A 72,089-nucleotide genomic window follows, 5' to 3' on the forward strand; every position below is an offset into this window, starting at 1 on the left:
ATAGCACTTTTCGAACTATTTCCAATAGTGGCGGCAGTGCACATGTGGTTGGATCAGGTAAGAAATAAGGTCATACTAAGGTTATAAAATGAAGGGGTTGTACCATTCATAAAAAATGGATCAGCAAACTGCTCAAGGATTTCCTAAACCTGTTGAGGTAGGTAGTGAGGCACCAGCTGCAGGGCATCGTAGATTTGAAGGCAGGGCATGTAGTAGGCAAAGTTTAACTCAGTGGCAGACGTTCTCTCTCACCCTCCCCAGACAGACCCATGTCTCAGCCGTGAACTCCCCAGACGGACCTGCATCACACCGCATCTCAAGAAACTACACTGGCTCCCAATCCAGAAAGGATGCCAGTTCAAGATGTTGACCCACTCATACAAATCCCTGCACAATGAAGGACCAGCATACACCAACAAATGAATTACATTTCACCAACCGACCAGACACCTGCGATTCACCTACCTCTTCCTCACAGACATCCTTCTCTCACCTGGGGGCCAAATCCTGGAGAGACCCTCCCCTGCACCTTCGGACCACCTCATCACACTGATAATTCAGGAAAGGGCTTACAACCTGGGTGTTCTAATGAATGGAACAACACGAAGCAGCTAGCAACTCCAGCACCTTGAGACCGCCACGGGTGATTTGTCGTGGTTTAATAAATCCTGATTAGTTGAAATTCTGGAGCTGGCACCCTATGCAGACGTGGAGATGAGACCCCTTCCCGATGCTTATGGAAACTGGTAGACTGGACCTAAGTGCCCTTGTTGGCAACACACTGGCATCAAAGTTAATGGTCAGATATAGTAACCTCATGGAGAGGTTTCAAGGAATAACCGGGGGTAGGGATCTTGCGGAATGCAGAAAAGATGCAGAGGGGGATGGATCATTCGACAGTGGGAAGAGCAGGACCTGAACCCAAGTGCAAATAGCGGCAGTGGCACATTTCACACGGCTGGTGTGAGTTTACCTTGAGATCAGTGAATCATTTTTTAGAAAGTTGAGTGCCAAGGCTGTTCTCAGGAGACCACTTCAGCCTGCACCAGCTACTGCCCCTGCCAGCACTGCCAATGCCAGTACCAACACAACTACTAACCCTCAAACCCTACACAAGTAGGGCAACTCAGACTAATCTCGACTACCCAAAGATCTAACAAGGGCATGGAGGGCAGGTACCAGTCATTTTTGTTGTATACCGAATTTGAAAAGAACTTTTCTTACACTCAAAGAGACAGCGCCACCAAGTGGTGTAGGTGCCGGTATTGATAATTAAGTGCCGGTGCTGAGCACCGGTCACCACCAGCTCAAATTAAGCACTGCTTGAGATCCGGTCAGGTGGAGAGAGCTCGCTGTTTAAGCACAGCGATGGGGAGTATATAAGAATGTACCAGTTCAGACAAATTATGAAGACGGCCCTTGTAGCAAGAGGCCCACCTGGACCCATCCCCTCCCCGACACAGAGGTAACACACCTCAGGGGTAACAACCTGGTAGCAATGGGCAGATGGAACCTACTGAACCCCTTAACAAGTTATCTCACCATAAGAGCAAAGATGATGGGGAAAGCTACAACAATAAGGTCAGAGGCAGTGTGTTATGTGTTGTTGTTTGAAGTAGACACAAGCGCGCACGCACTCGTGTCGACTTCGAACAACATTCCACGCGGGATGAGTTGGTTGAATGTGGACCACGTGAAATGTGTATGTTTGAATGTGTACCGCGTGCGGTGTGTATGAGGAGTTGGTTAAGTTGGGCTAGCAGCGGTTATGTTCATGCTTATCTTGTACTGGAGTGGCGTTGCATCGCAATAAACTGCTCGTACTGTACCTAGTTCTCCTTCTTATTATTTTCTGGATTTATGGCTGTGTGAACTTCCTTTCAACACTGGCGACGATCGGAAATGTACCCATTGCTCGGAATTATATAATTAATCACGGAGGAAAGAAATTCATTAAAGAAGGATGTTCACTGGCTGTCAGAGATTTCTGTCAACGCTACATGAAATTCCATTGGTTGACCGGACGTGTGTTTTGAAGCTATTACACACCTTCAACAAATTGCTATTGACTGTTACTCTCGCAAAGCTTGGCGCCGGGTTAACTCGTGTTCCTGTCTTATGAACACACGCTGTTGTAAAGCCCGGTTTCCTCAGCACTTTGTAATTGGCTGGGGAATTTAAACGCGATTTGCCAACATTCTCGTGAGTATTTTCATCGCTGCCACATCGATACTATTGTCATTGAGCGCTATGACTGAGGAGTGAATTATGTCTATGAGGGCATTTCTTCTGTGACACGCACACATTACGGGTGTCATGGTAATTACTGTTTAAATACTTCCATATATCTTCTGTGACATGCACACATTATTAACCATACTTGGCATCACTGACTTTCTGGAGTGTAAAGGTATAAGTCATGTCAGGTATTCAAGCTCCTCCATCCTTTCTTAATTTACCAGGTGAACCACAAATTGAATGGGACATATGGGAGGCATTGTTTCTTGTGTATGCTGATGTCTTAGAAGGGGAAGAATGTGAACCGGACAGGAAATTAGCCTTACTCAAACATTGTCTGGGAGGTATTGCTCTTAAAGAATATAAAAATGTACCCCCTTTGACTGATACATCTAATCTGAATGTGTACCAAATTGCTTCCAAACAACTGTCTATTCGTTATGGGAAGAAAATAAACATAGTTATGGAAAGATTCAAATTTTACTCAAGAAAACAAAAACCAGATGAAACTATTGACAATTATGTTTCAGCCTTGAGAGCATTAGCAGTTACATGTGATTTTCAACATATCAACTATGACCAAGTTTTAAGAGATCAAATTCTCATGCGTACCAATAATAAAAAATACAAGAAAGATTGTGGACAACTTCAGATATGTCACTTAATGCAGCTATTGACATAGCAGAATCTATTGAGCATTCAGAGAAAGGTGTTGATGAAATCAGATTGTGCAATAAGTCTGATATACATGTTGTCAACAAGGAAAATGATAAGCAAAAAGAAATTGATAAAAAAAAAATTCTCAACTCAAAGAAGGGAAAACAATCAGAAAACTGAAACTAAGAATAAGTGGCAAAAACCTGACAGCAAGTGGAATAGTGTCTATTGTTTCAGATGTGGTAGTAGTTATCATCTAGGGAATTCTAGGTCATGTCCTGCCTTGGAAAAAGTATGTGCCAGATGTAATAAGAAAGGACATTTTCCTAGAGTTTGTAGGTCAGCTCCAAGAAGAGTTAATGTCATCCAAAGAATACGAAGAATCATCTGATTATGATGTGAATACTATACTTTGTTTAACTAAAGAGTCAAGCACTAAAAAAATGTCCTTCATGTGATGTTATCATTAATAGAATTTCTACAAAAGAATTAGTGGATTCTTGTTCGTGGTATACCATTCTGTCTCATGATCTTGTTTGCTCTAATTGACCTGACGTCAAACTCATACACCCTGATATTTCACCAAGTGGTTATACTGGCCCTAAACTAGAACTTATTGGGTATTTTATTGCTGATTTGAACTTCCATGAACGCAAAACACATGGGAAAATTTATGTTACTAAAGTGTGACAATCACTTTTGGGCTGGCCACATCAAGAGAAACTTGGCATAAAATTAGATCCCAATGCTGATCCTCCGGTATATTCTGTGGATACAAATGTTACTAAGCCAAGTTTGGTCAAGTCTAATGATCTGTGTCTTGTTTCTAGAATTAAAAATGAGTTTCCCACATTATTCAGTGACAAATTAGGTGAGTACAAAGGTGTTAAACATCGCATAAAGGTTCCTGCAAATGCCATACCGGTACATCATAAAGTTAGAAATGATCCTTTGTCTTAGAGAAACAAGTTAAAGGTAAAGCTTGATGATGTGTGTGCTACGAAGATCATTGAGCCAATAGAGTCTTCTCCTTGGGTTTCACCAGTCGTTATTTCCATCAAATCTGGAAGGGACCTTCGTTTATGCATAGACTTGCGCAGTTTGAACAATGCAATTTGTGTGGATTCACATCCACTTCCCAATTTACATGAAATGGTCTCCACATTAGCTGATGCACAAGTATTTTCATGTCTGGGTTTAACTAGTGCATACCACCAAGTTCTACTCCATGAGGAATCAAAAGATTTGACAGCATTCATAACGCCAGAAGGTTTGTATAGATTTTGCAGAATGCCTTTCGGCTTAGCAAGTGCAGCGGCTGTGTTCCAAAGGCTGATGAAAGAAACTCTAGAAGGGCTTACTGGCGCTATAGCATTCCAAGACGATATTCTAGTCTTTGGAAAAAATGATGATGAACATGATCATAACTTAATGAAGGTCCTCAATGCTTTATCAAATAAAGGTCTTACACTTCGCGCACAAAAATGCAAATTCAAAAAACAAGAAGTAGAATATTTGGGACACAGCATCAGTGGAGATGGAATCAAACCCAAAATGTCACATTTGGAGAACATCAGTAAAGCTCCCATTCCTGAGAAGAAAGAACAATTAGTCGCTTTTCTAGGTTTGGTAGAGTTTTATGCCAAGTTCATTCCAAATTATGCAACCATCATTGAACCATTTAGGAATCAACTAAAAAAAAGTGAAATTCATATGGACTGACACTATGACAACAACATTTTCAACTGTTAAGGAGATGATTACCAAAGCTCCTTGTCTTAAACCTTTTGTAATTGGCAAACGTTGTATTGTTATGGTTGATGCGAGCAATTGTGGGTTAGGTGCTGTACTGATTCATGAAGAATGGGGTAAAGAATGGATTGTGGCATACGCCTCAAGGACATTGAGGGAGTCTGAACGTCACTATTCTGTGATTGAAAGAGAGCTATTAGCATGTGTTTGGGGTGATGAGCATTTAAGACCATTTTTATGGGGGACAAAATTTACCATCATGTCTGACCATAAGCCTTTGGTTCACATATTGTCACCTGGTGGCGGGCGCACATTGTCATCTAGACTAGCTAGATTGTCATCAAGATTACAAAATTTCCAGTATTCCTTGGAGTATGTTCCCGGTAAAACTAATGTTCATGCCGACTGTATGTCAAGGTTACCTCTTCCATACAAATAATCAGACAGTGATGATACTGATGAATGTGAAGTGGCTCATGTTGTGCGTGATGTGAATTTGTTGTCCGAGGACAATTCCATTGTTCACGAACATTTATGGAATGAAGAAATAGAAAAGGACCAAGAACTTAAGGAAGTAAAGAAGTTTATATTAAGTGATTGGCCTGAAGAGAAGAAGCTCATAGGGAGCTTAGCTAGTTATTACAAAGTTCGAGATGAATTAGCTATTGAGAATGACATTATTTTAAGGGGGGATAAATTTATTCAACCTTTTGGCCTCAGGAAGATGTTTGTTGATTTTGCTCACGAAGGACATTTCGGCATTTCTATCACCAGGAGACGTTTAAAGGACAATATTTGGTGGCCAGGGATTGATTCATATGTAGAGGTCTTGTAATTTGTGTGCTAATAGTGATAAATCAGCTAAGGCTTGACTACCACTCCTCAACCAGTTGATTTACCTGCTGTACCATGGAGCAAGTTAGGGATAGATATAATAGGTCCTTTCAGTGTTTTGCCGCATCAATATTCATTCGGTATTGTGCTTATACATTATTTTTCTAAATGGCCAGAGATTAAGATGGTTAGAGAAGTCACTTCTGATGCCATCATTCAATTTTTAGATGATGTTTTTTGTAGGGAGGGCATCCCTCAGGAGATTGTCACTAACAATGGTCCACAGTTTATTAGCAAACAAATGGAAGAATATTTAAAGAGGTGTGGTATAATTCACAAAAGGCTTGCAGTTTTTCATCCAGAGGCAAATGGTCAAATTGAGAGGTTTAATAGGGTCGTTAAAGAAGCAATTCAACTGGCTATTAAAGGTGGGTTATGTTGGAACAAAGCGTTGCAGTCCATGTTACTCTCTTATAGGACAACTCCTAATGCTGTCACTTTGTTGACTCCTTTTGAATTATTGAGAGGTCGCAAGCCCAGTACAAAACTAGTTCCATGGTGGCTAAGGAACGAGAATAAGACACAAGCAGAGATTGCTGAGATAGATTTTAAAGAAATTTGTCATAAAGTAGATGCTTATAAAAAGAAAATGAAGGATAATTTAATGGGAAACAAAACTGCAAGGAACACTTTTGTTCAGGTTGGATATCTAGTACGGTTGAAGAAGGGCTGTTCTGTTCGGAAAGGGTTGTCTGTTTGGTCTAATCCCATGGAGGTTGTGGAAGTGTTTAAGAGCGCGGTTCGAGTGGATGATGGGAGTGTTTGGAATTTTAATAGAGTTTCAATCTTTAAGGGTAGGAAGGAACCTTGTAATGAGAATTATTCTTCGAATGTATTTCTGGATGTGAATGGAGACTATGTGAATAATTCAAGTACTGAATCTTCTACTACTGATCAATGTACTTCTGCTTCAGCATGCTCAACTAGAAGTTCAAGAATTCGTAGATTACCTGTTAAGTTCAAAGATGTTGTGCTTTCTTAAATTCTAATTTAAAAAAACAAAAAAAAGTAAAGGAGGGAGGTGTGTTATGTGTTGTTGTTCGAAGTAGACACGAGCGCGCAGGCACTCATGTCGACTTCAAACAACATTCCACGCGGGATGAGTTGGTTGAATGTGAACCACGCGAAATGTGTATGTTTGAATGTGTACCGCATGCGGTGTGTATGAGGAGTTGGTTAAGTTGGGCTAGCAGCGCTTATGTTCATTCTTATCTTGTACTGGAGTGGAGTTGCATCGCAATAAACTGCTCGTAATGTATCTGGTTCTCCTTCTTATTATTTCCTGGATTTATGGCTGTGTGAACTTCCTTTCAACACAGGGCTTTAAGTTGGCTGGGTCCAGCTGGTGCTCAGCCCCGGCAATTCCAAAAAGCAGGCGCTGAGACGGGTCCCAATTGAGCTCTCCAATTTTGCGCTCACCTTCAGGGTGATTTTTTTAAAAACTCTGCAGCAGTCCCACCCTTCCCTGCCTGTGATGTAACTTCAAAGCGACTCGTTATAGTTCTTTCACTGGCCACTGTGTTGAGGCTTGCTCCTTCACTCGATGCAGTCTTCAGACATTCAGTGTTGTGGACCTATCAGGGATAAAGCTGTTCTGTCAACATGTACCAGACGGGGTATATGCTCCATCAGTCGAACCGCTAATACTTTACTCGGGACCTTATAATCTGTTCCTAGCATTGAGAGTGGATGATAAGATGTAAGTTCTAACTGGTCTTTGTCTGGTTTAGCCATTGACACTAACAGGAACTCTTTCATGGACCCCAGGAGGCAACCCTCACCCAGAGCAGCACACCTCTAGCAATTTTTGGGCCCAGCAGCGACTCAAAAGCCTTATAAAACTCAATGGGTAATCCGTCCAAGCCTGGGGTCTTTTGTGTTGCTTTGCCCCTGATGGCACCACGGATCTCCTGTAGCGTGAGAGGGGTGTTTAGTTCCTCCCTTTCCAGGGGATAGATGGTAGGTAGTGTGAGGCATTTCAGGAAATCAGATACATATGTGTGGTCTACCACTGAAGGGGGCTCATTAGTCGCTGGTAATACATTGTGAAGGCTCCATGGATGTCTAATTAGATAATATAAATGCGGGCCAGAGGTTATCTAATTATTGTGATTGCGATCACTGGTGTCGTACTACAGAGGAGCCAGGCCAGCCTGATTTATTGCCGTTGGCATGCAATCGAGCCCGATATAAATAAAAGTTCAGGAAATGGAGGCCCTCTATTAGCCATGCATGGCTTGCCTATGCCTCCTCCAGTGTGGGCTCGTTATGGGTTGTCCCTAGCTGCAGACTACTGGGCACCAAGTGATGACTCAATCTGCATTAGGTCACTATGGAGCTTTGCCCTGGCCCCCCCACCACTGTTCCGGTGCATTGCCCCCTCACCACAACCTTCAGTGCCTCTCACTCAACTAGTCTAGAGGTGGCTGTGTTCCAGTTATCCTCGAAATAGTTGGCAACAGTTTTGTGAGTCTCTTCTATGAAGGCTTAATATTCTAGCGTCACCGGCTGTAAGCTCCACATGACGGCAGTGGGTCGCGGTGCGCCCCATCTAAGATGGATCTGGAATGGGTTATGTTCCGAGAATGTCCTTCCTAGGTACTCAGCATTCAGTACTTGAGCCTGAACTGTGTGATAACAGAAAATATTCCCTGATGCCCTGGTGTAGTCTCCACCAGCTATCATGTAGTGACCATAGGCTAATCCATTGAGTGAGACAGGCTGCTGTTGATATCTCTGGGGAGGCCGCCTATGGTGGTGTGTGGGGATCTAACTGTGGAGAGTGGATGCAATTAAAATCACCTACATTTATGCAAAGAATCTGGGCTTAGCGGGTACGAGCCAGGGAGAGACCTGGCTCAAATGCTGATTGGGCCATGTTTGATGCATAGATGCTTCCTATTAGAACTGGTCTACCATTTAATAAGCCTTCCTCTAGAACATGGCACTCCTCTGTGTCTACCTCCACAGCAATGTACCGAATGGACTCCAAGTCAGGTCCATATAAGCGCCCCTCTTGCAAACCCTGAATAGTTGGTGCTATAGCACTGCCCTCACCAGCACCTATGCAACTGGACCTTCTCTCCCTTTGCTATGTGAGTTTCTTGGAATAGCATAATCTGGGTCTCTCGCCTTCAAACATACTGGTGCACAGCAAGCCTCTTGTGTGTTGTCCCCATCCCTCGAACGTTCCAGGTTAAGACCCCTATGTTATCCATTTTCGATTATGTGTTGTACTATCCGTGGGGTGGAGATGGGGGTGCCAAGCCTTCTTCCGAACATAGTGGGGACAAAGGGGTTCTCTCAACTTGTGTGTGAGCTTGATCCAGGGGGAGCCCTGTCACTTACATCCAGTCTGTCTCTACCTGCATGATCTCTATAACTGACTGATAATAAACCCCATCTAAACTTCCAACCCAGGACAGTCTCAAAAGGGGTGAATGCCCAAACCTGTAACTGAATATCACACGTGTGGGAGTTCAAAGATGTATTTGCAAATGTCTCTATGAGCCTTGTGGAGAGATTTGTGAGGGGGAGTAAGGGAGGCAAAAGGAGGGAGAACAAAGGGAGGCCTATCCAGTGTCTTTTTGATGTCCCTCTCAGCCGTCTAGAGCTGTAAGTACTTAGAAGGGCTAGAGCAGGCCAACTGTTGTACCATGCCATGTTTAAGTCTTCTATTACTTTCTAAAGCGCATTCGGTTTGCCACCATGTTACAGAAGTTTCACTCCTAAGTGCACTGAAACCATGAAATGTCACACATAAGCAATCTGAAATCTTCACAGCTATGCTTCTTAGAGTTTCTTGTTCTAATGGGTGTCATTTATGATTATATATATATATATATAATTTCCCTCATCTTCATTGCTTGATTTTGCTTACAAGAAAGTGTAACTGACAGTCATTGAATGTCACTCACAACTACAAGGAAATTATGAAAATGTCATACTTAAGCAATCTGAAACCTTGGCAGTTGTGCACATAGTTGTAAAGTTTCCCAGGTTCATGCATGATGTGCTACTCCAGTTCAAAATGGAATAAAACCTGGATTGGAGCAGCACATCAAGGCTTGAGCTAGGAAACTTGGCACGGCTGTTAGAAAAGCAAAACTACAGGTCCCCAACCCATGATGGAGAATATTTGGACCTATGTCTATTCAAGTAGAACGTCGTGTTCTCTGTATTTCCCCTTTGAGCCTCACCAGTCCACCGTCCTTGAACTGTTCAATTTCAGTTTTGTTTTCTTGTTGGTAAGTGACACGCTGTCACAGCTGAGTTGGCTGTTGCTGTCCTTTTGTAACAACCACAGACATTTAAAATTGATCTGTCTAGTCCTATTTCTACTGCGATGGACACACCGAGCAGAAACCACCAGCATCAGCCGCGGTGACAGAGCACTCTCACTGTGCCACTTTGCATAGAAAGAGGACTGGATACATTTAATTCCACTGGGTAACGTTGACGCCGTATTGAAAGTCATGTAGTAAGTTAAGAAATTATGCATTGATGATTATTAAAGTAACTTTGACTTTTTTAATTATAAGAATAGTAAGACCGTGAATCTTTTGCATTGTGTAGTAAGAGACGTGGAGATATCTGTTCCTTGTTGCTATATTATAGTTAAGTACACCAATATCTCTTTGCGAACTTGAGAATGTGAATTGGGATATTTTTATTAAGTTAGTGTTTTTTGTGTGATTAATATAGAGGTCTGGGTGCAGGGCGAGGTTTGATTGCAGTGAATCAAGCTGTCGTCCAAGGTGGCTGCCGGAAGAAAGGAAATGGACGCTGCCTGACAGGGCTGGCCTTGCTGGTCCATCTTCTGTTTCCATGGCGCCGGCTCTGACACTCGGCACAGTTTGGTTGTTATTATTATTATCATCACTGCAAAGGGCAGACAGAAGCGTCCTGGGGAAGAGAGAAGACCCTTAGTAGTTCTAGAGCCCCCCTCTCCACCCGGCACCATGGTAAGTCTTTCATGTGGGGAGATTCTGTGCTTCGACCTAACTTAGGGATCTGTGACTTAAACCGGGGGCATCTGATGGCACGTTTGATAATATAGACATGAAATATGGGTCCACAAGGAGGGACCTGTGGAGGGGGCGCTTGAGGGGTGGGACTAGTACAGGGGGCACGCTTTTTGGTATCAAGGGGAAGACGTGAATGGGCCAAATGGAAGACATGGAGAGTTATCCAAGGGGCGCAGTGTGGGAAGGATCACTTGGGGGCCAAATAAGAGAGCAATTAGGCAGAAAAAGTGGGGCGCATGGGATCCGAAGTAGGGATATTTGTGGTCCTGAAATAGAGACATTCGTGGACCCAGACATAGACAAGAGGGCCACATTATATTGCTTTGTAATATGTATATAGCTCCCAGGATGCAACCATTCTAGACAAGAGGGTCACATTATATTGCTTTGTAATATGTATATAGCTCCCAGGATGCAACCATTCTAGACAAGAGGGTCACATTATATTGCTTTGTAATATGTGTATAGCTCCCAGGATGCAACCATTCTGCCCACTTCCAATATGGCAGAACTCCTCTCCGGCCTGTGCAGCTCCTTAGCCAACCCGGAGGCAGGGCTCGAGTCGGGGTACCACGCGGGTGGACGGCGTACCCCCACTTATTTTACTGTGTTTTTCCAGGTGGACGCCGCCCCCCCTGCCCAAAAACTGGACTTGCTCCCAAGTGCTAATGTTACCAGGCGACAGTAACAATTCCAGGGGGGGGGGCGGGCTGGGGCACAGGCAGGAAACTGAAGAGGTGTCATGCACTGCTGTAGACTCGGACACCTTCGCAGGGCGGCCGGCAGAAAAGTAATTAGTCCTGCCAGCTTCCTTTTGTGACGTCACTTCCGGTGACACCACCTAACCTGGAGCGTCCCCCCACTTCTTTTTTAGGACTTGTGCCCTGCCCGGAGGTGTGGCTACCAAGATGGCTACATGCCCCATGAACACCGGTTTGGCAACTGGTTTCTCTCTGCTGTCCCTAGTGCCAGCTTATCTGCCTGAACAGTGGGGCAGCCCCTCTTCCAAGTGTTCCCCATTTGCCCTTCAAATGCAGCTTCTGCCTTGTAGCTCGCCATTTGGTCCAACAGCCTTGTGGCTTCCTGCAGGAGGGATGTGACACCATCCAGAGCAGGCCTCTATTGTATTCTTTCCTGGGAGTCATTAGCAGGTCATCCAAGGAGTGCAGACGACTGTTTGCAGGACAGATTCAGAGTCCAACAGTAAACAGGCACTGGAAACCGTGGGCAACTAAAGTGGCAACTTCTAAAGTTGCATTTTGCCCACCAGTGATATTAAATTAGATGTAACCAATTAAATCAACTTTAATGCACTGATTCTTTTGTTAGCTTACAGTACCAACTTTACTGGTCTCATTCAGAGGTTAGCAGGACTGAGGTGTTAGGCTGTAACTCAGTACTTGCTAATTGTGCTTCTAGCCTTTCCACTAGAAAAACGACAATGCAGGATTGTTACTGCTGGGACAGGTTTAACTTTTTAACATACAGCACCCCTCCTTAGGTCTTCCTTGGGAAAGGGGGGGCTTACTTATATTAAAAAGGGAGGTTTGGGGATTTGCCATTATCTTTAAATGGCAAAGCCAAGTTAGTAGTTCAAAACTGCCCTTCCATTCTGCATGGCAGACTGGGAACTATGTTTTATCTTGTCGTACTTGTGGTGGCAGAACTAGTGCTTCAGTACATGACACAACTCAAACTACAGTCCCTGGGTGCACCTGGTACCATATACTAGAGACTTACGAGTAAGTTGGGCTATTCCAATTGGGGACAAGCCAATTAAATATGCATCTATTTAAGAATCAGAGTGCATGCATGGAGTCCTGTTTAGCAGGACTTGGGGTATTTCAGAGCCATTACTCCAGTATCTAATTGTCAAAATGCGGGAAAAGTGGGGGGTAAACCCACAAAAAGTCTGTTCCCTTACAGTAGGTGATAAGTGATCTGTGCTTTTAGTGTTTGAGATTAGCCTTGCTATAAGTTCAAGACTGCCTTAAAAGGAATTGGACTTTATTTTAGAAAGCACTATGGATTGGACTGTGTATGGAGGGCTTGAGCGAGAGCAGGTTTTTAGGATTACATGTAGTGCGGAGATCGTATTGAGTGTTAGTCTGTCACCCAAACTTCTGATTTCCCTATAGCACAAGACGCTCTCTGAACTCTGGCTCTAAGGGATTGATTATGAATATAGGCTGTATTTATCGCACATGATGGCGATACCATGGAATACGTTATTTATCAAGTGCGATAAATACCATCTATGCAAGTTGTTGAGGAATAACATGACAATTTAGGTATTTGTTTAATGCACCAAACCAGCATAACAGTAAATATAGTATGGTTTTCCAGCATTAAACTTTGGCAGGTTTGACCTGTTGAAATTTAACAAAGTTTGCTTTATATAAACATCTGACAATTATCGGATGCGTTAAATAACAAACAAATCGTAATTCTAACCCAGGCGTAAATAAGGGTTTGCGCATGGCTGGAATTTAACAAGAACACATATTCAGGCCCTGTAAATGGTTGTTCCGTCTCGTTACATCTTTAGCTGACCCTTGTGGTCTGCCAATCTCATCCATTGTCTCATATTTGGCTGCAGGTACCGTGGGTCTTGCACTTGTTGCTTCAAAGTGAGTGTCCATGGCCTGACCTGTCAAGTTGCATATGTCTGACATGATGCATGCCTCATGCCAGCTCTATTTATGTCCTTGTTTGCCGAAACCAGCTGACACCACTCCTCTGGCTATAGCAGCATAAGTGCTGCAATATCCTCGCATGGCCCGGTGCTGAACAGGATGTCTATCAGTCCTTTTCCAGCCCTGTCCAACTTGACTGGGTAGATGTCTGGAGTGGCACAGCCCTTCAACCCTGTGCTGAACCGACTCTCCCAGTCCATCTAATGCTATAGACTGGTATCACTCCAGATCTTGTTCAGCCCAGTGCTGATGAGGTGGCACGGGAAGGCTGGTACTGACAGCTGCTCAGAATTGTCCAAAAAAGGTAGTACACCACCAATCTCACTTGTTGTCTGATTGAGCACCACGAGTTATTGGAGCTTTCCCATAGGGTAAAGAATTGTCTTTTTGGGGAATTTGCTTTCACGCCTACAAGCTATATGCATACGATTGAACCTTATCCAACACTTCACCCAGTCTGATTTTCCTTGTCCTTGTCTCTGTTAGAACAGTTACAAGTGGTGGTATTATTTGGCAGTGATCATCGTGCCAGAGTTGAATACGTTTAGTGATGACTAACTTGTTGTCCCCCTTTTCTTTTCTAGTTTTCCTTCAACATGTTTGACCACCCGATCCCGCGGGTCTTCCAGAACCGCTTCTCGACCACGTACCGCTGCTACTCGGTGTCCATGTTGGCAGGCCCAAATGACCGCTCAGACGTGGAGAAAGGAGGGAAGAGTATGTGCTTCAAGTGTTGTCATTTGTATGCTTCGACTGCTTGCATGAAGACTGCTCAAGATGGGACAATGGTCCTGATTTAGAGTTCAGCAGTAGGGTTACTCCATCGCAAACGTAATGGATATCCATCTGCCATATTACAAGTGCATTAAACAGGGGCTTAGCTTTAGGGGTTTGTTTGGGGTGTTACAACCCCCTAATAAGTTTATTTTCTGATGACTAGTTGGGTACAGGTGCTTATTTGATATTTTTGATATTTATTAAAATTTGTATAGCGCGACTATCGCTCCGGAAGGAGCATCTTGGCGCTGAGCCCACAGAGAACCAGCAATGGAGAACAAGGATCAGATAGCTGCGAGGACCGATGAGTCAGACTGAGAGAAGATCCAGGTCTTCAGGAGTTTCCTAAAAAGGCTTTCTGAGGGGGCATGCCTAAGGTTGGGGGGAGACAATTCCATGCCTTGGCAGCCAAAAAAGCAAAAGTTTTTCCACCTTTAGTTTTTAGTTTAATTCTGGGTACAGTAATTAAATTAGCTCCTGAGGACCTCAGGCAACGAGTTGGAATGTAGCGCAGAAAGCGCTTGGTCAGGTAAGATGGGCCGGTATTCCTGGTAGATTTGAACACCGTGACAAGGAGCTTAAAAAGAATTCTCTTATGGAGGGGCAGCCAATGAAGAGTGTTAAGGGCTGCAGAGGCCGAGGACCTGCGGGGGAGTTTCAGAACAAGCCTGGCCGCTGCGTGTTGAACACTTTGCAATTTCTTAAGGGAAGATTTCTTTATGCCTGCTAGGAGGCCATTACAATAATCCAGCCGGGAGAGAATAAGAGCCACCGCTACTGATTTCCTGGCTGAGATGGGCAGAAAGTCAAAAAATTTCTTTAGCTGCCTGATCAGGCTGAAACAGCGCCCCGCAGTAATGCGCACATGCTCGTCGAAGCTAAGGGACGAGTCAAATTGGACTCCAAGATTGCGGGCTGAGGTGACCGCACTCGGGGGTGCTTCGGAGTTATGAGGCCACCAGTCTTTAGGGGAGAAGAGGATGCCTTTGCCTAGGGGTATTATTTCAGTTTTGGCACTGTTACATTTAAGATGATTCAGGTTAAGCCAGGAAAAAACTTGGGAGAGGCAATTTTGAAATCTAAGGGCAGCGTCAGGGTGTCTTTTGTCAATAGTGACGACAAGCTGAGTGTCGTCAGCGTAAGAAGTCACGAGGATCCCATGGGATTCAATCAACGTAAGAAGGGGAGCCATATATATATTAAAGAAGAGAGGGCTCAGTATTGATCCCTGGGGCACACCTGAGGTGGTGGGTCTTTTGCCAGAAAGAAAGGGGCCTAAGGAGACAGTTTGCGATCGATTGGATAGGAATGAAACTATCCAGGCCAGAGCGGATAGGTATGGTGATGTGCCTGTCGGATTTCCGCTGGGAGTTTTGCATGCACACTGACAAAAACACAAACACACTCTCTCTGATCTGTTTTGAAAGTCCTTAAAATGTTGATTATTTTACAAAATACTGTGTTCCTCTCGCCTAGTACTCCTATCAATTTGCATTCCTCTCCCTTTCCACTGCACCATAATTCACTCTCATGCACCTTGCTTGTTGTATTTTAACAAGAAATGCCAGCCTGATTGTTGCGAAATCTGAAGCTCCCCCCTCCCCAATCTTTCTGACCAAGCTACGCCCCAGGCATTATATACAATGGCAGTTGTAATACAGTTGACAAGATATCCATCACGTGTGGGATGGAGTAACCCATCCGGTGAACTCTAAATCAGGCCCTATGTTTGTTTTACTCCTCGTTTGTTACCTTGCGATAACCGAAGACAGGGAAAGAGTTGGTAAAATATTGAAACCACACAGCTCAAATTTGGGATCTATGCGGTGATAATTGGAGTGCTACAAGCCGAAACACGCTATAGTTACAAACGTACTCATTATCACAAGATACTTAATGTAGAGACTTTTAAAATGTAGGAAGGGGGATCTTCATGCACATTCCAATTTAATGTAGCTGTCTACAAATCAGCAATGAACAATCAACATGCCGATTACATTTAAAATATTTGTAATTTAGTGAGTTGAGCACTAGTTGCAAAGATTTGTGTACACTATGCAGGTTCGATTGCCAGCAGTGTGTATTCAGCCTTTTTAGAGGACATTTATTTGGATTATGAAGGCCTGTTATCTTAGCATCAAAGGACAATTCAGGTCTTGTTGTAGCATGTAAATCATTTCCTTGGGGGGGGGGGGGGGTGTTTATATATGTGTATATATATCTATCTACATATTTGTATATCTATCTATCATATATATATATATCATACACACACATATTGGTGTGTGTGTGTATATATATATGTGTGTATATATAATTTATGCACGATTTTTAACTTCTTTACATATATATGAAATGTTATGCTTAGTGGGACGTTTTCCAATTGAATATAGAAATTATTTCAGGGTTCGGCTCATTTTTCCTGCATTTCTGCTCAGTGTACTGTGTGTTTAGTGAAGGATTCTCTGTTACACAGTGGCAGAGGTAGGGAGAGAGAAAAAAGGGTGGGAAGGGGGATGGCTGACCCTTCTGACTTACTTGTTTATCCCAGTGCACCACTAGTCTCACTACTGGGCTATGAGCAGTACACTGAGATAACTAGTGGTTGTGAAGAGCTTAAATAGATATCAGCAACTATAAGGAATTGCCGTTATAGAAAAATGGATTGTAAAAGTGGTTCAAATAATTCCAGATTCACCCAGAATCAAATAAGTATTGTCTCATCTGTCAACCTTCTTTTACTGAATGAGTCACAGTAGATAAATTAGCTAGCAACAGATTTATTTCTACTAAAGTGTGAAGGATCTTCTATAATGCATCCAGCCTTCTTTAAGAGTGCACAAACATTAGTGCATGTAATGAGCTGCACATGTAATGTGTTTACATGGTAAGCTGGCATCGATATGGTGTAGGAGATTTGATTGCTCCTCCTGCTGGACCCTACGTGGTAACTTTGCCCATACAAAAATCAAACCTGACCAATGAAGGGATGAGTACATTTTTATTGAATGCAGGGGAAACACCTTTTATAGTGGGACACACTTGGGACTGACTGGGCAAAGTGGACATTTTTGTATTGCCTCTGACTCCTGACAGTGAGCAGGTGCTGAGGCTGAGAGATTTGCTTTGGCACAGAGTATCTTGGGGTCCCACAATTATGATGAATATGCATTTATTGATTGATTTTTATTGTCTCTTATTGTATGATCATAAACTAATCTCAAGAGCTTAACTAGCCCATAGTATTGGGAAAGGGTTAGGTTTTGGATGTGGTTGACGTGTGACTGATTGACTTATGCCTAGCCAGAGCCTCAAGTCTGATTGAGATATATTTATATCTCAATCAGTTTTATACATTAGTAGAGAAGATATGTGGGACCAACCCTCCACACTCGTTACCTACTTTCCAAGGAGCCTTTCTACACTCCTGGAACCTTAACCTTAACCTGTCCCTGGCTCAAGGCATCAGGCTGGGCTGGCCTTACCTCTCATGTGCAGTACATGTGTTCCAAGAACCGTAAAAATGGTGGGCACCCAGTTATACCTTACAGTAAGATCAGGTCAGTCGTGCGATAGAACAGTAGGTTAGCACACCTGATACTGAGATCTCTGAGTACCCGAAGCGTCTCAATTTCAAATGTCAGCAGGGTCAATTCAGCATTTCTGCAGGGCTCAACAAAATGTCTGCCAGTAATAGGTATGTTTATGCCATGTAAGATCTGAACCAATGTAAATATGACAGTGATGAGAAAATATGTACAGATCTGCTTTAAAAGGTTAATAAAAACGATTGATTTAAAAAATAAAATACCTGCCAGTGATTTGGCCAATACCATTGTCTCTCCTTTGATCGAATGGCGAAATGTTGATTAGCAGTTTTAATATATTTTTTCTTTACAAACTGCATCCAATGAGGCTCAGGTTCCACTTCAAACAAGAAAAGTTCCATCCCTGTCCAAAGAGTAATTTAGGATGTGAGGGCTTGTGGGCCCTGTTTGTTTTTTTATGTGTTGCTGGATTTGATATTCATCGAATTCTGTGGCATCTACACAAAGTCCTGCACTTGTGTCAGTTTAGCGGGTCGCTTGGTCCGGGAGCAAGGTTATCTGTTCTCCTTGATATGATTTGTTGACATTTGTAATAGTAATGAAGAGCTGGGTTCAGTACTCTCCACAGACCCAGTGCAGGATATAGCGCGTGATGTTTGCTAGTTACTTAATGTTGTCTTTTCTTTTTTTTCTGTAGTAATTATGCCACCGTCCGCCTTGGATCAGCTCAGTAAGTATATGCAACTAAAACCCATTAGAAGTTGAGTTTAAAAGCCTAGTTTTGTGTGAACACTTACTAGCTGGCACCCTAGGAAAAGCTTTTTACTGTTTCTGCTTGCTTTATTTATGGGCTAGATTTGGCTATTCAGTCTCTAGTGGCTGCTGGGAATTTTCTGCCAGTCCTCAGCAGGATATCACCAAGTGGTCAACCGCGTTAGTAGAGTCTGTCTTTACCCATAACCATATATTTGGGGTGTAAACAAAGTTGTATTTTAATTCCATTTCGTGCCTGTTTTATATTTTGCTTGTGTATAGCACTCCTGGGAAAATTGTAGGGTGACTGTGTGGACATGTGTCGTTTGTTGATCAGCCTAAACAGCACCGGTCTTCCTACAGCCTGATTTTCCTTCTTATATAGATATTTCATACCCATGGCAATGATTCTCATTACCCTAAACTAGGGTTCCTGATTGGATTTAGCACTTGCCCTTGAACTCCTCATTACAGAATTTGGTTCCCATTAAATCACTTCCCTTGCACGCTCTGAGATTTTTTTATGGATTGTCAGACGGAACTGGGAGACAGACATTGGCTGTGTTATGAGAGGAGGATGTGCAGTGTGTATAAAGCATGGACAACCAATCACTTAAAAGTGAAGCCAGGTGGCACTACCCTTGCCATCCATCGAACATCCTAGGGTTCTGTTGGCATAATCGCGACATCAAACGGGTGTCCTACATGGGTTCAAGTCTCTTTTTAATGTGAGAAAATCCATCAATAAGTACAGTCTTCAGTGACCCCCAATTAACTACAATTAAAAAAGTAACGTATGACAGAAATATGTATAGTTGATGCATTTGTAGAACTAGCTCCTTTGGCTAGGGTTTTCCCAATCTCTTGAGTCCCATTCCATCCACAAGCATTTCTATACGGCACAACCTACCTCGGGTCCACCCTTCCTTCCTCCAACATAGACCTAGTCTTTTTTCAGCACCACTGCCGCGCAGCTGACCAAGGAAGAATAGACACAAATGGAAAAGGAAAGTGACAAGGACATGGGAAATAGCAAAAGAACAAGCAGAAGATGGTACAATGGTTTGGGGAGGAGGATAGAAATCATAAGTTTGGTGGGAAGGGGAGATTTTGTTCAGGGAGTTCTGTAGCTTGCTGCAGATCAGTGTCACCAGCCCGTATGTACATTTCTCCAGGCCATCTATCAGGAGTCTTTTCTATTTATTGTGCTACCTTCAATGATATCACTGCATTTTGTTCTCCTCCAGGTCGACTTAACATAACCTACCCTATGTTGTTCAAGTTGACCAATAAGAATTCAGACAGAACGACACACTGTGGCGTGCTCGAGTTTGTGGCTGATGAGGGCATCTGTTACCTCCCGCATTGGGTAAGTGCACAACTGGGTGAACAACTTCAGGTATAAAGTAATTTTCCTTTTAGCAAGGAACCCCGAACTAAAACATTTCTTTTAGTGCAGCGCAAGAGCAACATCCAGATGTTCTGTGAAGAAAGGGTAGTTAGTGCATAGAGTTTTGTCCAGAAGGATACTTTGTTTCAAAATAAATTACTATATTCCCCTAAAAATTCTGAGACAGACACATGGCAGGCATGAATGTGCAGAAATTAAGCCAATCCCTGAGAAAGAACCATCCACTGGGATTTGTCTTGCTTTTCTGCCAGTATAATGTGTGTCTGTGTTTCAAAGGAAGGCACTACAATGTCTTCTAAGGACAGGATACTAGAAACCACAGAACCACTGATGTACTAGTTGAAGGTGCACAAGTCCCATCATTTTGAGCACCTGTGCTAGATAAGCATGTGACACCTGTGGCGAATTGTAGCACTTGTTGGTCAGTATAAAAGATTCACAGAGTGAGCCAAGCTTCAATTGGATTCAGTTGGTGTTTCAGGCCAGGTAATGAAGCCAAACATGGGCAATAAATGTCTTCAAGGAAACTAAGTCTTGCCTTGGATACTGAAGGGACAGGTATTCTTTTCAGTAATTGCTTTATGCTTACAGATGCCAATGTCTATCTTTAAATCACACCCTTTGTTTCTTCAGATGATGCAGAACTTACTCTTAGAAGAAGGCGGTTTGGTGCAGGTGGACAGTGTTAATCTTCAAGTGGCCACATACTCAAAATTTCAGCCACAGAGCCCAGATTTCTTGGACATCACTAACCCCAAAGCAGTGTATCCTTTTCGCAATGGTCTGGGACCTCTTTATTTGGAGGGAAGGGGTAGTGTTCACTGTCCACCCATGTTCTGGTCAACGACCGCGGTCGGTGATCATTCCAGCGGGTGCATGTCTTGTTGGATGCAAGTTGTCAAAACCAGAGTGTCTTTCATCTTGACTCTGCCCTAAGATTGGAAAACGCCTTACGGAACTTTGCCTGTCTGACCAAGGGAGATGTGATCGCAATTAACTACAATGAGAAGGTAGGGATGCTGATTCAGTGATTTCAGGGGAGGGGAGGCAGGGACAGCACACTCATGGAATACAGAAATATCAAGCTTTCCTAGGTCAGGTGTGAATAATGCATCCCGTCCTGTTGGTTTCATTCTGCTACTTAAAGACCTGTACTTGTAATGAGAAATCAAAACCACAAGGGAAAAAACAAGCTTTTGCAAAGCCAGTAGGTCTGACATTGTCTGCCAATCATTATAGTAGTTTGTCTGACACCATATGTGGATGTGCTCCAATTAAAAGAGCAGATTGCCAACATTCTCAATGAAGTTAGTTGATAGCTGAAGTGGACCAACCCGCTGCCTCATGCTATATGCTGTAGTGGGTGAAAGACATGTGTGAATGACACTACAACAGACCAATTGATGAAGAGGGCTGGCTGAAAGCCCTCACACATGTATATTATATCGTTTTAGTAAAATCTGTAGGTCTTGCTGAATGCCACGCCTTCAAAGACTACATAAACGCTTTGTGCAAAAGTCAAAGTCAAAAAGTTTATTATGTTTTGGCTCTCAATGAGGGCCACATAAAATTAGACACACCATTAAACAGTGAAAATAATAAAAATAACAACATACAACAAGAAGAAAACACAACAGTTATCAGTAAGAAAAGCAATCATCAACATCACCCTGTCGTCATTAATAAATATTTAAGAACCCTTTAAAAAATTTAAAAATTCTGAAACAGAAAAGTTCATTTGGAGGGCAGTAAAGTGCATGTATGAACAATTTAACATTTACAATTCCCAATTGTAAACAAATAGGTTTTAACCATTTATGGCGCAAAGAGCGTAATACAGGACATATAAACAAGACGTGGTTACGATCTTGTACAGCGTTATTACAAAAATTACATAATGGGGATCCCCCATACCACTTTGCTAGGAGTGAATTAAGAGGGAGCAGATCATGTCGTAAGAGGTACCATAGTCTACGAACTCCATGGGGAATATTCCAGATTAGATATTGTTGGGTCTGCTTGGGGATATATGTTTTTAGAAGGAATTCCCGTTCCTCTAATCTGGGTTGGGCAAGGGTGTCCAACTTATAACATAATTCCCAAGATGCACTTTTTAATTTAGCTTTTAGTTCTAGAGGAGAGAGTAAAAATAAGGAACTCTCATCCAACTCTAACAGGGCTGCTGCTTTCCTAAAGTTTTTTACTAAAGAAGAGAAATCATTAAAATTGCCCAATAGTTCCTTTTTAATGAGTTCTCTTAGGGTACCAGGTTTACCTCTAGCCAGACAGGCTACCCATCTTACAAGTGCGACCAGCCCCTGTGTCCAACAACTTCGAAGTCCGAATTCCAACCTACATGAAGAAGTAGAACATGCATTATTCAAGGATGAAATTTTCCGCAGTACCTTTCCTTCCGTTTTTTGAAGAAATCCCCAATGTTTCAACTCTACTAATTCGATTCCATATAGTAGAGTAGCTGGGACTTTAGCTCTAAAAACCTCCAAAAAGAGTGAGAAATGTCTCTTCCCAGTGGCATTATATAACGAACATAACCCCATACCATGGGCCAACGCTTTACGAGAGTTATGTTCGATGTGGGGCTTCTCACTAAGATTCGCTGATATTATTTTCCCTAAAAGGTATACGTTTTAACCACGTCGAGTTTTTGTCCTCCAATAAACCACTTATAACCTCCTGACCTACATTTTCTCTTACCAAAAATACACATGATTTTACTTTTTGATGTGTTAATTTTCATATGATGTGCTACAGCAAATTGGTTCAGTGCAAGCAGACGATTAGATAAACCCTTCGGGGTCAAATCTAAAACAAGAATATCGTCTGCATACATTAAAATAGATATAGCAGACCCTCCAATTATCGGAGCGAATCCCTCACATGCAGAAATAGAGGATGGTAGGTCGGCCATATATAGAGAAAACAATATGGGCGCCAATATACACCCTTGTTTAAGCCCATTCTGGGAGGGGATGGGAGAGGTAAGACCCCTTTCTCCTCCTTGTAGCACCATACACCATGTGTTCGTATGCAGGGACCTAACCAATTCGAGTAGGTATCCTGGCATCCCCAACGCGGCCAGCTTTCTCCACAGCGTTGGACGGTCCACTTTGTCAAACGCCGTGGAGAAGTCAATAAATGCGGCGTATACGCCACCACCACGGACACATACATATTTGTCAGTAATCACCTGCAATAATGTCAAGTTATCTAACGTTCCATGCTCTTCACGGAAACCTGTTTGTTCCTTTGGTAAAATCATGTTAGTTTCTGCCCATTCCACAATTAACAATAAAAGGCATTTAGCGAAAATTTTCCCTATTGCATCTAATAAAGCTATTAGACGATAGTTAGAAGGCATCACACGATCGCCCTTTTTAAATATCGGAATTAATATACTTCCCCTCCAAGAATCGGGGACAGTTCTTGAAAAAAAGCAAGCCTGAAATAATGGAAGAAGAATCCTACTCCAAGAAGTGATATCCTGCTTAATTATTGACATGGGGAGTTCATCTGGGCCCATAGCTCCGGTAGATCGCATACTCATTATCACGGAGGCTATGGTTTTTTCAGTAGGGAGTATTATTTTTTGTTCACTATTAGGACCAGTATTACATATACCCTCCATAATACCATTCGGAGCATATAATGTAGTCACAAATAGAGTCCAAACGTTTTCAGCAATAGATATTGGACTAGGAGTTACTATGGAACCACAGCCTTTTCTTATTATGGACCAAAATTCTCTAGATTTATTATAGGTTAAAGCCTCTCTTAATCTGATCCAAAGAGAGTCTTCTTTTTCTCTTTTTAACTTAGCTCTCAATCTCACTCTCCTACGTTTTAATAATGCTAACTGGCGCTCATTTTCCGCAGATCTGTTAAGATATTGTTTCCTGATAAAGTCATTTATCTCCCTATTCAATAAGAGTAAAGAACTAGGAGAAAAATGAAATCTTTTGGGATTTCCCTTTTTCTTGGCTAATCCAGTAACTTTTTTAATGAATTTTTCGAGTTGTAAAAATTCAATACCCTCCCACTGATCAAGTTCTAGTAAGGTTTGGGCAAGGAGGTTTTGTACATCCTTCATAGTTGTAGAGCCCCAAAAACATCTACCTGACTTTCGATCAATGGAAAGATCTCTATTCTTTAGGGACCAGGAATTAGCTTCAGAGGGGATTAATGAGATAGTTAGATTAATTAGTTTATGATCGCTCAAAGGAGAGTGAGAGATCACCATATCTTTAATAAAGGAGAACGTATCATAGTCCGTAATGGCGTAGTCCAAAATAGACTCACCCCTGAATGATCCATGGGTATAATTAGCAGGAGTATCTGAGGGCATTCTACCATTAATAATGAGGCCTTCTACAAGGCTAAGTTCCTCCAAGAGGATCTTACCTCTTTTATTAGTTTTTATTCTGGTAGGCCAAAGCACTTGGGGAATATTATATGCTTCTTCCTTAAATTTATTTCTGAACATGTCTAAAGTAAAGTTGGATAGTTTGCTGTTTAAATCACCAACCAACAGTATATAGGGGGGGTGTTCAACCTCCAGTAGATGTTTAACATAGGAGAACATTCGCTTTAGTACTGAATTAAAAATTTCCTCAGGAGGAATGTATACATTTAAAATAACAAATGAGGACCGGGAACCCACTACATCTAGGTTACAAATAGTTATAGAGTGAAAAAGATTGCTAGAGTCTGAGTAATGCGTAAATTGCCATTGTAACGAGGTGGATAAAAGACAAGCAATTCCACCTTTTGCATGGCCTTTTTTAGAAGGTTTTGCAGGAGCCTCCAAGACAAAGTAATCTTTCCCTAGATAGGGGAGATTTATACACCATGTCTCCTGGAGACATATTACATCTGCATTTAAAGAGGATAAAAAGTCAAATTTCTCGGGGCAGTTATACAGACCAGCTACATTCCAAGAGACAATTTTTAAATTATTGTTAAAGATGTTGAAAGAGTCGTGGGTTACTCGCAGTATTGGTAGATAAAACCCCGGGTAACCAATTCCACCTCTGATTGTCTTCTGTTAAAGGAATATCTGTGTTATCAGGTAATGGGAGAACCTGAGATACCATTCGTTTACCTCTAGAGACCCAGATTTTTAGATCTTTGTTACAGGTTAGATATTCATCCTGTGCAAAAACTGGCTTTGTAATACTATCTCTAGAGGAAATACGTAAAGCATTATTATAGCAAGGTAACACGTCAATTCCTCTACATTGGAAAAATTCTGCCTGTTGAAGAACAAGATTAGTAATTATTTTTGAATAGAATGTTACCCTTGTTCGTTGCCCAATAACCGATCTTATCGGTAAAACTAAATCAATATCATTTGATAAAATTAGTTTTAGACTATCGATCTCTTTAAAGCAATTAAGCAGCCAAGACCTATTCATTTTTACATCCTGATCAAACAATGGAAAAAAGTCTAATATCAATGTGTCCACAAATGTCATATCGCTTTTTACGGGCTGAATCTTTAAACCTCTAGCTATATCTGGCTGGGGGCGAAAAATAGGTGCCGTTGGATTTAATACTTTTGCCACTAACGGGGAATTTCCCGTAACTTCAACCGTCAATGCTAGAGGTTCAGGCGCATTTAACATGGGACATGGGATTACCTCGTTTGTATAACCCACAGCGGAGGTATCCTCCAATACATTATTAGCTGAATCCTCCACTGCCTCTTTAATAGAAAAATTCAGCAGTGAATTATCCCTATTGCCCGATTCATCTTGTACTTCAGATATTATATGTTTTTGAAAAATAATTTGCCTTGGCCTTTTTTTCTTATATTTGCGTAGCAACTTTCTATTTTTCCCTTTTAGTTTTGTTTTTGTGATTTTAGTCCCTAATAGCAAGCCTTCTGGGCCCTTTTTTTCATGAGTAAAGATGGGGAAAAGTTCATTTTCAACCGTTTGTACTATCTCTACCACACTATCTTCCTTGACATTAAGTTTTAAATCGTTACTCAGTTCAAGAGAAGATAAAATAGGGCTTTTAAGAGGCTTATGAATGTCTGCCTTTACAGACATTCTCAAAGGGGTATTAGCCTCCAAATGATTAATACAGTCTACCACATTTTGGGCAACAGGTTCAGTAGGAGGGATTGTTACATTCGCAGCTTTTTTAGCCAACATTTCTTTCAATATCTCAGTCACAGAAGACAAAATACAATCAGAATTCACAGCAAATTTGCCAAGTAGAAGCAGTATAGAGGACACAATTTGTTCGAGAGCTATCAAGGACTCAGAAATTGGTTTCTCATTGTTTGGATAGCTAGATGGGACAAAAGAGCAAATCCCCGATAGATTAAATTGAGGAGAGTTCAACTCACTATGTGTAGATAAATTATCTTTAGATTTAATTGAAGGAGTGCTGCTATATAACAGCATTCCTGAAGGAGTTGCTCTAATCGGAGTTTTATTGTCCCCAACCTGGGTCAAGAGATTCTTGTCCATATACCGGCCACAAAGATCAAAATCAATACTAGTAGAAATAGAAACATCAGCCACGTCTTTCTCCGCCTTTTCACTTTCATTGATATTACTATGATGATGAGTTAGGATTTTTACTTCATTTATTTGAGGCTGAGGAGACGTAATTATTTCAGTCAATAAATCAGTGTTACAATCCATTTCCACACTAGATTGCGATTGCGGTTGTGGTAATGAGTCAACATCTAAGAATGTTCGGTCTTTTGAGGGTGTATTCACAGATTTTTCCCAAATATGTTCCAACTGCATCTGGCCTTTCAATAATGCACTAGTTGCAGACTTTTTCCGCAGTAGAATGGGTTCAGATGTTGAACATACTTTTTCCCCTAAAACTTTCCCAGAGCGTAGTTTCTTTGTTGTCATAATGCTAGTGAGTACACTAGACCTTAAACAGGCTAGATAGTCCCGGATAGAAACACAAACCAATTAAAAAATATAAATAGAGATCCACCGGGAGAAGCAAATAATTGCACAATAGCGAATAACGAATTACAGTCAGAAAAATCAATCCGCGTGTTTTCATTCAAATATGTATTGCAGTGAACACCGACAAGGATTTATGCAGGAAGGTGAAAAAATACCAGGGCCCAGCCCGGCCTACCTCGGCCACTGAGGGCCACAGAGGGCCCGCCCTTTGCCCGGCGTCGCCCGCGCGCGTCCCGCGATGCGCGTTCCTACTGCTTAATTATCGCCAGGTGAGGGGGGCGTGTCAGGGCGGTGCTCCAGGGCCAGATGCTTTGTGGTTCCTGAAGTCTGTTGTAGATCACAGTCCGCCGAGCAGCAAATAGGTGCGAGTGTTTCCCGCGCAGCGGGAAACGCGAGCAGTGATGCTTCAAAGCGCTGCACAAAAGTATAGGGTACAGCACAGTTCAGTAGCGCCTCCAAGAGAAATGCGTTAATGATAGTTGCTTCCAGCAGCAAGGGCGCAGCCTCCACGCACAATAAAACGGAGCTCAGAGGAACAGCGTTTCCAGCGGCATTCACCTTGTTCCAGCGCGCCTACTGCTCAATTATCGCCAGGTGAGGGGGGCGTGTCAGGGCGGTGCTCCAGGGCCAGATGCTTTGTGGTTCCTGAAGTCTGTTGTAGATCACAGTCCGCCGAGCAGCAAATAGGTGCGAGTGTTTCCCGCGCAGCGGGAAACGCGAGCAGTGATGCTTCAAAGCGCTGCACAAAAGTATAGGGTACAGCACAGTTCAGTAGCGCCTCCAAGAGAAATGCGTTAATGATAGTTGCTTCCAGCAGCAAGGGCGCAGCCTCCACGCACAATAAAACGGAGCTCAGAGGAACAGCGTTTCCAGCGGCATTCATAAACGCTTTGTGCATGACACTGGAGAACTTGAGAACTTTACATGAAAAAAGATGCACAGCACATTTTAAATCAAAGGACGCCCGAGAAAGCAGAGGAACATACTACCAAACATTGCAAATAATGCCAAAAAGAAGCCAGAAGAGTTTGCTTTGCAATTGTACAAGGTCATTTTTTTGTGTTTGGTGAATGATGGGGTGCTTTTAAGCAAGTTGTGGTCAAGCTGGAAAAACTCTATTAATTATCCATTGCTGGTGGTACTGAGTACATGTTGGGTAAAGCGTTGTCAAGTCATAGGTAATAAGACATCTTTTCTGTTCAAATGTTTGGGAGCAACAGAATCTTGTAGTATACTGTCCCGGATGGGGAGCTGTCTAGATGTGGGTTCAAACCTCATTGTGCTCGACAGTTTCAAGTTGTACAGATAAAGCCCAACAAGGCTGAACATGCCTGGTTTGCTTATATTTCCATCCAGAGTAGTTATCTTTTTTTTGGGGCACACCTCAGACTGTTTTCATTGTAGATGAAGGGACAAGTAAGTTAAATATGAAGGAATAGAATGCACTAGTTATTACCAGTGGTACTTATTAGTCAAGCGTTTACGGCCATCTTAGGCTTTGAATCTCTTATACTGATTGTTTCTCTTTTTTCCTTGTTCTTGAGGGTTTTCTTTGGCTCTGCTGCTGCTTTTTATATTATCCCGAAGTTTAACCAGTACTCTGATTTTCCCTTTCTCTTCCAGCCCCTGTGGTGTTTGCAAGCTTTATAACTGCTTTCCTTTTTGTAATCACTGAGGATTTTTGACACTCCACTGGTACCTTCATTTTGCACTTTCCTGAGACCCTGCTGCTCCTTTCCTTTTGCTGTCCTATGGGTTATCTTGAGGTCCTGTCCCCACTCTCCTTTTTCCAGTCCCTGGGGCTTTACCTATCTATTCCTTTCCTGACCTCTAAATCTTCCTGAGCCTCTGTCATGCTCACTTCCTTCTTCTGGCCCCTGTGGTTAGCTAAGGCTCAGCTGATACTTTGTTTTCTAATCCCTAAGTTTTTGCTAAGCTATGCTGCAATCTTTCTTTGGAATAACTCCGGGGTCCTAAGTGTTGAGCTGGCCCCTCTGATGCCCCATATCCCTGCTTCTACTTTCCTTCTACTGTGAATCCTGGCACCTTAGATACATTTGTCTGTGTTTTATGCTTTTGTTGCAGATCTATGAGCTGCGTGTTATGGAGACTAAGCCTGACAAAGCCGTATCCATCATCGAGTGCGACATGAACGTAAGTTTTACTTGACCTTTGAGACTCCTGGAAGGATTTTTCAAGTCTCCATGTAGTAGTTCTGCTTCTTCTCTCTGCCTGCACAAGTTTTCCTCCATTTCCTGCCCCCACAGATACCACTACTCCAAGTACTGTACAGAGCTAGCTCCAGACCTGGCCCATAACATTATTGCTTCCACTCTGCCTCTGCCATTCCTGCCTCTACCATCACTCTCCTCCACAGATCTACCTGTACTGTCTTCAGTCCCATCCCATCCTTAGCAGTACTGCCTCAACTCCATGTCTGTACAGGTACTGCACTTCGTCCTTTTTAGTGTAAGCAGTACACTGCCACCCTCTAACAGCACTTCCTCCACTACTTGCCTTCAGGTTGAGTAGTATCCCAAGGACTAATGCCAGCACCAGGATGTCTGTTATACTAACCTACACTACTGGACACAGCAGGCTGAGCGCTTTCAGGCAAGGATTAAGTAGTGCTTTTGTACACTGCCTAAGACTGCCTGCCCAGTACTCAAGCCTGAGCTGCAAGCCAGGAGTCTCGAGTTATATGCAAATTCAACCTGCGATTTGGACCTGCGAACAAAATAGACCAAATATCCAACCACCGTTTCTGAAACTAGCCCAGAATTAGGGTGCCTGCATGAATAATTTGTTTTATAGCGCAGAGAATTTCCCTGTTTTGCATTCAACAGTTCATTGTGGCAACTTTAAGCAGCATGGGGCAGAGCGTCAGCAGCTTCAGTCGGTGTTGGATCACACCAGACTAAATTAAACAATTAATGCCCCCTCTGGTGTACTGTGCTGCTGGTACAAACTGCTTTAGAATCTTTCAGATTCTGATAGGAAAGTTTGACTTTGTATGTGAAATTCTTTCCTTGGTTCTGCTGCCAGCATCAGAGGTATGGGAGCCCCATATGACCAATCTTATCCTCCCACCAATCAACCACAAGACTATGCAGCCATGTTTGAATGGGAGCCAGTATCCAAACTTGCAGGAGCCGCTTCATTCCATCTGCTGAAGGCTGCCAGAGGAGGAAGGAGGGCTGCTGCACTTCCTCCCTCTCAACCTCATCCTCATCACCTCAACAGAACCCTGCCTGTTTGTTTTCCATATTCCAGTGTCTATTGTCTACAGGGGATTTCACTGGTTGCTCTGCCAGATACCTCGTTTTTGACAAGTGCATTTTGATTGGTGTCCTTCAGGGGGTTGGATGATTTGAGACGCAGCAGTCCTAACTTTTCGTAACAGCAGCTTAAGTGGCAAAGCTGTTTTCCAGTCCCCAAAGCCAGCACCTGGTGTAAGATGATCCCTCTTCTCTTTGGGCACTAAAAGTAACATTGCGGATACATTGGAGGCCAGCATGTTTCTGTGCACAGACTATTACAAACAATACCAAAATGCCCCCCCCCCCCCCCAAATAAAAAAACAAACTGCTTATTCTGCAAGGTGGCATCACATTTGGCAGTAACCCTATCACATATGTCTATATCTCCAGTCCATCTCCTTGCCCCCACTAATATCAGTGGTGCAGCTGGTGTCGCCTGGATATAATACTCCAGGTGAGGCTTCCACACCTGGGCACAGTACGCCAGAGGTCTTCCCAAGAACATGAGACAACACACCAGAGGCGAGCTCCAGGAAATAACCAGGCTCTTTGACTGGGGCACAGTATGCCGGAGCTGACCTCTAAATGCAGTAACAATACTCCAGGTGGGGCATTGAGAGCTAGATACAGTTGCTTGAGATGGGACATAAAGTACACAACACTATACTCAGATTTACCTTTCTGAACAATATACAACACCCAAAAAAGGGTCACAGTCCACCAGATGTGACCTCTTAAAGCGGTACTCCACAAGTAGCATTGAGAACTAGACACAATATTCAGGGTGGCCCATTATGAACAAGAATCTCAATAACCTAGTCTCAATAAGCCCACACTGTTGCCAGCGCTGGAGTTATTACAAAAAGCAAAACCAAAGGGGATGATGTGTTGAACAATGCAAGCACTTACCCCCAATCAACTGATCTGGGTTTAATCCGTCATCATTCTTTAGCTCACTCCGCCACCCCAGTTCAACACTCCGTCCATCATCCCTTTTGGTTTTGCTTTGTTCGCCCTAAGTTGGCAGGGTATGCCCAGACGTGGGTCCATTGCTCACTTTGCCACTGGATTCAAGCTAGCCTGGCTGATGATGGCTGATTAACCAGAAACGGGTCCCAGGATGCTTGTTTCCGGTCCAGGGAAGACATGGCTTGGCAGTTCGGGCTGGACTGTTCCCATGAGGCACAGGGTCAGACTGATTTGCATATGGTCATGTCTGAACTGGGGTTGCGGAGTGAGCTAAAGAATGGTGAGGGATTAAACCCAGACCAGTTGACTGGGGGTGAGTGCTTGCATTGTTCAACACTCCATCCAACATCTGTTTTGGTTTTGCTTTGTTCACCCTAAGTTGGCAGGGTATGCCCAGACGTGGGTCCCTTGCTCACTTTGCCACTGGATTCAAGCTAGCCTAGACACTTGGGTGTCGCAGTGACGCAAGTTTATTCTATTGGCATTGTAAATTACAATGCCTTTTATTTATGTTTCTAAAAAGAAAACAAAAATAAAAGGCATTGTTATTTGCAATGCCAATAGCTCAAACTCTCACCTATGCGAGACCTATTGCATTGTAAATGCTTGTTCGTTACTGGGGCCTGGTTTTGCAGCAGTGTTACAAAAATGCCAGGGCTGCTTTGGGTTTCCGGTCCAGCCCTGCCTGTGATTCTGGAGAAAATACAAAATATCCCTTCCATAAAAAAATAGTAATAATCATATCATTTAGTGCAATGTAACTAGTGCTCATGTAAAGCGCCACAATGCCCTTGGGCTGACTGTCCTCTATATAAAAACTGCTAAAAAAAACGCTGCGTAGTTAATGTTTGATGCACATCCTGTGTGTATAGAGTGTTTTAGCTCCCTTTGCCTGACGTTCTCTTCAGCCCATGGGCATTATTACCATTGGGTCCTGCCACAAAAACCTTTAATCTTTCAGTCTGCTCTGAGAACACGCCTTTCAGAGCGACAATATGTAATATTCTTGAATATATGGTTTCCAGGAACTGTGCAGCACTCGAAGCCGGGCAGGTTTTCTGTCACGTTTTGAAAGCTGTGATGGATACCTCGAAATACTCACTTTCTGAAGTGTTCCAACGTGAGCAGCAATTGAATTGAGTGTACAGGGCAGGTCAGGCGCGAGTGACACTCAGGAATTCCTGATTTTACATACATTGGGGCTGTCTGTTTAACCCGATACTGTTGCGCTGGGAGTGGGAACCCGATGGAGATAGTATCTTTTCTGTCAAAGTAGAGATGGCGGAACAACGTAATTGCTGAATGTATGTTTTTTTGTCTTGTGTGCGGTGGTTGCTAGGCTGGCTGTTGAAATATGCGAGCCCCGGGAAGGGAAGCTGTCCCTTTGATCTTTCTCAGCTCACTGCAGTTTGACACCGGGTTGTAGAAAACAAGCTGGCTCCGTGGAGCCGACGGTAGGGAGGGAAACTGAAAGCGCGCTGCGCGCGCTGCCAGCCTCCGGGGACAGACGATGTGCACGCATACTGAGTGCACATCTCCTGTCCGCGCGTGCCACTTCCTGTCTTCCCTTCGGTACAGAAAGCGGCAACAATAGAGTCTCGCAAGCGAAGACCTAATGAATAAGCTATGTGACATGTTGCGGCCAGAAAGCAAGTACCTCATGACTAGTTAATGTCGTAGCTGTGCTTCGTGTATGGTTTTATAGAGATGATTCGATCTCATCAGTTTTCTTGCACTTATCTACTTGCATTCTGAGTTTCAGCAAAATAAATGAGCTTCCTTGTTACACAATGCTATTTAATTGGTAAGTTTATCATCGACTGGCTTAGTTACTGTCAATTTCCCAAGATGCAAATAAGTTGTGTTATCTTTTCTACACAGGTGGATTTTGATGCCCCTCTTGGATATAAAGAGCCTGAAAGACATGGGCATCGTGAAGAGATTACGGTAAGTTGTCTCACAGCAATCACTGTGAAATTGCTGCTGCTCAGGTGGTAAAGGACAAATATTGCATGAAGATATTAAATGTTTGAGACAAGTAACATGTAATCAAGTTACCTAATTTTTTTTTTTACGAAATACACAAGATCTGTATGTCTTTCCCAAAACAATCCTGAATGACAGCCTCCTTCTAGAGCGGTTGTGGGATTTTGGTGTCAGAGGGCCGGCTTTGAGATGCTTATGCCATAGAATTTTGAACTCAAGGGGCCTGTTATTTATACTCCTTGATTCAACCATACCAGCCTAATCGCTGCCTGAGGTCCTCTGATGCCGCCTTGACAGCAGTTACTATGATAGCTAGAGCGCGTTTAGAAGGGCGTTCTTTCAGCTGTCTTGCCACTAAACTGTGGCACACAATGCCAGTAGATTTTAGGCAGGAATGGTCTAAAAATTTTTGAGAAAGAAGTTAAAAACCTGGTTCTTTACACAACCTTAATACGCTAACCTTTTAAAGTCTGTTGTAGCCACCTTTCTGTGTGGAATGCTAGTGCGGGGATACTCCGTTTGGAGTAACCATTGCACTCTACAAATTACTGTACTGTACAAGGTAAAGTTTGAGTGTCTTGTGCATTGTGTGGCTTGTTAATAGTTGCCACTCTGTGCTGATGATCTTTATAATGTTATAGAGACTTCTAGCCACAGATTCCTTACCTTAGAATCATCCCCAGGCGTCAGACTGGATCTGGAAATTTTATGTGAGCAGTACCCCTATACGTGGCAGGTGGCATCAATCAGCGTCACGTGGTGGTGGTGGTGGCATAATCTGCGCCAAAAGGGATGTGCTCCGTGCCTGTATAGGCGCCACCCCAGAGCTCTTCAGTCTGTTCTTCTTTTTTTTTTTTATGCGCCAGTCAGCGCAAATCCGTAGAGAGCTTCCCTTTAGTCAATTTTTAATGAACTTTTTTTGATGTTTTGTTGAGTCTTTTTGAGGTTTTTTCTCCTGGTGTGACAGGAATATACTCCCAAAAGGCCAGCTTCAAACCATGTGGCGCCTGTTACCGCTCAATGTCAGTGACTGACTTGATGTGCGTCGCCGCGACGATTCAGGTCCCGGTTGAGAGGAAGAGCCCAGGAAACAGTGAGGGAGTCCAAGAACCTCGTCTCACTCGAAGTTGTTGGGTCATTCGGGTTAATCCCACAAATAGAAGAAGTCTTCGACTTCTCCTCATCCGTCGGCCGATGGGGAGCATAGACAATCGAGGCCTGACTCTGCTGTTGAGTCAGCCCCTGGGCCATCTATGCATCTCCCTAAGTTTCCGGGAGCTAGAGCGACCCCAGCGCAATTAAGAGAATTTTATGAGGCTATGCATCTCGTATTGTGGTGGCCATGTTCCCTCTGGCGCGTCTGGAGAGGCCCTTACTGGATCCACGCCAACTACTCTGGCCCTGGTGCCAGTCAGGTCCATTGGATCCACAGATGGATCTGGAATGGCACTGGTCTTACCTTCCCCGACCCCAATGCCGACGCTCCCCATTCTGATCCCCAAAGACATGGGTGTTGTCCGAATCCGGCACAGACTGGAGACATGTCTTCCAGGCCAGAGCCTGAGCCCTATTCGTGTGGGCTGGGACTTGTGGTAGCCAAGACGAACATCTTGACAGAAGTGCTTCAACTGGAAGTGTCCCCTTCTGAACCACTGCTCCCGTTTAATGAAGCTCTTACTGATGTCCTGCTTGGGACTTGGTCCAAGCCCAACACAGAGGCTCCTCTGAACAGGACTTTTGCCCGCCGCCATTACCCTACCCCAGGGGACCCCATCTTCCTCATGCCACACCCTACCCCGGAGAGCTTGGTAGTCCAAGCCTCTACTACCCACGTAAACCCTGGTGCATTCTGAACCACACCACTGGATCAGCAATGCAAGAGGTTGGACAACTTAGGCAAGAAGATGTTTTCTTCCACCAGCCTGGCACTGCTGTCTGTGAACACCACGTGTCTTTTGGGTCGCTATTCCTATGCTCTGTGGGACACGGTTGTGCGGGTGCTGCCAATGGTCCCAGAGGAGGCCCGGGCTGTAATCTCCCAGGCGGTTGCAGACAGGAGAGACCAAGCTAAGTTCTTGATCAGATGTGGATTGGACACCACCAACTCACCGAGTAGAGCACTTTCGCCGACAGTGGCCTTAGGGTGCCACGCCTAGTTGAGGAGGACTGGCTTTACTGGGAATGGCCAAGCATCGCTAATGGACATGCCATTTGATGGCTTCTGTCTCTTCGGAGCTAAGGCGGATTCAGTGCTGGAGCACTCTAAGCACTACAGAGCTACAGCCAGGTCCTTGGGCCTTTCCATGACCCCTTGTCACCCCCAGTCCGCTTTTCGATCATTTTGTTGCTATGGAAGGTTCTTCCAGCTGTGCCTGTACCCGCAAAGCCACAGCGGCGCACAAGCTTCACAGCCTCTGGGTGTCCGAGGTACCCACAGACTTCTTGGATCGAGCAGCCAGTGGTCAGGCAAGTTCATCCCCCTCCCCCGCCAGCCACTGCCTACACGCCCTTATAGTCTGCCTCTTTATCATCATAATCATTAACCACCACAAGGGCAGCCCTAACCATCTGAACCAGGGGCAATCAGTATTTAATCCAAACAAAGGTTCAAAGTGTTTGAGAAAATACAATTACATATACAATAATGAATAAACAATTGATTTAGAACAACAACCACATAAGTGCACACATAGAAGTGAGAAAATACATGTATATAGAGAAATAACATATATGTAGAAAACTGCCCATACCGGAAAAGTCTACAAAAACATACACATTTTATTTAATAAAAATATATAATGCTGACACATATAACATTTAGTACAAATACACAACCAGACAGGTGGCAACCAAACGGAGGTTACATAAAAGAAGAAGTTTCAGAACAACACTGAAACTACAACAAACAAGACCATGTGTCCTCCATTAACCCGTTGGCTGCTTCCGATTTTTTTGCGGCAGTGCGGCCGTTTTAAAAAACAGGCACGGTCGCGTCGGCCATTGGCCGACGACAGCACCAGCGAGGTAGTGCGGCCGTCGGCCAATGGTCGTCGGCAGCAGCCAACGGATTAATTGTGGCCACAATTGCATCGACGGCGTTTCGACCTTTGTTATTAATCCACGGTCATCTTCAGGACACAAAATTTACTGAGCATCCCAACAGACGATTTCCAATCAATTAATGGAAGGCGAACATACCAACAGTCAATGGTTAATAAAATAGATTTGATAAAGGCGATTGGCTGGAAACAATTTTATGTTCAGCTTCAATAACTTGTTTACCTCCATCACTACTTAGAGATAAACCGGCGAAATCAGCCACAGGGTAGGAAAACCCTTTCTCCCTTATACTTGCTTCATGTGCGCGGTCCGAATTAATCCCGTTGGAATGCACGATAATTCGTCTAGGAATTATCGTGCACACATGTAAAGTTGTGCTTGATGGTCGCCGTGTTTCCAGTGTGTTAACCTCACTGGTGGTCAGCTTGAAATTCTCCATGGTTACTACTACAATAGGTTGTCAGGTGGTCAGCGTAGAAGCCCCTGCTCACCAACACCCTGGTAGTTGATGGAAAAGTTCCCAACCTGCTTGTGGAGAAGCTTCTCCAGTTGCCAGAATGTGCACCATCCTGATGCTGTGGGGTACAAAATATTTCCTGGACCCAGTCTGGGAGACTCCCTGGTTGACGGTGTGAAAGCCACTTTTTCCTGGTCAACATGTGCGTTATTAGTGAAACATATTTCGATGGCGATTGCAGCAGCCCCTACAGTTGTCAACCAACGGAAATCTGTTATGATTGTTAAATCCAGAGCTTTAAGTGGGCAGGGTCTCACCAGTGCTGAGCACCAGCAGTTTTTAAAGGAGGCCTTGAAACGAGTCTCTAGAGTCTCTATCTGGCTCCGTTTTGTGCCCTGGCACAGGCGGTCTGTTTTTTTCCAGATTGCAAGGACAGAAGGCGCATTGATGTGCACGTGCTCACTTCTCACTAGTGGAGAAGTTACGGCATGACGTCATGCCAGATGAGAGCTGTAGGGGGAGGGGAAGTCTTTAAAGAGAGTAATTTACTCTCTGCATTTCCCTTCTCTTTTTGAAAGCAGGAGCAGCAACATTGTTGTGGTGTCACCAGGGCTTTAAGTGGAAGCTTTTTCAATATTATATACAAGCCATAGTTGCTGCTTATTTATCTTGTGCAACTAACAGCTATTGACAAAGCCAATAGTCCTGACTTGTTGTAGGTATGATGTTACTTTTATCATATATCTGGATGCAATGACAAAAACAGCAAAATACAAGTCTGAGCACAGATTTTTTGCTTACCTGTTTTAAGCCACGCTCTTGATTACAGCGGCCACGTCCCTTTGAGAGACCCCCCCAGTTTTTTCACCCCACTTAATGCCCTGGTTAAATCTCATGCACACCTGTCAGTTACTGCTGGGAAATTGTTTAAGGTGGCTTGTAAGTGAGTAAGCCATTGATTGCCAGTGTAAAAGCATTGTATCTTGCATCGTTCCATGCTGTGTGACAAGCTGATGTCAGTTAATTACAATTATTTTTTCTTTATGTTCTTTTAATAGGACATTGAAGCGGACAACACTGAATACATGGCCGACCTGGGATTCCGGGTGAGTCCTTTGAGCGCATCGGTCGTAGGAGTACTTGCTCCATAGAAATAGTTTTCCTTATTTTGGAGTCCAAATCAAGCATTTTTATCTGACAGAGATTTAATTCTAATCCCTGACTCACTCTCTCCCCCTTTCTATCCCTTTTCCCTTCCTCCTTCCTCTCACTCCTCTGATCTTTCTCATTTTCTGTTTCTCTCCCTCCATGTGGCCCAGTGTGGTTAGGACCACATTCATCCAGTCTGCCCATTTGCCATCTACTTCTAACATGCAAATGTACATCAGGATGATGAACTTTGGTCCCAAGGTGTTTTTTAATCTACACCCTCTTAGAATTTTTTGCAGCAGTCCATGTTTTGAGTAACACATGCTTCTTTTACAGGCATTCACAGGCTCTGGCAATCGTTTGGATGGCAAGACAAAGGGCATTGAGCCAAGCCCCTCGCCCCTCAATCCCGGGGACATTAGGAGGTAGGCTAAGTGTCCAATGTTGTCCGCGCTGTACTGGGGAAAACACTGGTTGTCCGTGGTTCCCATCACTTTTTTCACTTCCAACACCTAATGGGCCATTCAGCGGTTCACTCTCCTGCCCCTGGTAAAGGGGCCCTCCTGGCCCTCCCTCTCTCCGCCATGTGAACGCTGTAGTGTCTTCAATTCAAAATAAAGAATAAGGAACAAGAATAATTAGAGAGTAGGCTTTAATTATAACCTCAGCCACAGATCCAATCTTCAACTGACGGCTGGAACTTCTCTGTATTCCAGAATCTCACACGAGATCAGAATACATGGAGAAGGAAGTTCCAGCATATTAAAGGTGTATTAATGAAAACAGATATACATCATCACACATCTCCCTCCTAAGGAAAAGCATAAAACAATGAATTTTAACAAAAAGAAACACGCAGAGAAAAGGACACATAATGAATAATCCCTCAAATAAACAGGAGGCCTAGGAAAAAACTTATAATGAATAATCCCTCAAATAAACAGGAGGCCTACGTACTCTTTGACTCCTAAGGGAAGAAGAAGATAAATTCGAACCATTGAAAGTTGGATGATGTAATCCTTCTCTTCCACACGACAAATCTTGTGCAGGAAATCTCGACCTAACCACAACCACTCTACTCCTATTCCATATTCTTCCATCCTCCGTTTTAACTGCATTCCTAAAAACTTTCACCACTGCTCTCACATCAGTATACTTCGACCAGGGTCTGCAACCAACCGGAGCTTTTATCCGAACAAGATCACCTACTAAAATCTTCTGTACATCCACACACTTTCTTTTATCATAATACTGCTTTCTTTCATCTAGTTTTCTTTCTTCTTTCCAACGCCACTCACCAATTCCATTATCAACCAAACCCTTGTTGAGCTCCATCCACCCAGGACACAACCATGTGTTGGGAGCCCTCCCTTTAAACAATTCAAACGGTGATCTCCCAGTTGTTGAATGTGGTGCAAAGCGGTAAGCATTAATTCTTTCTTGAAGAACAGTCTTCCAGTTTAACCCAGATGATCTAGCTAACTGTATTGCCTCTTTAAGAGTTTTGTTGATTCTCTCAACTGCACCATTCGTTTCGGGATGGTACAATGAACATTTCTTATGTTCAACACCACACTTCCTCATGTATTCCTCAAATACCCTTGAACAAAATTGTGGCCCATTATCTGAAAGAAGACTATTTGGAAAACTCTCCTTCCTAAAAAGTGCATCCAGAAATTTGACCACCTCCTCCGAGGTAATCTCCCTAACAGCACACACCTCAATCCACCTAGAATACAAATCCATTAACACTAAAAGGTAAGGTGTATCACTTACACCTGACAAAGGACCAACTATATCTATAGCCAATTCGTCCCAAGGATGTTTTGGTAGCAATCTCTTCACCATTGGCATCTGCTTCGTTTTTAATATCTTATCACTAGCACAGCACTCAGGACAATCTCTCACCAGTCTCTCAATCTCTAGATCCATTCCAGGCCACCAAAATTGCATTCGTAAAATCTCCTTAGTTTTAACAATTCCAAGATGTCCTGAATGTGCATGAGATAATAATTTCTTCCTAATACCCAAAGGTGGCACCATCTTTGTACCACGAGTTAAAAATCCAGAATTTGTCGAAAGTTCATCTGAAACTAGCATCCAAGGTTTCTCTAACGGTGAGTTACTACTTAGAGAAAGCATCACCTTTTTAATCTCCTCATCCTTCTCCAACTCATCTCTCCATTCGTTCTCTTCAATTGCTCCCTCTGTGATCTCACATACACTTATAGAGTCATCACTCACACCAAAGTCATCTTCTTCATCAAAATTTTCCTTACCTACCATTCTCGAAAGACAATCAGCTGATTTATTTGACACCCCCGGAATATAGTCAACAGCAAAGTCAAACTCTTGTAAGGAAACAATCCATCTCCTAATTCTCGACGAAATTGCATCCAAGCCTTTTTTATCAAAAATCTCTTTCAAAGGTTTATGATCCGAAAAGATGAGTACCTTCGTGCCCCAAATCAAATTCTTCAACTTCCTCAAAGCCCAATAAATAGCAAGAGACTCTTTTTCTATAACAGAATAATTCAATTCTGAGCCTCTTAAACACCTTGAGGAACAACAAATCAAGAAGTCTTTTCCATTTCTTCTCTGAACCAGGACAGCACCAAGTCCCTTTTCACTCGCATCTGTAAATAAAATTGTAGGTAAACCCGGTACAAAAGCCTGAAGAGAGGGTGCTTTATTCAACTCACACTTAATGCCATCAAATTCTTTTTTACACTCCTCTGTCCATTCATACTCAACATTTCTTGACATCAACCTTCTCAAAGACTGAGTTTTATCTGCAAAATTACAAATAAATTTACCATAAAACTCTACCATGCCAAGAAAGGAAATTAATTCCTCCTTGTTCTCTGGTTCCTTTATCTTGTTAATACGGTCCACTAGTTCCTTCTTGGGGATAAATACCTTGCCCAGTTATTCTATGACCCAAGTAATTTACTTCTTTTACACCAAACTTGCATTTGCTTTTCTTAAGTGTCATGCCTGCATCTTCCAAACGTTTCAAAACTGCACAGACACGACCATAATGCTCTTGAACACTATTTCCATAAATCAATAAGTCATCCTGATAGCATCTCACTCCAGATAACCGTCTCAAAATCCTTGCCATTATCCTTTGAAATACAGAAGCCGCAGACACAAGGCCAAAAGGCATTCTCTTGTACCTATATGTGCCCATGGGAGTGATAAATGCTGTAAGGTCCTGAGAAGACTCATCTAACACCACTTGATGGTACGCTGAAGCAAGATCTAGAGTGGTGAAAAACTTAGCTCCCTCCAACGTACTCACCATCTCATCAATATTTGGTAGATGTAGGAAGGTGGCTACCTGACTATGGTTACCCCAGATTTTTTGCCTTGTGTTTAGCTGGTTTTTGACTTAGTTGACCTGGTTCCCTGCTAATAAGGGCCCCAGGCCATCTGCTCTCTCTGTAAAATGGATTCCATGTACCCTAGGTACATACCACAATTAGAAATGGACTCCTTGTCAGCCCCTGTATAATGCACTATAGGTGCCCAGGGCATAGGGGCCACCAAGGCCTACCAGGGGCTGCAGCATATCTTTTGCCACCCCTGGCTGGTTCTTAAATTGACACAACTGGCTGATCACTCAGCTGGGGTAAGGTGGTGTAATCACCCCTTACTTAGATATAGTATACCTATATCTAAACCTATATCTGGACACATATTAACCTGTGAGCCACTCCTATGGAAGGCCTCATCAATCCTGGAGGCAGAGTGCGTGGTTTAATGTGAGATGGAGCTCTAGCATGAGCTGAGCCTGTCTGCAGCTGTCGGGAACAACTCCCTAAGCTGTTTCAGGATAATGCCATACCATATACTCTTAAGTGCATTATAATCCTCGCGGTTATAAAGCAACTTTGGTTTGGCTTTATCAAAACATGTCGTGTAAGGTGTCATACGATTTGGAATACTATCCCCTCGCCAGTTCTGGCGACGGGGATAGCATTCCACCCCTCTAGAGGGGTAAGACATGTTACTTTACTAAAATGCGGTTAATTTCTAAAAGGACCTTGGATCCACAAAATGGATGCCTCTGCCACAGACACGAGTCTGACCCCCTGAAGCTGACCGAAACTCAGCCAAATGGGGCCTGGACAAAGGGTTTCCTGTCGCAGGGAGGTGTTACACCCCCCAGACAGGAGATAGTGGATTGTAGCAGGGAGGTTTGAAAGAAACCAGACACTGCATGGGGAGCACAAGGCTGCCCCTTGCATAATCCGGCCAAACCGGTTCTGGGGCACTCCAGCCCTCGTGCCAGGGCGGCCTGGATGAAAGGAAGGGGGTGTATCCACCCACTTCCTGGGTCCCACCCATAGGAGGGGACCTAGCAGGTAATCCAGCCCCCAAAATTAGTATAAGACTGGGAGCAGTGCCAATGCACTTCAGATTATCCTGAAGAAACATAAGAAACGAAATTCTGGACCCTTCGACATCCTACTCGACGTAGAATCCCGAAGAATCTCCCTTGTGGTCAAGGAGTGACCACCCTGTGCAAACAGGCACCATCCAGCCATCGACGTCTGCTTTGTCGCAGTTCCCGCCGGAACTCGAGCGACAGAGATCGACGAGATCAAGCTTGCCTGCCCTCCAACAGCCCGATCCACAGTCCCTGCAGAGCTGAGACTTGTGGAGGCGACCGGAATCGTGGGGCACGCCATCTTGGAAAGACCACGAGACGCTGACCGTGCAGCCCACGAGTGACCCTCGAAGCTGTACACCGGGGTTTGAGAAGCCCCAACCCTGAGCCACTCTTGCACCGAAGCTCACCCCTCTACACTCACCGAGTGCTGCGTGGGGCCCTTCTGCTACTTTTGGCTCAACGCGTTGGCCCGGTCACTTGCCAGCAGGCTAGTGGCCCCTGTGCCGACGAAACTTGAAAATCGACTTGCGATTCTGGTTGCTCCAGACTTGCACCCGCTCCCCTGAAAAGGAGCCCCCACTCTGACCCTCCTGGTTCGAGTGAGAAGCAATCTCCCGGTTCCGCGTGGATTGCTCTTGCCAAGTGTTGTTTGCTCCAAACTTGAAGCCGACTGCGCCGACGGTGAGAGCCCTCGTGGGACAGATCGTGACCCGCTCCTGGACGTCGCAGATGCCCCAGAGCCCACGTGACAGCGGAGAGAAGCTCCTCGACGACCACCTGATTGCGCCCGACATTGCCTGGTTCCTTCCTGGTTCCACCCTGGTCACTGCTGAGTGACCCAGACTCTGTCCCCTCTGCTTTCAGGTACTTTTCGACTTGAGTCCACCCTTGGACTCCACCGGACACTTCTCTTTCACCCCGCCTGCAGCCCTTTCAGCTTCAAGCACCAAGAGCCTGCGTGACGAAACCCGACTCAACTTCGACCCTGTGCACCCGCTTCCTGTGGGTGAGGTAACTTTGCTCCGCCGGTGTTCCCACACTGGTACACATCTCTAGGGTCTGTGTCTTAAGTTTTGTTCCTCTAGGTTCAGCGGAAGTGTCCTTAAACTTTAACTTTGTAACTTTTACGCACCATTGGTTAACATTGGTGCATGCGTGCGCTTTCTGCACTGCACCCGAATCCCGCGGGCTTTTCCCGACTTCAGCATTGCTTGTCCCGACTGCTCCCAGCGATTCCCTAGGCCCTAGGCCTAACCACTGTTCGATTGGTATCTCTTATACCACTTGTTTAGTATATGGTTTGAGTGGCCCCCCGCCCTCATCCATATTTGTGCAACTTTATATGTTTAAACTGTGCTTTTGATTTAACGCTTGTGCCCCTTTATTCATAAAGAGTACTGGGGATTGTTTTTAGTAATAAACACATATATTTTTATAATATATACTTGTGTGGTGTCCTTTCATTTGATATTACAGGATTGTATGTGGTAAAACAGCTCGCTTAACACGACCTCTTAAGTTAAGCCTTTAGGCTGCTTAGTCCATGCTACCCCTAGGATAGCTTGTCTAATAAGGTTGACTTACAACCAGACACCATAAGGGATTGTTTGGTCTGATAACCGGTGGTTCCAGAATTGGAAACATCACCTATCAGGCCAACTTCTCACAGTAGAGGAAACCTGTCAACTACCACTTCTTTATTTAATGATCTGAGATCAATACAAAGTCTAATCTCACCAGTTGGTTTCTTAACAACAACCACGGGAGCCAACCATTCAGTAGCTTCCACCTGTTCAATCACACCATTCTTCAACAACTTATCTAATTCTTCTTTTACTTTCTCTTGCTCCATTAAAGGTATTCTTCTTACTTTCGCTACAACCGGTACAGCATTCTCTCTCATTCTAATGTGATGTTTATAGCCCTTCAAGCAACCCAAACCTTCCCTGAACACTTTTGGGAATTTACTTGACAAATCTCCTCCTAAATCTACTACGTCCTCTTTCATTTCATTTATATTCACTTGTTGAATTTGAACTTGGGAATTAGCATTCGGATTCAAAGTCACACCAAGTTGACCCTGATGCACCCAACCTAGTAATGTATCACCCTTCTTTGCAACATAAACCTTTCCTGCAATTATTCTACTCCCAAGTTCTATCTCAGCCATAAAACAACCAAGCATCTTAATTGGTTTATCCCCATATCCAAGTGGTCTCAAGTCAGATCTCATCAGTTTTACTTTGCCAACAAAGTGCGTATTAAACAATTTTTCATCAATCAATGTTATGCGTGAACATGAATCAAATTTAAAATTAATCATCACATTTCCCACCTTTACCAAATGTGTAGGATGATCAGCCATCTCACATTTTATTTCAAAAGTAATGGTTCTAACTTGTGGCTGTGACTGACTCCATCTTTTCTTTGTCATTTCAGGCCTAAATACTTTCGTTCTACAAAATTTAGCATAGTGACCTTTCTTCCCACACGAGTTACATACAATTCTCAAAGCTGGACAGATTGGTGAATTCGCCAAATGACCTATTTGTCCACATCTAAAACAGGCAAATTTGTTATTTTGTCCTGAATATAAGTTCTGACTTGCAAGATTTGATCCTGTATTTTCCTTTTCAACATTACTTTGCGTCTCATACTTCTCAATTTTCTTCGCTTGACAAACAACTTCTTCAATCTTTGTTTATTCTTTTTTTTCATTTACAGATCCTTTTTCCTTTTCTTTCTTCAACTCTCCAACACACTTTGTCATATGTTCCACTTGTTTCGCTATCGCCAAAACTTCCTCAAGGGGTGGTTCATCTTTTAACCACAGTTCTTTTCTGATCTCATCATGTGCACACCTGAGTACAAATTGATCCCTAATTCGTTCATCTAGAGTCAGACCAAAATTACATGAAGATGCTAGTTTTCTCAATGAAGAAACATACTCTTCCACAGTCTCATCCCTTTTCTGTTCTCTTAGTCCAAATTGATAGCGTTCCATAATGGTACTGACTCTCGGGAGATAATGTTTGTCAAGTTGTGCAATCGCAATTTCATACTCATTCAAATTACGTTGTTCTCCAGCAGATAAGTCAGGAAGATGTTCTAAGACGTCTTGACCTTCCACCCCCCCCAAGCAATGGAGAAGAAGAGCAAGCTTCCTTTCCGCACTCAAATTAGTTCCACACACCCTCGCATAGTTTGCAAAAATTTTCTTCCATTTTTTCCATTTTATATTCGGTTCTCCTGGGGTATTCAAGAAGAAAGCAGGCTGAGTAACATTCTGCATTTTATTTTCCTTCGTTAGTGTTCTTTCTTAAATTGCAATTAATTTAAAGATTACTTCTTTTTCCTTTTAAAATATGTAGATTTTTTTTATCTATAAAGTTCTTATTTCTTCACAATGACTTTCGTCTTACTATTTTCTACTCTTTACTCTGACATCATAATCTTGTTCTTTGTATTCTAGTTAACTTGCCGTCTTAATTGAGAATTAAAGAGTTTAATAATCTGCTTTGTGATGTAATTATGGGCTTTAGAGCGCAGACTTCAACTTTGTATTCTAATTCTAAAGTGCAGCATATCTTTCCTTTGTTACGCAAGCATGTGTCTGAAACATAGAACTTCCTGCGCGCACCACTGTTTCAGGAATTCTTCATCAGCTATTCACGCGTCAGCTGTTCACACGTCAGCTGTTCATGCGTCTCCTTCAGCTGTTCGCGTGTCTCTTTTTTTTTTTTTTTAAGCCAGCGCGAGAAAGAAACGCAGAAGATCTACGTCAGTTGTTTACACGTCTCTTCCTTTCTCGAGACACAGCGCGAGAGACAAACGCGTCTCTTCCCTTCTCGAGGCACAGCGCGAGAGAGAAACATTAATAAAACTTGATCTCTCCTATATTTATATTAATTCTCTTTCGGCACACCTCCGCCCACCAAACTCCTCACCGCATGTTTTCCGTTTTCTCTGCCGCTGGGAAGACTTTGCTTCCTTCCAATTAAATACAGCCGCTGGAGGAGCAGGAGAGTCGTTCTTCTTTTCCGCTTTTCTGCCTGTGTTGAGGGTTGAGGTAGAGTTCAGGGTTCACCCGATCGTCGCCAAACAATGTAGTGTCTTCAATTCAAAATAAAGAATAAGGAACAAGAATAATTAGAGAGTAGGCTTTAATTATAACCTCAGCCACAGGTCCAATCTTCAACTGACGGCTGGAACTTCTCTGTATTCCAGAATCTCACACGAGATCAGAATACATGGAGAAAAAAGTTCCAGCATATTAAAGGTGTATTAATGAAAACAGATATACATCATCACAAACGCTCCAGGTGATTTTTAAAGAGCTGAACAGTAGGTCACCGTTTCTCGGTCAGGGATACCCTTTTGTTGCTCTGCGAGAGGCCCAGTTGTCACATCAAGCTCTGGCAGTCATCAAAATAGTCCTTTTACATATTAAGCCCTAAAGGTCTCTTCCATTACTTCTCTTACAGCACTGTTTTTGTTACTTTAAAAATTATTTCACATTAATACTGTGATATTGTGGTTTACAGTGTAGAGCTACAACATATATCCATGAATGTAGGCTTATCACCCAGGTTTCTTGTTAAATGTCAGCCATAGATTTTGGATACAGCTAAATAGTTAAAACCAGAGCGATGTTGAATAAACTAGTCAAAACGTATTTTTTCTTGATGGTCCTTTTCAACATAGTCATGACACTAAATAAGTGAAGATTTTGCAGTTATTTTTAGAGGCATTTGACAATGTTGATGGTGTCTGCCTTATCAAACGATGTTTTCAGGCTTAAAATGTCTTTATATTTCTGCCTGCTTTAGGGAAGGTCAGTTTCACTTCTGTGGCATGAAACTGACTGAGACTTCAGGCTCCAGCAGCTCAACTGTTTCTGCTGGTGCTGAGAGAAGCACTTGGTAATCACACGATAAACACAATCCAGCTGCAGAATAAGCATATGGAAAAACTAAGAAAGTAATCTAAATCACTGTGGGAATACATGCACTGTTGGCGGAAACCATATAAATAAACCAAGCTAAATATCCATCCTACTAAAAACATAAACATCAAAAATCACTTTAATCCATTTAGGTATGTCATCAATACAACAATAATATATGCAAAACCTAAATAAACAATTGATTTTAACAAAGGAAGTTAACTTTTAAGTAGTAAGGAGGAATCACAGTCTTAGTCGATTTTTTGTTAAAAAAACAAACTTCCTGATTTGCCCAAGAAAAAGAACAAACTTCCTTCCAATATTGGACAAACCGTGGACGCTCAAAAGCAGCGGCACACATTTCGGTGGAGTTTCAAGAGTACTACACCTCCTTCCTCAGGACAATGTAGCCTTGATTGATACTGGAAAAGTTGTGATTCATAAATCCAAGCAGCCAGAACTGGGGTCTGTTCATACAACACAAAATAAATAAACAATTTGGAAACAAGTAACATGCAGGACAATGCTGCAATGTCATCAACAACAATAAAGAACCAAAGCATTGTAAGTATTCACAGTTCATTTTCCGGGCGATCAAATCAAAGGCTGCCTATCGGCAGTTTTCGCCTGGTTCCAACTGAATCAGCTTAGGTGCAATTCAGACAAATCGGAGGTTATTTTCTTCGGAGGTCCACCAGATGATAATTGGAAATCCTGGTGGCCCGCCGATATGTTCCCCCCTTCGTCTGTCACAGAGTCGGCCAAAAACTTAGGGGTACAAATTGATTGCAGCCTCAATTTTAAATTGCACATCCTTACAGTTGCTGGTCAGTGCTATGGCTTTTTAAAATGTCTCAAAAAATTCCTTCCACTTTTTTCTTTCTCTATAGAAAGTGCTGCTAGACCTTACCTGAAGACTGATGCCAGGCGTTGTCCACCGCAAACAAAATGGACTATAACTTTAATTCCTACTTACTAATTTGGGGCTTCCTTAAAATAGATTTCTTAATTATTTTTGTATAGATTCTTTTTATATAGATGTGAATGACATCATATGAGTAAGTGGATTCAGTAAATAGATTTTCTCTCTCTGGTATGCTGGATATTTAGCTTGTGCTTTATTGTATGTGTTCTCTCTATATGCAGCAATATGCATTCCTTTGTACGTTCCCTACAATTTGTGATTTCGATCACTTTGTTATTTTATTATATATATTTGGGGATAGAGTGTTTTTTTCTTGTATTAAATGTTCTGGTAATACAATAGTCATTGAAATAAAATCTCCATCATTAAAAAAATACCTCCTCAGGACCTTTAACCCCTTCCATGCTGATGACGGCCCCCAGCCGTCATGGCACACAGTGCTCGTGTGCTGATGACGGCTGGGGGCCGTCATGACCACGCCCGCGATCGGAATGTCCAGCACAGGAGCGGAATTCCGGCCGCGGGCAAGGGGTTAAAAGTCCCTCTAGGTCACCTGATGTTGGAAATAGCTGTAAGATGGCCATGCCGTTGTAGACTGAAATCCTGTCTCTAGTTAAGTTAATGCTCACGCATTATGGCTGCTTCCCTGGTTCTTACTGGAAAACCTTCTAAGACCTCCTGTTAAATGAAAACATGCTGTACCGGTCTCTGCCTTATGTATGGAGAACGTAAACACTAGCACCCAAAGACAGGTATTGGCATCTGGGGAAGGTCAGAGTATAGCATAAATGTGGGCTGTGTTCATGGCTTAGCTGAGCACAAAGTAAGGTCACCGTATGATTGCCCATAACTCACTGCGCTTAAGCCTAGCAAGTGCTGAGGGCAAGGACTCTAAATTGAAGCATATAGGACTTCTTGCATCAGAAGCTCTGAATCTGAGCTGATGTATACCCACAAAGAACGGTCAAGAATCTGCCCAACTGCTGAATTGAACAGGATTTCAAAATATATTCACATCTAGAGATGAAAGCAAAACAGATGAATACGATATGAAGGAAAATAACTAAGAAAATAAATCTATCTTAGCTTATTTTAAATTAGTAACGGGTATAGTTAAAGTGCCAGTTTAAATCACTTTCATTGCACTTCAATATAAATATACTTTCAGCCACGGAAACCTTGTCTAAAGAACTGTTCCAAGTAACTAACAAATGTGAGGAACTGATGAAAAGAGGACCTAAAAGAGAAGCAAATGAAAGATGTTGTAGAGAGCACTGGGGGCATTTGTGAATAGAACGTTTGTTTTGCTTTGTTTTGGTGATTACCGCCTTGGATGGGGTATGATAAACATTAGGCAGGTGGTATGAAGCAATGGCCTAGCCTACAGATCTTCATTTTTCTTGTCCTTTTTTTCACAGAGGAATTCCTAACTATGAGTTTAAAATTGGAACACTTACTTTCATCCGGAATTCGCGCCCACAAGTCAAGCGAGTGGAGGAGGTGAGTCTACCTGTTATGTTATGTTATGTTATGGTGTATTTATATAGCGCATTATCTCTGAAGCGGTCTCTAAGCGCTGTCCAAGAGGGGTCCAGTAGAGAGAGGCAGAGAGTCAGGCGTGCTTTACATAGGGCTCCAAGCTTCCAGGAAGAGAACAGTTTTTAATCTCTTCCTGAAGGTGAGCACGTTGGTCTCTTTGCGCAGGCTTTCAGGGAGACTATTCCATAAAGGTGGCAGCGTGGTTGAAAAGGCTCCCCCCCCCCCCTAGCGTAGAGTGCTTAAAACGCGGACACGCCAGAAGACCTGCTTCTGAAGACAGTAGCCTCCTACTGGGAACATAATGGGTCAGTTTGTCCTTGATGAAATTCGGGGCCAAACCATAGATGGCTTTGTGAGTGATACATAGAATGCCCCTACATACACATGCAGGCGACAAACGGGGCATGGCAAGGAAATGGGAGTTACTAACCCTACCCCCAGCACATTAGAGTCTAGGCACCTGATGGGAGCTGTGGACACACTCTTGAGCACAGGTTCACACAATGCACAAGGGCATGAGCTGGGATAGTACATGTGGTTGTAAGTGGCAGTGCCACGACCGACCTCCAAATTAGAGACAGAGCAGTTTGGCACCTGGTCATGCTATGAAAAATTAACTCTTCAGTTTCCAGATACGGTTACAAGTATGGTCGAAGTTTGGTGGCCTGAAAGTTGTGGTTGTGAGAGTAGGTCTAGTGAGTGATGAGTATTTTGAGGGTGCGTGCAGCCATAACGTGGCCTACTTCCTTTACATTTGAGTGCTTGGTGAGATCTAACACTTTACACACAGTGATACGGTGAGTTTAAGTGGCTGAGCTAGGAACAACTCTCACATCTACCTACTTCCAAATATCATTTGCACGTTAGACCCCTATGAGATGTAGACGGGCTACAGGGGGTGGGGGTCATTGCCGCTTTGAGGGATGGTAAAGCAATCTGTATCCCTCACTAAGGATATCCTGCTATGAGGTTCTCCCTTTCCACCTCCTTTTACTGTCAATGTGTGTAAATCTACTGTTAGTGTCATCTTGAGGATGATGGTGTATTCACAGAGGGAGAAGCTGCTAGCTGTGCTGGGTGTATGTGGGCTCTCACTGTGCCAGGATCACAACATCCAGTGTGCATGACCCAGGAACCTCTTGGATTTTTATACCTGCTCATTGTGTCCGGATGCCCTAAATGAATGTTCTTTTCTTTCCTCCACGTTCAGGACGATACCGCACGGTTCATTGCGTTCTCCGGCGAGGGACAATCACTGCGTAAGAAAGGGCGAAACCCATAACTTATTCAACTTTAAACCCATTGTAGAAAAAAAAATAAAACAAAATAAAAACTTTGCAAGATTTTGGCTTTCGTGTTTTATGAGTTTGGGGGAGAGGGGGTGCTTAAAGAAAGTTTAACGGCTGACATTTATTCCTGTTGGATAATTTCTTTGCTTTATTGCCTACAAATTTGTAACTCCTCAGACTGCTTTACAGGACCACATTCTCACCTTACCCACCACCGGTGCCAGCTTCTCATCCTACTGACTCGTGTTGATTTCTTCTTCCTACGCCTATCCTGAGTGCCACCTCTTTCTCTGCCACCTTCTCATGCTATCCCCGCCTATGCCTCTTGTTGTTGGTTTCTGTGGTACCCTTTGTTACTCGTCCATGGCTGGTGGCAGACAGATTGTCCCACGATGTACAGGGGTATTATTTATTTATCCTCTGGGGGAAGAGGCTTCTGGTCCTCTGAAGTCATTTCAATATCCACTAACTGGAGTTCGACACCGCACTCCATCCACCGTGCAAGTTGCTTGGTCATACAGAACATGCCTTTGTGCACAGAATGCAGAATGGTGATTCCTCACATGAGGGTCACTCGCTGGGGTGTGGCCCTCTTCAGGTATCAGTAACTGGCAGCTTCCCTGCAAGACTCCATGGTGTGTACCAGATTTCAGGTTCTGGGTGTCAAATAGATGTCCAGCTATGGTTGACCAGTTCCTTCCTGCCTCCCTTTGAGGAGAAGTAAGCACATCTGACCATCAGTTGTGTTTGGTTGTCTGCTGTATTTTCACAAAGGTAGCATCTCACCTAATTGGGGATTGGCTGGAACAAGTACTCCGTATTGCCCTGACTCTTGGATGCACTGTTTCTGTGCACCCCTAGGCTACGACCAGGTTGTTTATGTAGGAGGTTGTAAAACTGTGCACAATTGCAATCAACCACAGCATGGTTACAGTTAGAAAAATGTAAGAATAACTAGCACTGCATCCCTAAGTTTTAATTTCAATTATTGATGCTCCAAAAGAACAACACACACCTGACAAAAAAGGGGAGTTTGTGATCTCCCAAACTCAAGCCCTAAAGTCTATGGTCAGAATCTTGGTTAGAGCTGTATCCTGCAGCACTCCCTTTATCGATGTGTTTATTTATCTTAACACTCTTGTGTATCACTTCTCCATCACAAGAGTGTTAAGGCATTTTACAGATAACTTAGTTGCACACATTACAGAGTAACATTAAACTGAACAGATTTGAATCAGAGGAACATATGATCTACAAGAAACCTATTGGAGAGAAATCACAAAATAGAAAAACATTGTAATATATAGACTGCAGGTGTTGGGGGGCTTTGGGGAAGTAACTTATGAGGAGCTGGAAAATATGAATTTAACCCCCAGATTCATCATTGTCCCGTTTTGCGAGTCCTTAATAGCGATTATTAAGGAATCGCTATTAAAGACTCGCAAAACGGGATTCATGTAGAAATCGCAAAAAAATTGCGATTTCTACAGCTTCCTTTTGCTAATCGCAAATAAGGATGCGATTTCAAGGGTGCCAGGGGTGTCCAAAGGACACCCTGTAGCACCCCTGAAATGCAAATGTAGACTGATGTTGCGCACACACATGTCCAAAGGACATGTGTGTGTGTAACATACAACTTAGAAACATGCACTAAAGTGCATTTTTCTAAGTTTTTGCTATTTACCACGAAGTTACACTTCACAGTAAATAGCGGCCCAATATTGTGATTTTGCAATTTTTAAAAGGTTCATGAATAGCATTTAAGGAATCTCTAACTGAGATTCCTTAAATGCGATCGCAATTTGATAAATCGCAATTATTTGCGATTTTTCAAATTGCGAGTTCATGAACCATTGATGAATCTCAAATGCCATTTTTGCGGGCGCAAACGGCCGATTTTTGCGATTCGCACCGTTTGCGCTCGCAAAAATGCTTGATGAATCTACCTGTAAGTGTTTTCTCAAGAAGTGTGGTCTTGGTTCTGAAGCCAAGAAGCAGAGTATTCCAGGCGGTTGTATTGGCACGAGTGGAAGTATAGGAGCGAGATCATGGAATTTATTTGTGGTATTGACCAATCTGGCTGTGAATAAAGAATTACCTTGATTTCTGTTTCAGTTAATCTGGGGAGATTAAATGCATGTTTTTTTTAGGATTGAGGTTAGAAGTTTTCACAATTAGTCACCCTGTTGATGTGTGGCAGGATGGGGATAGATTTTAGATTGAAAACTTGAGGTTTTACAATGGGAGTGCATGAGTGTCCAAAGCTTGAAATGTCTATGAGATCTAGTAGTGAAAGGTCGAATTTACTCTTATGAGATAATGTATAAAGGAGGTGTTCTGTTCTGTTATTTGTGGGCTGAGCATAATGAAATTCTTTGCCTCCCAGTTCTGTAGCCTTCCAAGGCAGGTGCGCAGAGAGAAGGTGGCCTCATGCTGCTTTTCCGTTTATGCAAGGTGCATTTCCCAATCTTCATCATTTGGCATTTGTGGGTGAGAAAAAATGACCACCAGCTTGAGGCTTGACTGTAAAAGCCCATGCTATGTTGCAAAGTTTGGATTAACCTGCTTTGATTAACTGTTTCAAAAGATACCAGTGTGTTTAAAAGCATGGCTAGCAAGAAGTTTCCTTTACCCAATATGTGATGCACGTCTTCCACGATCTTTCGTGTGACTGATTCAATACTGAAACCTGGACATGAACTGGATTGGAAGACAGAGAAGATGTTCCTAGAAGAGGCCTTGGAGTCTCAGAGACCCCTCTGAGAGAGTCCACTGCGTAAAGGGAGCCTCCCGCAACTGATATAGGGAAGTGTTACCACTTCGCCTGGGATCACTGCTTACTGGACTTTGGACGTTGCTTTGACTCATCTACCGGTGTGTGTCCCAGTCGCCCTTCCCCTCTTCTTTCCATGCGGTGTCCTTCACCCTCCCTTCCTCTTTCCCGCCTTCATTACCTGTCTACTTCCCCAGCTCCTCCCCCCTTCCCTTGAATCTTTCCCACTTCCTGCTTTTTCCCTTCGTATTTGTGCTTATTGTTTATCTCGACCTTACAAGTAACTATGATGCCATGCTCTAATAACTGTGTAACCTTTGTAACAATGTAACCTGTAACTATGATTTGATGCTCATGTGAAGCGCTCTGATACCTCCGGGTCTAGCCAGCGCTATATAAAACCTTTAAAATAAAATAAATAATGGGAAACGGGAGGGAGGAGCCTAGCCCGAGAGCGTAATGGTCGCCTTTTAGCTCGGCTCCGTCGGCCCTCCGGCCAACCTCAAATATCCTGCAACTTATCCTGTACGGCGACGATACTTCACTACAGCTATTGGAATTTAACGATCTATTCTTACTCACCGTCTGGTCCGGAAGCTCCTGCGTGCTGTGGGTCCGCAGTTGTGTCCTCGAGAAGATTGGGGCCTCCGGGTGCTCGAGACAGGGACCTCGCCTGTGAGACCCGACCGGCGGTGCTGAGATTGCCGGCCCCGGCCGAGAGAGTGAGCCACTGGTGGGAGCCGTTGTGTGCGTACCCCGGTGATCCTGAACCGGCCCCGATTTGCGGACCGTGCGGCTGGAGGGGGACGAGAAGTGTTGGGGCTGACTGTGTGGAGGGGTCCCTTCGCCTTTGTTCTGTCCGGCGGCCCTGGACCCCGCACTTGGTTCTCGCTTGTGGGGCCCGCCGCTGTTCGGACGGGCCCCCCCCCCCCATTGAGCGTCTGCCCCCTTTTTGTGCCAGTGAGGCCGTTGTTGGGAACCTCCGGAGTTCTGTAAAGTCCTACATTTGGGAACTGTTTGGAGGCCCACGGCGGAGTGCGGGGCGGCAAGACTCACAAGATGGCTACCGGCAACGTGGGGGGTGCTCCGCCTTGCATCGAGGAACTTTGCTGGCCGGACTGCACGGGGGCCTGGGCGTGTGCTCGTGAGCCCACGCTCGGAGATGTCCTAGACGCCTTGATGTCCTTATACGCTGTCTTGGCTCCCGGTGCTTCTACCGGCTCCATGCGGCCCGCCGCCATTTTGGGTCGACGCTCTTTCATGCACCCCTATCGGCCTGATGCCTCCATTGCCTTGCCCCCTCTGGCTGTGCCAGGAGTTGATGCCGCTGTTCTTCGGCCGCTTGATGGGCCGGTGGCTTTTGGACCTCCGGTTTTTCACCGCCCGGAATTCGATGACTTGCACATGACGCGGAGACCTGCTCCTTCCCGGGAAGTTGGGAACTGTGGTGGACTGCTGTTTGCTCCCGCTTCGATGGATTCATGTCTTTGTCCTGGAGGGGTACCTTTGCATTGTCGCATTGCGAGACTGGACACCTGCTTATTTTTGCCTGCCCTGTTTTTGCTGCTACAATTGACTTGTTTTATTGATTTTCTGTATCCCATTAGCTTGGTGGCTCTCCCTAATCTACGTCACTGCCGTAACCCTAGTCAGTATTACGATTATTCTGTATTGGATGGTCTGCACCATGTTGTCCTTTATTGGGCTGGTTTCGTGGTTAGGAAGGGCTGGGGGTAAGTTGCACAACATTGATAGACTGCTGGTTTACTAGTCTGTTGTACTGTCGCTTGTATTTTCGATATTGTGAGACTTTACAAAAAAAAAAAATAATAAATTTTTTCCACCTCCACACCCCCCCCTCCCCCCTGCGGGTTATTGATGTATGTGAAGGTGTAGTATTGATCTGGTAGTTATTCATCTGATGGTCGGGGGAGGGCCGCAGCCGAGTGTATTTGTTTGTATCCTCTGGCTCCTCCCTCTCATATTGTTTTTGTTTCATGTTCCCTCTTTTCTTTTCTTTTTGTCTCCTTATTCTTCTTTCTTTCTTTACTATATTTCGGGTTTCGGATTAGGGCGACAGGCACGCTGTTTGGAGGGTAGGCCGTAGCCTTCTGCAGGGGTGCGGGGTGGGACGGGTGGGCGGGGTCTTTCAGATGTTTATTTTCTTGGTTCTATGGCCCTTTTTCTATCCCTTTATAGAGGTGCCGCTTCTGTCCTCCCTTCTCTGGCATGAGTGGGTTGGAGTCTGTCGCTATGCCGCTTTTATCTGTTTTGATGTTATCCGTCGCGACTTCCCTACCCTTCTTCTTGCCAGCTTTTTACTTTCTTCTGTGTTATTAGCCGCGGGATGCTTGGCCCGGGGTGGCGCCCTTCTTGCACGTTATGTTTCTCTTTCTGTTTTCTATCTTTTGTTCCTCTTTTTTCCCTTCTTCCCAGTTCTTGTCCCTATTGGATCCTTTCCCTCAGTCTCCCCCTTATTTTTCCCCCTCTTCCCCCCCCCCCCCTTCCCTCCCCCCCTTTTCCCCAGGCTAGTATGGCGGGTTGATTCAGTTCGTGCAGTTTATCCGCTCCCCTTGCGTTTGTTAGCGTATCATTGGGTGGGGAGCATGGGATGCTGGTAGTACTTGTATGCTTATCATATATTTTGCATTTGTTTTATACTACGATGAACTCGTGTCTTCACATCCTCCCCCCCCCCCCTTCTTTTTCATTTTGGCGAAGGTGTATTCCTGTATATCGGGTTTTCCCGTATTCTCCACGACCCTGCCATGAGCCTTGTCCCCTTATTATAAAATGGACCTTCATTGTTCCTGATATTGGGCCGTTACAGTCGCGTGTCCTCTCCTTAGTAATGTTTTACATATGTTTGCTTGCCTGCCGGCTGGCCTTGTGTTGCTTATTTCGACTTTTGATCACTTTTTGACTTGTGGCCGGCCGACTTGGTTGTAGGCCTACGAATGTATATCCTACTGCTGCAAATAAAGGTTTTCAAAAAAAAAAAAAAATAATAATGGGAAACGGTTAATTGCCCTTGCATTTCTCCATGGCTTTCCCTAGCCAGGCTAAGTTAGATCCATGCCAATGTTTAAGACGAAAAAAACTCTGGTATAGCGCCTCGATTGCTAAGGACTCCTGCACAATTTTTTCAATGTCAATAAATATGGGATTCTAGGGGCATATGCATCAACATAAGGAATTGTGATTCCTTAATAGTGATTATTAAGGAATCGCTATTAAGGAATCGCAATTCCTTATGCATGTAGGAATTGCTAAATAAATTGTGATTTCACTAATGGGGAATGCCTTGCCATTCATTCCTATGGCCCTAGAGCCCATAGTAATGAATGGGAAACCATTCGCAATTTGCGATTACCAAAAATCACAAATTGCGCATGCAACTTCAAGGGTGCTACTGGGCCAAAAGGCCACCCTGATGCACCCCCAAAATTGGCATGTGTGCACATGTGGCGCACAAACATGCCCCAAGGGCCCACGGGCATGTGTGTGCGCCACAAGGCGCTTAGAAAAATGCTATTTTGTGCATTTTTCTAAGGAAATTTCCAAGGAAATTGATGGTAATTTACCATTCCTTAATGCAAAGACACATTCTGAGAATGCTTCTTGCATTGCATTTAGGGAATTGCAAATTGCGATTACCAAACTGCATTCTCAAAATAGGTTATCGCAAATTTTGCGATGACCTATTTTGCAAATGGCTTTGGGCTTGATGCATCCGAAAAGGCTAGTTACCGGTCGCACAGGGGCCGAATCTGAAAATCAGCCCCTTTGCGACCGGTAATTAGCTTGATGCCTGTGCCCCCTAGTGCTTTAGCAGGTGACTGATTGATGGCTTCAGATGCATCCCTGGGCAGGCCCCAGGAATACACAAGCCGCCACATCTCCTTGGACCTTCAGCCACCTGGGAGTCTTTTGGGTAAATGTGGAGAAGCGTGGCTGACGCAGAGGTCTGGCCCGGGACCAGGGTTCAATTCCCGCCTCGGCGGCTCTTGGACTCCATCTCCCCGGACCTGATAATTCTCGCTTCGGTGCCTATTCTAATCATGGGTCCCACTCTGCAACTCTGGGCAATAGCTTGCTTAATCTCCACAAGGGCCCCAGCAGCGCTTGGATGCCTGGCTTCACCTTGGGGGTGCCCAGGAGTGGACATTTCACAGGGAAAAGCCAGGAAGGGTTCCACAGCGGTATGAGTGCAGCGCCGGGACGCCCCGGCGCGTGGGCAGCCGTGCGCTTTACAAATACAACACAAATACAACACAACACATTACAAGTGAAGTCAAAGGTAAACCAAATGATGAGCCCTAAGCTCATCTAGGAACACTCCTCCCATATCCATCCTTAACAGCATCCTTAACAAATAACCTATAAAAAATAACTACTTTGAAGAGGCTAGATGAGATTTATGCTCAGGAAGCATCATCCACACTTTAAGGTTTCAGTTCCAACTGGACTTGGCAAGGATCATCTCTGGGAATAAACCACGATTCCTTTGTTGTGTAATTAACCTACCAGGGGCGCTTCACCTTTGTTGAACTCACGTCGTACAGTTTTGAGACCAAAGGGAGCACTTAGAACTGTACACATGCAAACCTTAAGAATAGTTTATGTTGCAGATGAATAAGAATGTGTACGTAGACGCCCTGGCATGGCACAAAAGTCAAAGGATCCCAGTCATCTGAGGTTCCTGTGTTCTATCTCTGTGCCCTGGAGTCGTTCTTACAAAGTTTAATTGTGTTGCATGCTGCACGTCCTCCAAGTAGTTTCACGGGAACCCAAGCCTCCCTGGAGTTTAGTAAGCAAAACTAGCAGCCTTTCCTCCTGAAAGAATTCAGAGCAAATGAGGATATAGACCAGTGGTCTTCAAACTTTTTGATGTCGAACCCCCCATCAAAAGTTTTTAGGCAGAAGGACCCACGCCCGAAAACAAAACTCTAGAACCTGGTAGTCCTAATCATTGACAACCAAAAATGTTCTCCAGAGAATCTGTGGTTGCACCTCATTAGTACCAGTTTAACACCCAACTATAACAATAAGCAACAAAAAGGTGACCAGAGCATCTTTAGAAATGGCCTTCTACAGAGCAGCAACACCTGTTGCTGCTTTTATTTACTTGTAAATCTTTTGAGTAAATACATTTTTTTGTGTTAAAATCAGCATATTATGCAGCAGATGATAAGATTATGTGGCAAATGCGGCAAATCTATAATTATGCTAAAATTGCTGCGCCCGAACAATCACATAATTCCAGTGGCCCTTGGTATAATCGCTGTAATGCATGGGCTGCAACTTTATTGGACAGCATTCGAGGAAAACCATACTGTATTTCAGTATGGCATGACAGCTTGGCGGCTAAACGCTTGGCATTTACAGCCGCATGTAACTAGAGGTAGTTGAACATCATTCATCATAATTAAAACATATGTACGACTTTTACGTTTTTCACAGTCCGGTAACTACATAAAAAATAACTGGCAGCTTCAATGAATACATTTTAAAAAGTTGTTCCTCAGTGAGAAATGCAATATAATAAATTAGGAAACCTCTATTAGTTAATGCATTGCAAAAGTCTGTGTGAAAGGAGGGACTCACAGAATTAAATCGTGGTTGGTGCAGTGGAGAAGAGTGACTTGGTGTATTTTTAGTGCTATGAGGTCAAAGCCTGTGACAGAAAGCACTGTGAATATTTAAGTCTTTATTTTATACTTGCATTACACACAGTACAAGATAGACCGCTACAAAATGCCCAAAATGTTTTACGATAAAATGGTGCTTCCAAAATATATGGGCTGCTTCCAAAATATAGGGGCTCATTTATAAGCCCCTTGCGGTGCTGGTGCGTAATTTTTTATGATGCTCTGGTTGTGATGGGAGCTGACCCATATCTACGAGGTCATGCAAAGTTGCTTTGTGTGGCTTTTCGTGGCCTCCTAGATATGGTGTAAGGCAACGCAGCGCACGGCGGTGCACTGCCTTACAGGGAAACAACCTTTACAATGCAACTTTTACAACGCACTACCATTACAACGCAGTCATTACAATGCAACATCCATTACAACGCATGCCATTACAATGCAACCATTACCACGCATAACACTACAACGCATACAATTACAACTCATGTCATTCCAACGCAGTAATTACAACGCATACCATTACAACGCATAGTACCCTTACACTATCCAACACTTACCCTACTGTTGCACCCCTGGAGTTAGAATAGTAATTTGTACCCCTACACTATCCAACACTTACCCTACTGTTGCACCCCCTGGAGTTAGAATAGTAATTTTTACCCCTACACTATCCAACACTTACCCTACTGTTGCACCCCCTGGAGTTAGAATAGTAATTTTTACCCCTACACTATCCAACACTTACCCTACTGTTGCACCCCCTGGAGTTAGAATAGTAATTTTTACCCCTACACTATCCAACACTTACCCTACTGTTGCACCCCCTGGAGTTAGAATAGTCATTTTTACCCCTTCACTCTCCAACACTTACCCTACTGTTGCACCCCCCTGGAGTTAGAATCGTAATTTTTACCCCTACACTATCCAATACTTACCATACATGCAATGTAATGGTATGCGTTGTAATGGTATGCGTTGTAATGGTATTATGCGTTGTAAAGGAATGCGTTGTAAAGGTAGTTTTTAAAAAGTTGTTATAATGGCATGCGTTGTAATGGAATGTGCTGTAAAGGATGTTGCGTTGTAAAAAATGCGTTGTAAAAGTATGCGTTGTAACGTCATACATCCGCCTTAGATTATGCAGGGGGGGGCATTCCATGGGCATTGCGGCGGGTTTTCCCATGGGTTTTGACACATTCCCAGATTTACAAGGATCTTCAAATCTGAGGGTGGGTCAAAACTGTACGCTGCCCCAGGGGATGCATAACGAGGAGAAATATCTTTATTTCTCCTCAATTGTTTCCTCTTTCTATGTGTAGCATACATAGAAAGAGGAAAAGGCCTCAATGGGCTGTGTTTGCACAGGAAGCTGTGCCTTCTTGCACAAAAACAATCCTGCCAACAATGCAGACACCCTTGCACCATTGTGGATGGGTGCCTTGCGCCAAACTGTGCACCAGCAGAAAGGACAGGAGTGCGCTGTAGCTTATAAATGCCGTCCATTCCCGCCCTTTTGAATTGGCATAGGGCAGCGCAGCATAAGTACTTGCAGAGCTGCCCTACACCATTTCATTGGAAATGAGACCCATAGATTTCAATAATAACCAGACCCTATGTAATGCTATTTTTTTACATAACTGTCCATTCAACACATTCTCAAGGATAGTAAGCGCTATGTAAATACAAAAAGGAAGCATTTCACAGCTCAGTAAAGTGTGCACTGCCGCTCAAACACTGATTTGATCAATTGACTGCCAGAACTCTCCTGTCCAGGGAAATCAAAGCCAGGCAGACAGCTAAACACACCTTTCTGCCAGTGTGCGGCTGGCCTGAAAGAAATGCAAATGTGCACAACCAGTTAATTTGCAAATCCTTTACATTTGCAGATTAACTGGTTGGGCACATTTGCATTTCTTTCAGGTCAGAAACTCACTGGTAGAAAGGCGTGTTTAGCGGTCTGGCTTTGATTTCCCAGCACAGGAGAGTCCATGAATAACACTCCAGGGAAAACATGTTAACTACCGGAAACAACCGTCTGGGGCGTTTTCTTTAGCAAATGAAGTGCGCAACCCCTTTCCGTGCCTCTAGGGCAGGCCCGGACTGGCCATAGCGGGCACCGGGCAATCCCCCGTGCGCCACACGGGTGGGGCCGGTTTTGGGCCCCTGGGGGCCATTTTTGCAGCATAGCTGCAAAATCGGCCCTGTAACAAAATCGGTCGAAAACCGGCCCCGGCAAAGTGCTCGGATGGCCCCCCCTTTCATCTCCCCCCCCTCCGAGTGGGGAGTGGGGACCGGCGGAGCACGTTGCCAGGGCCGGTTGTGGTTCCCAGTCCGGCCCTGCTCCAGGGCCCTCCTGTGGGTCGCGTCCCCCAGATTGAATATCCCTGATCTAGACTATGACAAGAACCAGAAAGACGACCACTAGGAGTTTTCATGAACACTGTCCACGACACCGCCTTTGAGCGCCCTACATACCTGGGGAGAATCCATGTCCTGTCTCTCACAGACTTCTTCCTTAGTGACCAAAAGTGTGTAAAGTTTCTGCCAGGCAGATGAACAATAGTCTTCTCAGCCTCTGCCATATTTTAAGAATCTGTGAACAAGTGCTAAGCAAAAGCAACAGGCCAAGAGCAAACGCTGGCTAATATTAAAGCATAATCTGCCACATCAATAGTAGAAGTAGACTCAGAAAGCTGAGGGGACTTCAGAAGAGCTGAACTCTAGTCAGCATGGAGGACATCAATCCAACACGGCCGTTCTGCACTTTCAACGAAAGCTAGTGCTCTAGCACTTCATCCTATACTTCTAACAGTGCAAGTGGAACCCGAGTTAGGGAAAGGATCAGTGCATCCACATAGGCCATCGCTTGCGACGCCTGGTGTCCTTATGGTGAGTACCGCAACAGTCGAGGACAAAGTCCCCTCTAAGCTATTCATACAAGTCCTTATTCAAAGACATCCTATGAGACTGGGCCCATTATAGGGGACAAAAAAACTTAAAAACGACGGAATTTGATAACCTCATCACTGCGGTGCGAATTCCGCCGCAGTGCTGAACATTCCAATCTTGTGCGTGGTCATGACGGCTCCCAGCCGTCATCAGCACACGCCCACCGTGACTCATGACGGCCGGGAGCCGTCATGAGCATGGAAGAGGATAATGGCGACATCTTGTTTATGGGTCATGGATAGTAGGGCAGGTGCTGCCTGGATATGAAAAATAAAATATTCTCCAAGTATTTTAAAACAGGGTTGGAAAGTTGCAGTTTTACATTGCCAGGGATTGCTGTCTGGAGGTGGCCTCTCAAGGCAAAAAACTGCTAATGCTGAGAATAAACTTCATTTATCAGGACTTTGACACGGATAAGTGAATCATGGATAAGTGAATGAGGGGTAACGAATGCTGTGGTTCTTCTTTCTGTGAGTGCTTCGTACAGCTGCTGCTCAGGTTCTGCTAAGAGCTGCAAGACACCTACTCTCCATCCTGCACAACCACATCTGGAAGATGAGGCAAGGGTGTTATCATGGTTAGCCAGTACCTGCCTCTGGAGGTCCATGTGGATCTTTGAAGGAGGCACTTCAAATCTCTTGATCACAAGAGTCAACACATATGAAGTGCTCCCATTCATATGCAGAAGGGGACACACAATTGTGCCAAGTCTAGATCTACATGGGTGCACCACTTTGCTGGTCTACTGCAGCTCTGCCGCGCACATCACAATTGGCAGTCAGCACGGACATAAGAACATCAAAAGCAAATGGCGAATGCTAGGGCACAAATCGTAGCTGTGAATCTCATCACAGCCCACTGAGGTCTCTAGATACAACTGTAAATACAAGAGGAGGTACTAGTTCCTAGAAACGGTGGGACGGAGTGCAGCCTGTTCTAGTTGCACATAAGGATGAGGTGTCTCCAAAGAGGAATGAGAGTGTGAATGGTTAGAGTGATACTCCTGTGTCTGTTGTGCCCTGACTGACTATAAAACAAAAAGATGCACACAGTTCCCCTGGGGAAGGGTGATAGCGTAGTGTAATGAACTGTCTACCTCTCTTCGTGGGGTACAAAGGGGTTAATGTACCAAAGTGAAACAGGGAATGGTATCCCTTTTCGGAACTAGGGATGCCTCACACAACAGACTGGTTTAATGGCTGTTGTCATGTCACCAGTTAGTCGTCTCGTGTCATCATCGGCTCCCTGCTCCAACGACAGGCCGGCGCTGCAATGCCTGACGGGTAGCACAAAGTGCTACACTTTTGTGGAGATCTTTTGTTCCTTGCCGGTGAATGAGTGGGTGTGAGGGCCCCTAGAGTGTGAAGTAGTGAGCGTGAATGAGGTGTGTTAAAAAAGGTTGGTGTAGTCTACTCCCTTTTCTTTATTCGTGTAGTTCACCACCTTGTTTAAAATAAGAGGGGCAATGGGATTACAGTAGTCAAGAAAGTTAGTCCCGTTCAACCCTCATCTGTGGACAGGTCAACATGTTTCTTGCCCTATTGGCAATTCGTCAGGACCTAGGGTGTGCTCATAAACTTAGTGATGTGCCCCGCATAAGGCTGAGGCGTGTAAAGGATACAACCTGTGTGGTTGCCGACTCCAGCCAGGGGGGGTTCCTGCGTCGTAGGGATACCCCTCGCTGGTGGGCGAAGGCGCCCTGACTGACTGAAATATTTGTTAAGCGCACTTATGCCGTGGCGTCTTGGCGCTGCGAGGAGGGTATGGCTGCTACTGGGTGACTAAGCCGTGATGAAAAGCCAGGTCTTTAATGCCTTTCTGAAACAGCTCTTATTTGTTTCTAGGCGAAGCTTGATGGGCGTGGTGTTCCATAGCTTAGCTGCCTGGTGTGAAAAAGACTTGCCCCCCCCCCACCCCCCCCCAGCGTGCTTTCTTTATTCTCGCGATGCTGATCAGGCCCAAGCCACCAGATCTTAGTGTTCGGCTTGGGGCACAGCGGGGAAAGAGAGCTTTCATGTCCTCGGCTCCTCCTCCAATTATGGTTTTGTGAACTAGACAGAGGGCCTTGAACTGTACTCTTTGACGGACTGGGAGCCAGTGGAGTTGGCGCATGCCCTTAGATGTTGGGTGGCGCTTTGGAAGATCCAGCAGTACTCTTGCTGCGGCATTTTGCAGTGACTGGAGTTTGAAAAGCTGCCTTTCACCCATTCCCAAGTATATAGCATTACAGTAGTCGATGCGGGAAAGAACTAGAGCACCGACCACCGTTTTCCTTAGCGTGGGTGGGATCAAGGGCAGTATTTTTCTTAGAATTTTGATAGTGAAGAAGCAAGCCAATGTCACTTGATTGACTTGTGAGGTGAGAGTAAGATCTTTATCAATCCAGAAACCTACGTTTCTGACTTTTTGTGCTGGCACGGGGCAAGTGCCAGCCTCTGGAGGCCACCAGAGTTGGCTCCAGATGGAGGCTTTATGTCCGAACTCAATCACCTCGGTTTTTTCGGTGTTTAGTTTTAAGAAGTTCTTATTCATCCAACTCTTTATGCTTAGGAGGCAGTTTCTGAACTGTTCCGCAGTGATTTCTACTGTTTGCGTGAGTGATACCATCAGTTGTGTGTCGTCAGCGTAAGACACCTATTGCAGGCCATGTGCTTTTATTAGTGTGGCTAATGTGGTCACATAAAGGTTAAAAAGGGTAGGGGAGAGTGCCGAGCCCTGTTGGACCCCACACGGGAGAGAGAATTCTTCTGACTGCAAACAATCCCAGTAGATTTGTTGGGTTCTGGTGTCTAGGAAGGATTTGAGTATGGTCAGGGCAGTGTCTCTGACGCCTACTGATTTTAGCCTGTCTAGTAGGAACTCATGGTTGAAGGTATCAAACGCTGCCGTAAGATCCAGTAGTACTAGAACAGCTCTACCTCCCTTATCCATGGTCATGCGGGCTTCCTCTGTGGCTATTATTAGAGCTGTCTCGGTGGAGTGACATGACCTAAAGCCATGTTGGGTGTTGTCAAGGATATTATTAAGGTTGACAAACTCCATTAGTTCCTGGTTTAGGGCTTTTTCTAGTATTTTGGTTGGTAAAGGGAGACAGGATATAGGACAATAATTTTTTGTCTCCAGTGGATCAAGGTAATCCTTCTTCAGGATAGGTCTAATGCTGGCCTTTTTCCACCTTTGAGGGAAGACACCGGATTTGATGATCTCATTGAGGAGCGTGGTTAGGGACATGCTAATTGCTTCAGGGGTAAGATGAAATATGTAGGGGGGACAGGGATCTAGAGTTGACCCTGATTTGGCTTGCGTTATCAGCTTAGTGATCTGGTCTGCCTCAAGATATGAAAATTGGGATATACCGTTTTTGGGGGCTTCTGTTGGTTCCCTGTTGTCGTTTCCCCCTGAGTCAGATAACTCATGAAGTTCATTGTAGACAGCAAGGACTTTTTGTTGACAAAACAAGGCCAGCCTGTCTACAAAATGTTGATCTGGGGCAAATATTATGTCCCTCGGGCATTTAAGTAGACTTGACACTGTTTTGAATAGTTCCTTGGAGGAATTAGCGGCCTCCTGAATTTTGTGCGTAATGTGGAAAAGTAAATTTTGCCATGTTCTGTGTCCCTACGTGTTCCCCATCCTATGTTATACGTGCATGATTAATATGCATATGTATTCCCTATGATCGATTAAAGATGCAATTACAGTTGTGTCCATCTCTAGTATGCCAGTTTCCAGTTCTCGTGAAAGCTACGAGTGTTAGGCCTATGTAAAGCTACGTTGCCACGTTTTACAGTGTGCACGTTAATTCATTGAATTATCCCCGTTTCTAGGCCTCAAAAGGGCCCGGACTCAGATTCAGCTCCTGTCTCCTGAACCCTCTCCGAGGAGCGATACAGCCCCCACCTGTATCCCTGACCCTTCACTTACTTCCTGCCTCACAGTGCCCGGCTCGGCCTGGCTCTGCCTGCCAGTCTGCCAAGAGTATGTTATGATTCTAGTTATCAGTCCAGCTCTCCTTCTCTGCATTCCTAAGCTACTGAATCGCATCAATAGTTTCAGTCATCGTCTAGCCTTTACGTCTCCATGTAAGAGAAATACTGTATTTATGGTCATTTAATATTCCTCAACACACACTACATGTAGAATAATGCATGCACCAGTCTTAGTGTCTGTTAGCCTTTGCCCTGATAACTTTTGGATTCTATCAACATGTTCTCTAAACATCAGATACTAGATAGTGTTTAGGTACATGTCGCTCTGACTCTCCAGACTTTCGTCTCTCCTTCTAGCTCAGAAGTCATAGCCCCCAGCTTCTCCCTAGTAACACGTCATTGCCAGTTTGCGCGCACCACTAGGTTAGAGGTCCCGGCTCCTTAGGTAGCCCCCTCCATGTTTCCGCCCCATTTGTGACATATTTTGTTACGTTTACATCACATGTCTATGTATACGCCCTGTTCACGCCTCTTGTTACACCTACTTTCTGCCTTATCTTTCGCGACTGCTACAGGCCCTGCCCACTGCTACGCCTATTGTATTGAAAACCATGTATTTTGTTTAAGTATATATACTTGTGCACTGTTATGAAAAGTTGCCATTCCTTTGTCCCTGCCCCGTGCAGCGCTGCCATCCTATTCCCGTGCAGGTTGTCCTGTTCCTGTCCTTTATGCTGTATTAAACCTGCAAACTCCAGTTACCTCGAATCTTGACTCATATTTATTGAGCTATCTGTTATTGTATATCCAGTCAAAAATAGAGGTATTATTTATTTATTTACCACAGTAAAGTAGGTCGATTTGGCTTGTTGTAGCATTATTTTGTACTCTTTTAGGGCTTTCGTGTAATCCTTTCTGTGACATTGCTAGAGATCGCGAGTCACCCGACCAATAATTTCGCCACTTCTGGCTTCGGGCCCATATACTTTACTTTATCATATACATTGATCAGGTGACCACACAATCTACTACCAATAATTGTAAGTTCCCTTTCGGTTTATTTCCAGTGTACCCAACTTACCATCCACCGTTATGGGTACCTATGACCACGATGGGTCAGGGAGCTAGCTGTAAAAGGAAAGGCAGCAAAATATACTATTCAACATACGACTTTACGTTTCATGAAATGACCACGGACAACTGGAAGTTTTGAAAGTTTATCTTAAATTCAAATAAAGGGCAGTCATACAGTTTTATCAAAAAAATGCTAGTGCAACAGGGAACCCGCTAAGTGAGGGGAAAACTAAGATAAGGGCAAAGTGAACACGCTATAAATCTGAATTAGTTTAGTCAGTTTTACGAGAGGAAAACCACGACCATAACAGGAAGTTGCAAACTGAAATGCAGAAAATGATTTCTAAAAGGTAGGGTAACATAGGAACACGCTATGAAATCAAATGCAAATGACTTTATGAAACGCAATGGTTGCAGGAGAAAGCATGGAAAATTATTTACGTGCAAAGGTATGTCTTTATTAAAGCAAAGACAGAAAAATAGAAAGGTGCAGTTTAAGAACTCAGAGCGATATTTACCTAGACTGGTGTGAAAACCAACCCTGGCCACGGGTCAGTTAAGGACAGGAAAACCCTCAAGGAAGGATAACCCTCAGTGGGACAGCAGGTGCAGAATGGACACCCCAGGACAGGACAGGAAACCCAGATTCGGATCAGGACAGGACCACCAGGATACGACCAGCACCCGCAGTTCGGAAGCAACGCCTGCGCTCCACCCTCTCTGCAGCTATCGATCAGGACCCCGATTGGGTCAGCGAATTCCCAGAAAAAGTGCTCCGCCAGCACTTAAGGTTCAGTAAAACCTTCAGAGTCTATGGTCAAATTTCGGACAGAGAGCTCCGCAGCACCTCTGTATCAAGTCACCTATTGAGTGCGTTGGGTCAGTGACAGGTCGGCTATTCAGACAAGTCGGACAATATCTCTAGCTAAACCTAGGCTAGTTATACTGTTTTGGGACAGGGTACCACCCCATAAAATGTTGCAAAGTGTCAGAATCCCCAATTTGGATTGGTCCTAAGGTAGGATTTGGTTAACACACCAATCAGAACAGACTATTCTAAGGCCTAATTTGCATCCTAAGGTGCCGCCTAGCAAGATTTGGGTTCCCACGAGAAGTCGCACGGAATACAATGAAAACTTATACATTTGTAACAATATAGGGACATTGGCTCCATCCTCCTGGGTCAGAGGTAATTCTCTCAGGAGCATCTTGACTGTGGCTGCCAGCTGGCTGAGTTCCACGGTCCAAGGTTGTCTTTGGCCTCGCATTTTGAGCATGCGCAGAAAGGACCTTCAAAATGGCTCGCGACCCATTCGGACCCCCATTTCCCCTGATACATGAAAAGTAAGCGAAAACAAATTAGTACATAAAAATAAATGAATGTATTACATGTCATGATTTCACATTTCAGGTTTATCATTATAAAAATATACTATGCATTAATGGTAAGTGCAACGAACAATTTTCACAAGAGCAGCAGCACAAAGCTTCACCACGTTATCAAAGCACAGCCATCTTGTTGCTTATTACGCATGCTCACCCTTTCCCTCCAAAACTATCTCTACACGAAGTCACGTGAGTGTGACTGACGCATGCGCAGAAGAGGAAAGTCAAGCAGCGGCCATTTTTAGGAACAAGGATTAATCGTATTAGTAAAACACATAGGCAAGCATCTCTATGATACCCACGCACATCCAAAATACATAAAATTAGTAAAACGAACAATTAAGTTACGAGTTTATAATAGATTTTCGAGGTTCTTGAATCGAGCAAGTCGCGATGCTAAATCTTGCTCTATCAATCCCCTCTTTGATGATATTTACTATCATCACAAAAAATGGAACCAGATGCCAACTTTCTTTCACACTTTGTACATCTCTATCTCTTCCAACAGGCAATTCAATTTTTCTTTCTCATTTAAAGTAGGGTGAGAATTTTTCACCTTTTTATAAATCTTATTATTCATTTCTTCCAATTCAAGCTCATCCGCACTCCGTTTCACTCCTCTCGCATTCACTTGGTATTTCTTTGTGTGTTTGCGACATTTGCAACAGACGAATATGAGAAATAGGATAAGACCTATCACTCCAATTGGCATCAGTACCTTAAACAATAAGCTTTTACCTAAACTAGCAAACCAATGACCTACATTGGAGAGACCATCAACCAGTCTCTTCCAGGCACTGTCAACCTCGAGTGGTTTGAGTTCCTTTTCCAAATGAGTAATGTTTTTCACATATCTTTTGAGCTGTACACTTTTGTCCGGAATGTAAGTGCAACAATGTTGCGCCTTCAACATCCGGCAGACTCCGCCCTCTTTTGCTAATAAGGTGTCAAGAGCAAGTCTGTTCTGCAAAACCATTCATCTGCTCGCAACCATTTCAGTATTGACCAGCAGAAATCCATGAGCTGTGTCAGTAGACAGCACATCCACTATTGTGGACAATTTGCTAATTCTGTGAGTGTTCAGAACCACTCCCACTCCAGGTATCAGTGCACTAAAAATACTACCCATTATTTCACCTACGCTTTCTCTTTTACTACGCACTAAGCCATTAGTATTTTCATTGCTTCCAGAAATTTCATTCACATGGTATATTTTTGGGAAGACAATGCCAAAATAGCAGCTTCCATACCAGTGATCCGGCAATTTGAAATAAGCCTTGTCTCCACATATATAATAAATTCCAGGAAACACAGGCTCTGACCCATTTTTGAATCCCCAACCTCCAATTACTTTGTAATTGTGTTCACATTGACTGGAACCAATGAAAATGTTATTATAATAACTAGTCTTCTCGCGATGAAGACAGAGTTTCCCTTTCTTTTCGAAATCCAGCAACAAAGCAGGCCCTGCCCCGCCATTTGAGGTGCTTTCCATGTTCTCAGCCCATTTAGGTGTTTTCTGCCTTTTATCATTTGCCTTCCTTTGGAAACTCTCCCTTCTCTTCTCTGCCATGTTTAAAAATATCTTGTCTTGTTCATGTAATGTACAGGTCAAGTTATCTCGGTGTGCTTCAGCTATGTCTATATTGCCTATAGTCAGAAAATAGTCTCCCATATATCGTATTACGTCACTTTTGGTATGTACAGGATTCAGATTTCCACGAATGGGAAGTTCAGAAAAGATCACGTCATTATTAGAATAGTAGTACTGTAACGGTCCTCTTTTGTAAAATAAGCTTGCTAAAATACTACAGGAAATTCCATAGGTCAGAGGTAGATGATGATATGTCACGCCTTCAGCCACAGAAGTAGGTAGCTTCATGCAGACATAGCAATCTTCTATTTCCATAGTTTCTACGTAATGCACTAACAAATTGGCGAAAACATTTAAGTGTGTCTTGTTTCTAACTCCGTGGTAATGTAGTCCTTCCTCATCTGATGCTTCTAAGTCTCGTTTTGTCTGTCTGAGTGCTTTCTCACGTCTTTCTACACTTCGTGTTGTCAGTTCTTCAGTGTCAGTAATCTGAGTAGGGTCAATATTAGTATTCTTGCTAACCATAAAGGGAATGAAAACTGTTAATCCTATCCAAATTAATATTACTATAACTATACTACATATACACACCTTGCAGCATGTTTTGCAACAACTGCGGCTCGATCTACCACTCACGTTTGTATCAGACATTTTGGCTCAGAAGGAAATTTTAACCCCTCTTTGCAGCTTTATCCACGTATTTTATTGCTGTGCAATTTCACGGTGGTTCTTCTTCTTCCTCTGCAGAGTAATCAGGAATCGGTTCTCCGTCGCTTTCGTCAGTAATATCAAGATCCTCAAAGTTTTCCAAGATTAAATAGGTCCACTCTGGATCCTTGTATTTTTCGTTTTGTCTTTTTATTCTTTCACTCCTTCTCTTGGAGCTATCCTCAGGTATTTCTGCAATTCGGGGACTTCTTCTTATGTCTGCAAGTTTCTCTCGGACTGTTTTTATTCTTAATCTTAGTCTCTTAATATACCTTGGCTCAATGTGCTTCTTTTTCTTGAGTCTTTTAGCTGGCACTGTTATTTGGCTTTCCTCTAATGCTCTTTTATTTTCACTTGTTTGTGGCACTTCAATTTCTGCCTTCTCCCTTTCTGTCTGGCTAGTCCCAGGTCTTGTATCTATTTCTTCTGCCTGGTTACTAAGCTGGCCTTGTTCAGGTGTATTTTGCGTTTCGCTTTCAAATGTCTCTGTTTCTATGTCCTGAACACGTTCTCCTAGTTCTGTCTGATCCTGCTCGAGCACTTCGATCCCTTGATTTTCTTCTGCTCGAACTATTACACTATGTCTAGTCTGTCCCTTTTCGATATCAGGAGTCTGTGGAGGAGTATCGATCACTTGTTCTGTCCCTGTCTGACCTTCTTCTTCGTCCTCAGATTTGATGTGAATCTCAATGATCTGAGGGTCTTCGCCTGTGCCTTGCTCGACCTCTCTATTCCCCTCTCTGTCTTCTCTTATTCGCTCTCTTGTTCTGAGTGGATCTCCAGTAAGGTCGATTATGGGTATCCAATCTTCTGGCCAAATCCTCTGCAGTTCGTCATCAGCTACTTTCGGACCAATGTCTGTGGGATCCTCGGCAGTACTGGTGCTTGGCCATACGTCATCGGTTACCTCTGGACCAACGCCTAAAGGACCCTCAACGGGATTGGTGCTCGGCCGTCTGATATCAGCTACTTCAGGACCAACGTCTGTAGACCCCTCAGCGGGACGACCTTCAGCTCCAGGCTCCTCGTCTGGTATCACCTTCTGGGTATGGCTGGCATGGACCCACTTGGGAACGCCTGCACACTTCACTGCTGTCGTCGTTACCAGGATTACTTAGCGCTTTTTCCCCCACCTTGGTGCAAGGCAACTTGAACGAGTATGCTTCTTTATCTTAACCCGGTCACCAGGAACCAATTTGTGAACTGGAGTTGTCGGGTTGGCGACGGCGTCTGCCCCAATCTGGCGAGAGATAGAACGCACTTGGTCACCCAGTTGCTTGCAGTATTCAAGTACCAAATCATCAGAAATGCTTAACAGTTTGTATCCTGGTACCC

General features: G+C 43.9%; 1 protein-coding gene across 1 annotated transcript; it reads left to right on the forward strand.

Moving 5' to 3' along the window:
• Window positions 1-10,362: 10,362 nt before the first annotated feature.
• UFD1 (ubiquitin recognition factor in ER associated degradation 1) lies at window positions 10,363-50,746 on the forward strand. Its single transcript, XM_078667953.1, has 12 exons — window positions 10,363-10,505; window positions 13,849-13,981; window positions 18,287-18,319; window positions 19,590-19,711; window positions 20,387-20,517; window positions 20,691-20,763; window positions 28,798-28,866; window positions 32,823-32,888; window positions 37,503-37,550; window positions 37,930-38,018; window positions 49,281-49,362; window positions 50,612-50,746. Exons 1-12 carry the CDS (start codon window positions 10,503-10,505, stop codon window positions 50,681-50,683), a joined length of 921 nt encoding a protein of 306 aa, XP_078524079.1. The 5' UTR covers window positions 10,363-10,502; the 3' UTR covers window positions 50,684-50,746.
• Window positions 50,747-72,089: the final 21,343 nt, after the last annotated feature.

This window comes from Lissotriton helveticus, chromosome 11, assembly GCF_964261635.1.
Source record: "Lissotriton helveticus chromosome 11, aLisHel1.1, whole genome shotgun sequence".
NCBI lineage: Eukaryota > Metazoa > Chordata > Amphibia > Caudata > Salamandridae > Lissotriton > Lissotriton helveticus.

What these genes read in the sequence shown, in the direction of transcription:
- UFD1 (XM_078667953.1), top strand. An exon ending in GTCCGCCTTGGATCAGCTCA is followed by an intron (nt 18,320 to 19,589) that starts GTAAGTATATGC and finishes GTTCTCCTCCAG; the next exon opens with GTCGACTTAACATAACCTAC. An exon ending in TCTGTTACCTCCCGCATTGG is followed by an intron (nt 19,712 to 20,386) that starts GTAAGTGCACAA and finishes TTGTTTCTTCAG; the next exon opens with ATGATGCAGAACTTACTCTT.